Source organism: Salmo salar, chromosome ssa05 (genome assembly GCF_905237065.1).
Source record: "Salmo salar chromosome ssa05, Ssal_v3.1, whole genome shotgun sequence".
NCBI classification, from domain to species: Eukaryota; Metazoa; Chordata; class Actinopteri; order Salmoniformes; family Salmonidae; genus Salmo; species Salmo salar.
The window spans coordinates 63,898,925-63,971,013 of NC_059446.1; the positions used below are offsets into that span (position 1 = coordinate 63,898,925).

Sequence of the window (72,089 nt, forward strand, 5' to 3'; positions counted from 1 at the left end):
GGCCGTACCATAGTTAGTTATATCCAGGCTGTACCATAGCTAGTTATATCCAGGCTGTACCATAGTTAGTTATATCCAGGCTGTACCATAGTTAGTTATATCCAGGCTGTACCATAGTTAGTTATATCCCGGCTGTACCATAGTTAGTTATATCCAGGCTGTACCATAGTTAGTTATATCCAGGCCGTACCATAGTTAGTTATATCCAGGCTGTACCATAGCTAGTTATATCCAGGCTGTACCATAGTTAGTTATATCCAGGCTGTACCATAGTTAGTTATATCCAGGCTGTACCATAGTTAGTTATATCCCGGCTGTACCATAGTTAGTTATATCCAGGCTGTACCATAGTTAGTTATATCCAGGCTGTACCATAGTTAGTTATATCCAGGCTGTACCATAGCTAGTTATATCCAGGCTGTACCATAGTTAGTTATATCCAGGCTGTACCATAGTTAGTTATATCCAGGCTGTACCATAGTTAGTTATATCCAGGCTGTACCATAGCTAGTTATATCCAGGCTGTACCATAGCTAGTTATATCCAGGCTGTACCATAGTTAGTTATATCCAGGCTGTACCATAGTTAGTTATATCCAGGCTGTACCATAGCTAGTTATATCCAGGCTGTACCATAGTTAGTTATATCCAGGCCGTACCATAGTTAGTTATATCCAGGCTGTACCGTAGTTAGTTATATCCCGGCTGTACCGTAGTTAGTTATATCCAGGCTGTACCATAGCTAGTTATATCCAGGCTGTCCCATAGTTAGTTATATCCAGGCTGTCCCATAGCTAGTTATATCCAGGCTGTCCCATAGTTAGTTATATCCAGGCTGTACCATAGCTAGTTATATCCAGGCTGTACCATAGTTAGTTATATCCAGGCTGTACCATAGTTAGTTATATCCCGGTTGTACCATAGCTAGTTATATCCAGGCTGTACCGTAGTTAGTTATATCCTGGCTGTACCATAGTTAGTTAAAGCCAGGCTGTACCATAGCTAGTTATATCCAGGCTGTACCATAGTTAGTTATATCCCGACTGTAGCATAGCTAGTTATATCCAGGCTGTACCATAGTTAGTTATATCCAGGCTGTACCATAGTTAGTTATATCCAGGCTGTACCATAGTTAGTTATATCCAGGCTGTACCATAGCTAGTTATATCCAGGCTGTACCATAGTTAGTTATATCCAGGCTGTACCATAGTTAGTTATATCCAGGCTGTACCATAGTTAGTTATATCCAGGCTGTACCATAGTTAGTTATATCCAGGCTGTACCATAGTTAGTTATTTCCAGGCTGTACCATAGCTAGTTATATCCAGGCTGTCCCATAGTTAGTTATATCCAGGCTGTACCATAGCTAGTTATATCCAGGCTGTACCATAGTTAGTTATATCCAGGCTGTACCATAGTTAGTTATATCCAGGCTGTACCATAGTTAGTTATATCCAGGCTGTCCCATAGCTAGTTATATCCAGGCTGTACCATAGTTAGTTATATCCCGGCTGTACCATAGTTAGTTATATCCAGGCTGTACCATAGCTAGTTATATCCAGGCTTTACCATAGCTAGTTATATCTTGGCTGTACCATAGTTAGTTATATCCAGGCTGTACCATAGTTAGTTATATCCAGGCTGTACCATAGCTAGTTATATCCAGGCCGTACCATAGTTAGTTATATCCAGGCTGTACCACAGTTAGTTATATCCAGGCTGTACCATAGTTAGTTATATCCAGGCTGTCCCATAGTTAGTTATATCCAGGCTGTACCATAGTTAGTTATATCCAGGCTGTACCATAGTTAGTTATATCCAGGCTGTACCATAGTTAGTTATATCCAGGCCGTACCACAGTTAGTTATATCCAGGCCGTACCATAGTTAGTTATATCCAGGCTGTACCATAGTTAGTTATATCCAGGCTGTACCATAGCTAGTTATATCCAGGCTGTACCATAGTTAGTTATATCCAGGCTGTACCATAGTTAGTTATATCCAGGCCGTACCATAGTTAGTTATATCCAGGCTGTACCATAGTTAGTTATATCCAGGCTGTACCATAGTTAGTTATATCCAGGCTTTACCATAGCTAGTTATTTCCAGGCTGTACCATAGTTAGTTATATCCAGGCTGTACCATAGTTAGTTATATCCAGGCTTTACCATAGCTAGTTATTTCCAGGCTGTACCATAGTTAGTTATATCCAGGCTGTACCATAGTTAGTTATATCCAGGCTGTACCATAGCTAGTTATTTCCAGGCTGACCCATAACTAGTTATTTCCAGGCTGTCCCTTAACATGATTTTGTTTTCTTATTTAGCCAAATGTTTTTCACCCTGAAGACAGGCTTTGTGGGAAGCTCAATTTGTCAGCCCCATCAGCAGTGTAAGACTTCCGTTGATAGTAGTGATGAAATGCTACTAGTTGGATAACAAGCATACACAAAGATTTAAAAAGTAGCATCATCAAAACAGTTAATCATTTAGCTAACATCACTAATTCACTATGTGATTAACGAGAAACGTCTTGGATGGTCTTTATCCTTGTCTCACCTGGTTGCCGTAGCATCCAGGTGAGCGTCACATCCTTTAGCGATCTTTCCCTTCTGGGGGTAGCATTGCTGCTGGTGACAGCTACAAATCGATTCTTGGCCATTTCCCTGCTATGCTGTGGAAAGTAATTACACAAAATACTGAGTTTCAATATTCTGGATATGAATGACAAATTCCATATTTACTGGCATAATTAATCTGACCAAAGGTCAATGCTTAACAGTGCAGTAAGCGATTCAAAGTTTCACTCCAAAACTTCTAATTTTTTGCCAGCGTTCTACAATGTTAAGTTTTGCAATGGCCTCCGGGTCAACCGACTAAGCGTTTTTCTGAGAGTAGGACAGAAATAAGTAAGGGAGGAAGAAAAATGAAATAGAAGGACAGAAAGAAAGCTAGCATGCAGTAGCATGCTACATTCACTATGACAGTGTGGATGGATTCTGACAGATGATAACTTCCTTGATGCACATAATACATTGCATAATATAAATTAGTATCTCCTCTTCTCACAGCAGAAATGTCACTTGGCACCTTTTAACTCCTGCTATAGAACTTAATCAACCGTCTGAAAATAGTACCACTCATTTTTGAAGGGCCTGTATCCTTGAAACAGACTAAGCCTAGTCCTGGACAAAAAAAATAACATTCAATGGAGAATCTCCATGAGTATGCTTTTTGGTTTAGGACTATAGGCTTAATCTGTCTGGGAAACTAGCCTATGGTGTGTATAATAAAGAATGATGTGATATGCAGAATGAGAGGCCTAATTGACAAGCCCTTCTCCCAAATGGCAGACATCCTGTCCTCCACTTCGTTGACTCCATTGGGGATCTTTGTAAAGTCGTCTTTGCCCAGGGCCTTCTGACACACAGAGTTGTATGTCCCAGTCACACTGAGGTCATCACTGGAAGAATGAAGCATATACATCACTAAACGGTAAGGCAGCCATCTTTACTGCCTGTCATTCATTTCTACTGCACCGACAATATACAGTTACACTTCACTTTCTTTTCTTTTTCAAAGATTCCACTGTGGTTTGTATTGTTGTCCACCTTCCCAGTTCATGTGTTCCTGGCTGGTCGGTAACACTGTGTTACATACACTCCACTCTGACATTTATTATGTGATGTATGTTATAAACAGTCATGACTGTTGGGGTCATATGCTTATAGCACTAGTCTTGACTGCTTATGACATCTGTTATGTCATTGTTATGACAGTGTTATGGAGCACTTATGTGACAGAGGGTGCATGGAAGGTGTAATATGCTTTACTCAGTGAAAAGGGCAGAAGAGGGACAGTGAGATCAGGTTGATATTGTTTCATACTTTGCCAATAGGGGGTCGGGCCTTAGAGGTGGGCCCATGATGAACTTGGCAGCGTGGGCCCAGTCTTTGCGCCAGCAGTGGGAGCCATCTGTACCCAGTCCTGCTGCTATGGGCTCTCCAAACACCACACGGCCTGTTGGGGCACAAATATCTCTAAAACCATGCATACATAACATAGAACACCATCCATGTCATATTGAGCCTCTCTTTCACTCACTCACTCACTCACTCACTCACTCACTCACTCACTCACTCACTCACTCACTCACTCACTCACTCACTCACTCACTCACTCACTCACTCACTCACTCACTCACTCACTCACTCACTCACTCACTCACTCACTCACTCACTCACTCACTCACTGTCTGTCTGTCTGTCTCTCTCTCTCTCTCTCTCTCTCTCGCTCTCTCTCTCTGTCATTCTTTCCCAACCACAGTTCCCAGCAGGCAGTGTCAGGCCCCCTGACCATTTCTGCGTGTGTTGGACACCACCTTAGCGGCAGACTTGCTTATGACGTGGACCACATAGAGCGGGCAGTTGACAGCGTGGGCGATGGTGACGGCTCTCTGGGTGGCCTCAGCCTCCACCTCCTCAGGACGACACAACTCATGACCCTCCGGACCTGTGATGCCCAGTGACAGCATCTTCTTAGCCCCCTGCCAAGTGAGAGAAGGTCAGTTTAAAAATGCCCCCTGAATGGCAGATAAAAGAAACTGTCTGTGTGACACAGATAAACTTTCGTGAAATATTCACAGAAATAGTTACAAAAGGTTATACAAGCATGAGCAAATTAGCATAGAATATTACACCGTGACGCAAACAGGTTTTCCTCAGGTAGTGTTGAGGGAGGAAGTTGACATGTTACATGCTTTTTGCCAACAGACAACGGGTTTATTGCAAATACTACTCTATGGAAGTTTAGTTGCTAATCGTTTACATAAAAGTTGTCTGTAAACTCACTCTAAACATACATACATTTATTGTGAGCATCTCCTGAATATTTTCTGTCACCAAAAAGACTACAGATTGGGCATCTGCTGCCCTCTAGTGGTTAGTCTACAGACCTCACCTTGGAAAATAAGGTTAATGATCTAGAGCTAGAACATTTCAACCTGAATCAAACGGAACTAGGTGTTGATCCTTGGACTTTTTGTGTAACTGATATTAGATTGAGTGAACACTGCTTTTAGTATCATTTCAGGTTAACACCAACCCACCTGTTCAGCTAAAACAGAGGACAGTTCCTGTAATGAACCTTGCCCCTTCAGACATTGACAAGGAACAAACAAAATAAGAGAAGTCAAATAGTTTCCCCCTAAGTTAATAATTTATTGTGCTTTTTGCTTCCACATTGCAGCAACATTAAAAACATTCAACATGACTTAATTTTCAAATGCGAGAAAGAATGAGTGACAGAGGGGTGAAATGATCAATTATAAAATGATCAACATAAAAGCTATGAACTGTAATTCCAGTGTCATGAGATTACAAAACATGACAGTGCAAAACACATTTGGTTTGGTTCCCATACCTCATATGGAGGAATGAGATGAGCTACTGTTCATGTGTCTTTATGTGGGCCATGACACGTAAATGGTACTCTTATACTCATATATGAATGACGTGACCAAATGACTGCATAAGAGTATGTTGGCTGTGTTCTAGGAAGGACCTTGATGACACACATGATAAGGTACATGAGATGAATGGAGAGAACAGGAGAGATGAAGATGAAGAAGACTGTGTGTCTGTTTGCTGTGGGTTTTGTAATACTAGCATGTATAGTAATAACATCCTCACGTGTGATATGTTCCTGTCAGACATTATTTGATTTGACATCCCAGTTATGTTGGTGCTGCAATAGAATCAATGTGTGGGCTCCTTATTTACCAACATGAGTAAAGAATCTCAAAGACAGCACAACTAGATATCAATAGCTATCCACATCTGGGAAGATTGAAAACATGTCAGAGTGTCTTCAATGTCAACTAGTTCAAGCACATACTGTGCTGCATAGATAGATGGAAATATAGGTACTTTATTCATCCCAAAGGGAACATTTCTTACCAGTACCTTAGAAACACAAACTGTAGCCCACATGAAGTATTTCACACACTCATGGGACTAAGTATTTCATAGCCAACTGTCAAATCTTACATCACCAAGAGTAGAACTTCATCATCTAGACATGGCTTAGATAGGGTTTGTTTTACATGGCTTGGATAGGGTTTGTTTTACATGGCTTGGATAGGGTTAGTTTTACATGGCTTGGATAGGGTTTGTTTTACATGGCTTGGATAGGGTTAGTTTTACATGGCTTGGATAGGGTTTGTTTTACATGGCGTGGACAGGGTTAGTTTTACATGGTGTGGACAGGGTTAGTTTTACATGGCGTGGACAGGGTTAGTTTTACATGGCGTGGACAGGGTTAGTTTTACATGACGTGGACAGGGTTAGTTTTACATGGCGTGGACAGGGTTAGTTTTACATGGCGTGGACAGGGTTAGTTTTACATGGCTTGGATAGGGTTAGTTTTACATGGCGTGGACAGGGTTAGTTTTACATGGCGTGGACAGGGTTAGTTTTACATGGCGTGGACAGGGTTAGTTTTACATGGCGTGGACAGGGTTAGTTTTACATGGCTTGGATAGGGTTAGTTTTGCATGGCTTGGATAGGGTTAGTTTTACATGGCTTGGATAGGGTTAGTTTTGCATGGCTTGGATAGGGTTAGTTTTGCATGGCTTGTGTAACAGTGTAGGTTCCGGCCCTCTCTTCGCCCCAACCTGGGCTCGAACCAGGGACCCTTGCACACATCAACAACTGACACCCACGAAGCATCGTTACCCATCGCGCAACAAAAGCCATGCAACGCAAGGGGAACAACCACTTCAGGTCTCAGAGCGAGTGACGTCACTGATTGAAACGCTATTAGCGCGCACCACTGCTAACTAACTAGCCATTTCACATCGGTTACACTTGGATAGGGTTAGTTTTGCATGGCTTGGATAGGGTTAGTTTTACATGGCTTGGAGGGTTAGTTTTACATGGCTTGGATAAGGTTAGTTTTACATGGCGTGGACAGGGTTAGTTTTACATGGCTTGGATAGGGTTAGTTTTACATGGCTTGGATAGGGTTAGTTTTACATGGCTTGGATAGGGTTAGTTTTACATGGCTTGGATAGGGTTAGTTTTACATGGCGTGGACAGGGTTAGTTTTACATGGCGTGGACAGGGTTAGTTTTACATGGCTTGGATAGGGTTAGTTTTACATGGCTTGGATAGGGTTAGTTTTACATGGCTTGGATAGGGTTAGTTTTACATGGTGTGGACAGGGTTAGTTTTGCATGGCTTGGATAGGGTTAGTTTTACATGGCTTGGATAGGGTTAGTTTTACATGGCTTGGACAGGGTTAGTTTTACATGGCTTGGATAGGGTTAGTTTTACATGGCTTGGACAGGGTTAGTTTTACATGGCTTGGAAAGGGTTAGTTTTACATGGCGTGGACAGGGTTAGTTTTACATGGCTTGGATAGGGTTAGTTTTACATGGCTTGGATAGGGTTAGTTTTGCATGGCTTGGATAGGGTTAGTTTTGCATGGCTTGGATAGGGTTAGTTTTATATGGCTTTACATCACCAAGAGTAGAACTTCATCATCTAGACATGGCTTAGATAGGGTTTGTTTTACATGGCTTGGATAGGGTTTGTTTTACATGGCTTGGATAGGGTTAGTTTTACATGATGTGGACAGGGTTAGTTTTACATGGTGTGGACAGGGTTAGTTTTACATGGCGTGGACAGGGTTACTTTTACATGGCTTGGATAGGGTTAGTTTTACATGGCTTGGATAGGGTTAGTTTTACATGGCTTGGAGGGTTAGTTTTACATGGCTTGGATAAGGTTAGTTTTACATGGCTTGGATAGGGTTAGTTTTACATGGCTTGGATAAGGTTAGTTTTACATGGCTTGGATAGGGTTAGTTTTACATGGCTTGGATAGGGTTAGTTTTACATGGCTTGGATAGGGTTAGTTTTACATGGCTTGGATAGGGTTAGTTTTACATGGCTTGGATAGGGTTAGTTTTACATGGCTTGGATAGGGTTAGTTTTACATGGCTTGGATAGGGTTAGTTTTACATGGCGTGGACAGGGTTAGTTTAACATGGCGTGGACAGGGTTAGTTTTACATGGCTTGGATAGGGTTAGTTTTACATGGCTTGGAGGGTTAGTTTTACATGGCTTGGATAAGGTTAGTTATACATGGCGTGGACAGGGTTAGTTTTACATGGCGTGGACAGGGTTAGTTTTACATGGCGTGGACAGGGTTAGTTTTACATGGCGTGGACAGGGTTAGTTTTACATGGCTTGGATAGGGTTAGTTTTACATGGCTTGGATAGGGTTAGTTTTACATGGCTTGGATAGGGTTAGTTTTACATGGCTTGGACAAGGTTCATTTTATATGGCTTGGTGCAACGGCCGTCTGAAAGAGTAGACCAAGGCGCAGCGTGGATAGTGCTCATCATGTATTTATTTCTAGTGAACACTTAAACAAAATAACCAAAACGACAGCCAAACAGTTCTGTCAGGTAATACTCATGAAACAGAAAATAACCACCCACAAAACCCAAAGGAAAACAGGCTACCTAAGTATGGCTCCCAATCAGCGACAATGATGTACAGCTGTCCCTGATTGAGAGCCATACCAGGCCAAAACAAAGAAATACAAAAACATAGAAGAAAGGACATAGAATGCCCACCCTAGTCACACCCTGGCCTAACCAAAATAGAGAATAAAACCCTCTCTATGGCCAGGGCGTGACACTTGGATAGGGTTAGTTTTACATGGCTTGGAAAGGGTTTGTTATGCATGGTGTGGATAGGGTTAGTTTTGCATGGCTTGCATAGGGTTAGTTTTGCATGGCTTGCATAGGGTTAGTTTTGCATGGCGTGGACAGGGTTAGTTTTGCATGGTTTGTGTCACGGTTGTCATTGGTAATGGAGGACCAAAACGCAGCAGGTATGTGTACGCTCATCTTGACATTTATTAACTCAGAATGAACACACCAAAACAACAAAACGAAACGAACTTACGAACAACGAAACAGTCATGAAAGGCTCACTCGGCAAAACAAGAAACAATCTCCCACAAATACACAGACAAACACACCCAACTAATATAGGACTTCCAATCAAAGGCAACACCACACAGCTGCCTTCAATTGGAAGTCCACCCCAATTAACTCAACATAGAAACAGATTACCTAGACTAAACATAGAATTACATAAACAAGGAACAGTGCCCAAAAACCCCGGAATACATAAATCAAATGCCCTTTTAGAAAAAACACCACCCCGAACCACATAAACCAAATACCCTCTGCCACGTCCTGACCAAACTACAATAACAATTAACCCTTATACTGGCCAGGACGTGACAGTACCCCCCCAAAGGTGCTAACCCCGGAAGCACCTCAAAAATAGCAAACCCCCCCCCAAAAAAATAATATAAATTCCCCCTAACTAAAGGGAGGGAAGGGAGGGTGGCTGCCGTCAGCGACGGCACTGTGCTACACCCCCCCTCCCCAACCCACCTATATCTGGAGGTGGCTCTGGTTAAGGCAGTTGCGGGCAGACTACCCACCCCGGCAGCTCCGGGTAGACGGGCCACTCGGGCTGGGCCGGAGGACAGTCAGGCCACTCTGGCAGGGCCGGAGGACAGTCGGGCCACTCTGGCAGACCCGGAAGACAGTCGGGCCACTCTGGCAGACCCGGAAGACAGTCGGGCCACTCTGGCAGACCCGGAAGACAGTCGGGCCACTCTGGCAGACCCGGAAGACAGTCGGGCCACTCTGGCAGACCCGGAAGACAGTCGGGCCACTCTGGCAGACCCGGAAGACAGTCGGGCCACTCTGGCAGACCCGGAAGACAGTCGGGCCACTCTGGCAGACCCGGAAGACAGTCGGGCCACTCTGGCAGACCCGGAAGACAGTCGGGCCACTCTGGCAGACCCGGAAGACAGTCGGCCACTCTGGCAGACCCGGAAGACAGTCGGGCCACTCTGGCAGACCCGGAAGACAGTCGGGCCACTCTGGCAGACCCGGAAGACAGTCGGCCACTCTGGCAGACCCGGAAGACAGTCGGACCACTCTGGCAGACCCGGAAGACAGTCGGGCCACTCTGGCAGACCCGGAAGACAGTCGGGCCACTCTGGCAGACCCGGAAGACATTCGGGCCACTCTGGCTTCGCCGGGCAGTCTGGCATCGCCGGGCAGTCTGGCATCGCCGGGCAGTCTGGCCACTCTGGCATCTCCGGGCAGTCTGGCCACTCTGGCATCTCCGGGCAGTCTGGCCACTCTGGCAGCTCCTGACTAGTGGGTGGCTCTGGTGACTCTTCACTGACGGGCGGCTCTGGCGATTCCTCACTGACGGGCGGCTCTGGCGACTCTTGACTGACGGGCAGTTCGGGCGACTCTTGACTGACGGGCAGTTCTGGCGACTCTTGACTGACGGGCAGTTCTGGCGACTCTTGACTGACGGGCAGTTCTGGGGACTCTTGACTGACGAGCAGTTCTGGCGACTCTTGACTGACGGGCAGCTCTAGCGACGTCGGACTGGGATGACGCACTTGAAGCCTGGTGCGTGGTGCTGGTACTGGACGTACCAGACTGGGAACACGCACCTCCAGGCTAGTGCGGGGAGCGGGAACAGGATGAGTCGGACTGGGCTGATGCACTTCCGGGTCCGCACGAGAGACAGGAGCTGGAAACCCAGGGCTATGGAGGCGCACAGGCGGTCTTGATCTTACCTCCTGCACAACCCGTCATGGCTGGATGGAACTAGTAGCCCTGCACGAGCGGGGTGCTTGTACAGGGCGGACTGGGCTGTGCAGGGGCCTGATGGTAGCCGTGCGTAGAGCGGGAGTTGGGTAGCCTGGTCCTCGGAGGCGTACCGGCGACCAGATGCGCTGCGCAGGCATCCTCCTACCAGGCTGGATGCCCGCTCTAGCACGGCACCTGCGAGGGGCTGGAATAACGCGCACCGGACTGTGCGTGCGTATGGGTGAGATAGTGCGCTCCTCAGCGAAACATGGCGCTCTCCACCTCATACGCTCCTCCATATAACCACGGGTAGCTGGCTTCCGGCTCTTCCTAGGCCTAGCCAAACTACCCGTGTGCCCCCCCCAAAAAAATTATTGGGGGTGCCTCTCGTGCTTCTCCCTCAGCGCCTCCAAGGCCTCGTACCTCCGCCTCTCTGCCTTGGCTACCTCAATTTCCTCCCGTGGGCGACGGTACTCCCCAGCCTGGTGCCAAGGTCCAGCCCCGTCCAGAACTTCCTCCCAGGTCCATCTCTCCCGCCAGTCCAACTCGAAATCCATTTTCCTCTGCTGCTTGGTCCTTAGTTGGTGGGAGATTCTGTCACGGTTTTCGTCGGTTAATGGAGGACCAAAACGCAGCAGGTATGTGTACGCTCATCTTGACATTTATTAACTCAGAATGAACACACCAAAACAACAAAACGAAACGAACTTACAAACAACGAAACAGTCTTGAAAGGCTCACTCGGCAAAACAAGAAACAATCTCCCACATATACACAGACAAACACACCCAACTAATATAGGACTTCCAATCAAAGGCAACACCACACAGCTGCCTTCAATTGGAAGTCCACCCCAATTAACTCAACATAGAAACAGATTACCTAGACTAAACATAGAATTACATAAACAAGGAACAGTGCCCAAAAACCCCGGAATACATAAATCAAATGCCCTTTTAGAAAAAACACCACCCCGAACCACATAAACCAAATACCCTCTGCCACGTCCTGACCAAACTACAATAACAATTAACCCTTATACTGGCCAGGACGTGACAGTTTGGACAGGGTTAGTTTTGCATGGCGTGGACATGGTTAGTTTTTGCATGGCTTGGATAGGGTTAGTGTCACGTCCTGACCATAGAAAGCTGTTATTTTCTATGGTAGAGTAGGTCAGGGCGTGACAGGGATGATCTCCAATTAGAGGCAGCTGGTCATCGTTGTCTCTAATTGGAGATCATACTTAAGTAGGTGTTTTTCCCACCTGGGTTTGTGGGAGATTGATTTTGAGTAAGTGTATGTTGTGACTCTTCGTCATGGTTTGTTGTTTTTGTTCATTCAGTTTATTTGTATGTATTGCATAGTTTCACAGTTTAATAAAGAAAATGTGGAACGATACACACGCTGCGCTTTGGTCTGCTCCTTCATCCTATGACAACCGTGACAGAATCTCCCACCACCAAGAGACCAAGCAGCGTGGTCCGGAGCAATGAACCTGGGAAGACACCCAGGAGGGAATGGCATCCTGGTCTATTGAGGAGATGAGGAGGAGTATATCCAAGGCTTTGGAGGAATTAGGGGCAGGAGGAAAGCGCCTTCCATGGGAACAGGTGGAGGCAGCGAGAGCACGGCAACGAGGGAAGCACGAGAGGCAGCCCCCCCAATTTATTTGGGGGGGGCACACGGGGAGATTGGCAGAGTCAGGTTGGAGACCTGAGCCAACTCCTCGTGCTTACCGTGGGGAGCGAGTGACTGAGCAAGCACCGTGTTATGCGATAATGCGCACTGTGTCACCTGTGCGCATTCACAGCCCGGTGCGCTCTGTGCCTGCCCCACGTACCAGGCCTCCAGTGAGTCTATCCAGCCTGGTACGCCCTGTGCCTGCTCCTCGCACTTGCCCTGAGGTGCGTCACCAGTCTGGCGCCACCTGTGCCAGCCCCACGCATCAGGCCTCCAGTGCGCCTTCCCAGTCCAGAGCTTCCGGCGACAGTCCGGAACCTCCTGAGACGGTCCGCAGTCCAGAGTCTCCAGCGGCGGTCTGCAGTCCAGAACCTCCGGTGATAATCCACGGTCCAGTGACACAAAAGCAGAGGGATCAGCGGGCGGAGCGGGGGTTACGCCCCGAGCCACCTCCTCTGCTGGAGGATCCGCGGGATGAGAAGGTTCTTCGTACTGCACCAGAGCCGCCATGGACATTAGTCACCTACCCTATCCCTCCCTTTTTTATGTTTTATTTTGTTGTTTTAGGTGCGTTCAGAGTCCGCACCTTTGGGGGGGGGTAACTGTCACATCCTGACCATAGAAATCTGTTATTTTCTATGGTAGAGTAGGTCAGGGCGTGACATATTGCAGAGATTAAGGCTGGGATTCAGTTCTTTGTCGTATATACACCTTTTAAAGGCAATATTCCCACGTTGGCGGAGGCAGCATTCACCATAAACACATTTTTGTCTCAAACAGAAATTACCTTTAAATGTCAATCGTTCTATAACGTTGATCTACCGCTGATCGGATTGAATCTACAGTATCAGTGTCCCTCATTTTCAAAACAAGTCTGCTATTTTATAAAATCCCTGTAGATTTGATGGCATCAGGCCAGAACAAACAAAGTTCTAAGCATCTCACAAAACATTCACAGATCAAGACAAATAAATGAAACATTTCTGTCTAGGACAGGAATGTTTAATTATTTTTGTAATCATCTGTACAAATGTAACCCATGGGATCTGAACCCCGCTCTCTCGCTTGGTAAAGAAATACAGGGTGCAGGGAAGGCCACCTCGTCACACATGAGCATGAGTCTGATGGGCACTTTTTTTCAGGATAAACAATAGTGCCCCGTTTCATCTATAATCTATCTTGTCACTTCGCCATGTGACGGCCACATGGAGGGAGTAGTCGCAGCAGACCTTGGCATCAGCTGTGTCCCTCCACCTATCATAGGCCTCCAGCAGGGACGTGCCTCTCTGGGGGATCACAAAGTCTAGGATCATGGTGGTCCATCCTGCCAGGGCAGCCTGGGTACAGAGAGCAGGGTTAGGGTTTAGAGAGGGGGTTAGGGTTTAGGGGGGTGGTGCATCCTGCAGGGCAGCCTGGGTACAGAGAGAAGGGTTAGGGTTTAGAGAGGGGGTTAGGGTTTAGGGGGTGGTATGGGGTATATCAAGGAGGGTGGTCCGTCCTGCCAGGGCAGCCTGGGTACAGAGAGCAGGGTTAGGGTATACTGTAGATAGGTTAGGGTTTAGAGAGGGGTGGATATGAGGGGGTAATGTTTAGAGTGTAGCCCAGGATCATGATAGTGCCTCCTGCCACTTTCCAGGGCAGCCTGGATAAAGATACACAGAACCGGGTTCAGGTTCCATGGATAAAGATACACAGAAGAGGGTTTAGGTTCCATGGATAAAGATACACAGAACAGGGTCAATGGATAAGGATACACAGAACAGGGTTTAGGTTCCATGGATAAAGATACACGGAACAGGGTTTAGGTTCCATGGATGGAGATACACGGAACAGGGTTTAGGTTCCATGGATAAAGATACACGGAACAGGGTTTAGGTTCTATGGATAGAGATACACGGAACAGGGTTTAAGTTCAATGGATAGAGATACACGGAACAGGGTTTAGGTTCCATGGATAAAGATACTGTACACGGACGGAACAGGGTTTGGTTCCATAGACAGAGATACACGGAACAGGGTTTAGGTTGCATGGATGAGATACACGGAACAGGGTTTAATTTCCATGGATAGAGATACACGGAACAGGGTTTAGGTTCCATGGATAAAGATACTGTACATGGACAGAACAGGGTTTAGGTTCCATAGACAGAGATACACGGAACAGGGTTTAGGTCCAATGGATAGAGATACACGGAACAGGGTTTAGGTTCCATGGATAGAGATACACGGAACAGGGTTTAGGTTCCATGGATAAAGGTACACGGAACAGGGTTTAGGTTCCATAGACAGAGATACATGGAACAGGGTTTAAGTTTGTTTAATCCCAGACCATGGTCCTGCCAGGGCAGCCTGTACAAAGACAGGACAGGGTTAGGGTGTAGAGCAGCACAAGGGTTCGGGTTTAGATAGGGGTATTGATGATAAGGGGGTTAGGGTTTATTCCAGGATCATGGTGGTATGGTTCCTTCTGTAAGGACAGTCTGGCTACAGAGAGCAGGGTTAGAGTTTATTATACACTGCTCAAAAAAATAAAGGGAACACTTAAACAACACAATGTAACTGCAAGTCAATCACACTTCTGTGAAATCAAACTGTCCACTTAGGAAGCAACACTGATTGACAATACATTTCACATGCTGTTGTGCAAATGGAATAGACAACAGGTGGAAATTATAGGCAATTAACAAGACACCCCCAATAAAGGAGTGGTTCGGCAGGTGGTGACCACAGACCAGTTCTCAGTTCTTATGCTTCCTGGCTGATGTTTTGGTCACTTTTGAATGCTGGCGGTGCTTTCACTCTAGTGGTAGCATGAGACAACCCACACAAGTGGCTCAGGTAGTGCAGCTCATCCAGGATGTCACATCAATGCGAGCTGTGGCAAGAAGGTTTGCTGAGTCTGTCAGCGTAGTGTCCAAAGCATGGAGGCGCTACCAGGAGACAGGCCAGTACATCAGGCGACGTGGAGGAGGCCGTAGGAGGGCAACAACCCAGCAGCAGGACCGCTACCTCCGCCTTTGTGCAAGGAGGAGCAGGAGGAGCACTGCCAGAGCCCTGCAAAATGACCTCCAGCAAGCCACAAATGTGCATGTGTCTGCTCAAACGGTCAGAAACAGACTCCATGAGGGTGGTATGAGGACCCGACGTCCACAGGTGGGGGTTGTGCTTACAGCCCAACACTGTGCAGGACGTTTGTCATTTGCCAGAGAACACCAAGATTGGCAAATTCGCCACTGGCGCCCTGTGCTCTTCACAGATGAAAGCAGGTTCAGTCTGGAGACGCCGTGGAGAACGTTCTGCTGCCTGCAACATCCTCCAGCATGACCGGTTTGGCGGTGGGTCAGTCATGGTGTGGGGTGGCATTTCTTTGGGGGGCCGCACAGCCCTCCATGTGCTCGCCAGAGGTAGCCTGACTGCCATTAGGTACCGAGATGAGATCCTCAGACCCCTTGTGAGACCATATGCTGGTGCGGTTGGCCCTGGGTTCCTCCTAATGCAAGACAATGCTAGACCTTATGTGGCTGGAGTGTGTCAGCAGTTCCTGCAAGAGGAAGGCATTGATGCTATGGACTGGCCCGCCCGTTCCCCAGACCTGAATCCAATTGAGCACATCTGGGACATCATGTCTCGCTCCATCCACCAATGCCACATTGCACCACAGACTGTCCAGGAGTTGGCAGATGCTTTAGTCCAGGTCTGGGAGGAGATCCCTCAGGAGACCATCCAACCACCTCATCAGGAGCATGCCCAGGCGTTGTAGGGAGGTCATACAGGCACGTGGAGGCCACACACACTACTGAGCCTCATTTTGACTTGTTTTAAGGACATTACATCAAAGTTGGATCAGCCTGTAGTGTGGTTTTCCACTTTAATTTTGAGTGTGACTCCAAATCCAGACCTCCATGGGTTGATAAGTTGGATTTCCATTGATTATTTTTGTGTGATTTTGTTGTCAGCACATTCAACTATGTAAAGAAAAAAGTATTTAATAAGATTATTTCATTCATTCAGATCTAGGATGTGTTATTTTAGTGTTCCCTTTATTTTATTGAGCAGTATATATTACGTTTTGGGGTTAGAGTGTAGACAGATTATGGACAAGGAGAGAATGCAATCCATGCTTTGGTTTGGTTAAAAATAGCCACTGCACCAACCACTAATATTAATGTAAGTCAATGTCCCTCAGTTAGCATACTTTTCATAATTTCATGCCCAAATCATCTCTGAAAGGGAGTTCAATGACTTGGTTTAAAGTTACTTTGAGATAATTTGAGAATGACATATGGCATTTCCCCATCTGGCCTGGGTCCCAATCTTTTTGGGGTGTAAGACGTAGTGTTATTTTGGGGGAAGTTGTATTTCCATAGCTAGAGCTGACACCAAGGACTTGTGAAGAGCACAATCAACAAACTCTGAATACTCTAAACAGTTGCTTTTGAGAAGGAAAAGGCTAATGCATGTTAACTATGGCACATTGATTTAAGGCCCTTAATTATTTCATTATAAATGGCATGAGAAGGTAAGGCAATAAATAGGCCATAGTAGCAAAGTAATTACAATTTAGCAGATTAGATGAGCAGAGTGATAGATGAGCAGATGATGATGAGCAGATGATGGTGTGTAAGTAGTGATACTGGTGTGCAAAAGAGCAGCAACGTAAATAAAAACAATATGGGGATGAGGTAGGTAGATTGGGTGGGCTATTTACAGATGGACTATGTACAGTTGCAGCGATCGGTTAGCTGCTCAGATAGCTGATGTTTAAAGTTAGTGAGGGAAATGTAAGTCTCCAGCTTCAGCGATTTTTGCAATTCGTTCCAGTCACTGGCAGCAGGGAACTGGAAGGAAAGGTGGCCAAAGCAGGTGTTGGCTTTGGGATGACCAGTGAGATATACCTGCTGGAGCGCGTGCTACGGGTGGGTGTTGTTATCGTGACCAGTGAGCTGAGATAAGGCGGAGCTTTACCGAGCATAGACTTATAGACGACCTGGAGCCAGTGGGTCTGGCGCCGAATATGTAGCGAGGGCCAGCCGACTAGAGCATATAGGTCTCAGTGGAGGTTGGTATAAGGCGCTTTGGTAAAAAAACAGATGGCACTGTGATAGACTACATCCAATTTGCTGAGTAGAGTATTGGAAGCTATTTTGTAGATGACATTGCCGAAGTCGGGGATTGGTAGGATAGTCAGTTTTACTAGGGTAAGTTTGGCGGCGTGAGTGAAGGAGGCTTTGTTGCGAAATAGAAAGCAGATTCTAGATTTGATTTTGTATTGGAGATGTTTGATATGAGTCTGGAAGGAGAGTTTACAGTCTAGCCAGACACCTAGGTATTTGTAGTTGTCCACGTATTCTAGGTCAGAACCGTCCAGAGTAGTGATGCTAGTCGGGCGGGCGGGTGCTGGCAGCGAACGGTTGAAAAGCATGCATTTGGTTTTGCTAGTGTTTAAGAGCAGTTGGAGGCCACGGAAGGAGTATTGTATGGCATTGAAGCTCGTTTGGAGGTTAGTTAACACAGTGTCCAAAGAAGGGCCAGATGTATACAGAATGGTGTCGTCTGCGTAGAGGTGGATCAGGGAATCACCCGCCGCAAGAGCGACATCGTTGATATATACAGATAAAAGAGTCGGCCCGAGAATTGAACCCTGTGGTACCCCCATAGAGACTGCCAGAGGTCCGGACAACAGGCCCTCCGATTTGACACACTGAACTCTGTCTGCGAAGTAGTTGGTGAACCAGGCGAGGCAGTCATTTGAGAAACCAAGGCTATTGAGTCTGCCGATAAGAATACGGTGATTGACAGAGTCGAAGCCTTGGCCAGGTCGATGAATACAGCTGCACAGTACTGTCTTTTATCGATGGCGGTTATGATATCGTTTAGTACCTTGAGCGTGGCTGAGGTGCACTCATGACCAGCTAAATACTTATTTCCTTCAATAAAATGCAAATCATTTTATAACATTTTTGACATGCGTTTTTCTGGATTTTTTGTTGTTGTTATTCTGTCTCTCACTGTTCAAATAAACCTACCATTAAAATTATAGACTGACCATTTCTTTGTCAGGGGGCAAACATACAAAATCAGCAAGGGATCAAATACTTTTTTCCTTCACTGTGTATACTGTTCTATACCATCTACTGCATAACAAGGCACACCTGTTAATTGAAATGCATTTCAGGTGACTACCTCATGAAGCTGGTTGAGAGAATGCCAAGTGTGTGTAAAGCTGTCATCAAGGCAAAGGGTGGCTACTTTGAAGAATCTCATGTCAAATATATTTTGATTTGTTTAACACTTTTGGTTACTACATGATTCCATATGTGTTATTTCACAGTTTTGATGTCTTCATTATTATTCTACAATGTAGTAAAAATAATAAAAAATAAAGAAAAACCCTTGAATGAGTAGGTGTGTCCAAACTTTTGACTGGTACTATATATATATATATATATATATAGTCGGAAGTTTACATACACCTTAGCCAAATACATTTAAACTCAGTTTTTCACAATTCCTGACATTTAATCCTAGTAAAACATCCCTTTCTTAGGTCAGTTAGGATCACCACTTCATTTTAAGAATGTGAAATGTCAGAATAATAGTAGAGAGAATGATTTATTTCAGCTATTATTTCTTTCATCACATTCCCAGTGGGTCAGAAGTTTACATACACTCAATTAGTATTTAGTAGCATTGCCTTTAAATTGTTTAACTTGGGTCATACGTTTCTTTCAGGTAGCCTTCCACTCGCTTCCCACAATAAGTTGGGTGAATTTTGGCCCATTCCTCCTGACAGAGCTGGTGTAACTGAGTCAGGTTTGTATGCCTCCTTGCTCGCACATGCTTTTTCAGTTCTGCCCACAAACTTTCTATAGGATTGAGATCAGGGCTTTGTGATGGCCACTCCAATGACTCTGTTGTCCTTAAGCCATTTTGCCACAAGTTTGGAAGTATGCTTGGGGTCATTGTCCATTTGGAAGACCCATTTGCAACCAAGCTTTAACTTCCTGACTGATGTCTTGAGATGTTGCTTCAATATATCCACAGAATTTTCCTGCCTCATGATGCCATCTATTTTGTGAAGTGCACCAGTCCCTCCTGCAGCAAAACACCCCACAACATGATGCTGCCACCCACGTGCTTCACGGTTGGGATTTTGTTCTTTGGCTTGCAAGCCTCCCCCTTTTTTCTCCAAACATAACGACATTCATTATGGCCAAACAGTTCTATTTTTGTTTCATCAGACCAGAGGACATTTCTCCAAAAAGTACGATCTTTGTCCCCATGCACAGTTCCAAACCGTAGTCTGTCTTTTTTATGGCGGTTTTGGAGCAGTTGCTTCTTCCTTGCTGAGTGGCCTTTCAGTTTATGTTGATATAGGACTCGTTTTACTGTGGATATAGATACTTTTGTACCTATTTCCTCCAGCATCTTCACAAGGTCCTTTGCTGTTGTTCTGGGATTGATTTGCACTTTCGCACCAAAGTACGTTAATCTCTAGGAGACAGAACGCGTCTCCTTCCTGAGCTGTATGACGGCAGCGTGGTCCCATGGTGTTTATACTTGCGTACTATTGTTTGTACAGATGAACGTGGTACATTCAGGCGTTTGGAAATTGCTCCCAAGGATGAACTAGACTTGTGGATGTCTACAATTTTTTTCTGAGGTCTTGTCTGATTTCTTTAGATTTTCCCATGATGTCAAGCAAAGAGGCACTGAATTTGAAGATAGGCCTTGAAATACATCCACAGGTACACTTCCAGTTGACTCAAATGATGTCAATTAAAATGATCAGAAGCTTCTGGAATTTTCCAAGCTGTTTAAAGGCACAGTCAACTTAGTCTATGTAAACCTCTGACCCACTGGAATTATGATACAGTGAATTATAAGTGAAATAATCTGTCTGTAAGCATTTATTGGAAAAATTACTTGTGTCATGCACAAAGTAGATGTCCTAACCGACTTGCCAAAACTATAGTTTGTTATCAAGAAATTAGTGGAGTGGTTGAAAAACAAGTTTTAACGATTCTGTGCTACGAACTTTGTGGCAACAGTTTGGGAAGGCCCTTTCCTGTTTCAGCATGACAATGTCCCCGTGCATAAAGCGAGGTCCATACAGAAATGTTTTTTTTTAGATCGGTGTGGAAGAACTTGACTGGCCTGCACAGAGCCCTGACCTTAACCTCATCGAACACCTTTGGGATGAATTGGAACACCGACTGCAAGCCAGGCCTAATCGCCCAACATCAGTGCCCGACCTCACTAATGTTCTTGTGGCTGAATGGAAGGAAGTCCCCGCAGCAATATTCCAACATCAAGTGGAAAGCCTTCCCAGAAGAGTGGAGGCTTTTATAGCAGCAAAGGAGGGACCAACTCCATATTAATGCTCATGATTTTGGAATGAGATGTTCGACGAGCAGGAGTCCACATCCTTTTGGTCATGTAGTGTAAGTTACTAAATATAGTCCAGTTTGTAACACTCTCTATGAAATGGGCTTTAAAATGATGTAGTGAGCTTTGAAATTATTGATGTTTGTCCATTTTAAAGTGGTTAAAATTCATTTAAAAGTTGATGACGGTAGTAATAAATACTAAAATGCAAAAATGTAATTTTAGCCTGGACTTAAATTGGTTACATACTTTCTCAGTATAACACTGCAGTGTAAGGATGATGTTGATGATGGGGGTGGCTGAACACATCTCTGAATTAAATATTATAGAGGAGTGCACTGTACAGGGAAGTGGTAGGCTACACTTCTACTGTACTCTCAGCACTGAAAAATGGGGTCATTCCTTAATTCCAGATTAATATCACAAGATTCAAACAAGTTTATTTGCATATCTGCAGCACCTTATAATGCTTTTTTTGTTTAATAACCTACTGATTACATGTTTTTAATTATGTAAAGGTACAGTATGTTTTAAACTTTATTAAATGGGTTTTTATGTAGCCCACCTGTAGTACAGAAAAGACATACAATACCTTCAGAAAGTATTCATACCCACAGTTTGTTGTGTTACAGCCTGAATTTAAAATGGATTACAATTCGATTTTTTTGTCACTGGCCTACACACAAAACCCCATAATGTAAAAGTGGAAATATATTTTTCTAAATGTTTACATATTAATTAAAAATGAATAGCTGAAATGTCTTGTTATGCCAAGCCTAAATAAGTTCAGGAGTAAAAATGTGCTTAAAAATGTACATGGACTCACTCTGTGTGCAATAATAGTGTTTAACATGATTTTTTAATGACTACCTCATCTCTGTACCCCACACAATTCATTATCTGTAAGGTCCCTCAGTCGAGCAGTGAATTTCAAACACAGATTCAACCACAAAGAATTGGGTGGTTTTCCAATGCCTTGCATTGGTAGATGTGTAAGAAAAATGCAGACATTGAATATCCCTTTGAGCATGGTAAAGTTATTAATTACACTTTGGATGGTGTATCAATACACCCAGTCACTACAAAGATTCAAGCGTCCTTCCTAACTCAGTCTCCGGAGAGGAAGGAAACTGCTCAGGGATTTCACTATGAGTTAGAGTTTAAAGGCTATGATAGGAGAAAACTGAGGATGGATCAACAACATTGTAGTTACTCCACAATACTAACCTAATTGACAGAGTGAAAATAAGGAAGCTTATAAAGGATACAATTATTCCAAAAACATGCATCCTGTTTGAAACAAGGCACTAAAGTAATACTGCTAAACTTGTGGCAAAGCAATTCACTTTTTTTTGTCCTGAACACAGTGTTATGTTTGGAGCAAATCCAATACAACACATTACTGAGTACCACTCTCCATATTTTTAAGCATAGTGATGGCTGCATCATGTTATTAGTATGCTTGTAATCATTAAGAACTGGGGAGGATTTCAGGATAAAGAACAAACTGAATGGAGCTAAGCACAGGCAAAATCCTAGAGGAAAATCTGGTTCAGTCTGATTTCCACCAGACACTGGGAGATGAATTCACCTTTCAGCAGGACAATAACCTAAAACACAAGGCCAAATCTACACTGGAGTTGCTTACCAAGAAGACAGTGAACATTCCTGAGTGGCCGAGTTGCAGTTTTGACTTAAATCTACTTGAAAATCTATAACAATACCTAAAAATGGTTGTCTAGCAATGATTAACAACAATTTGACAGAGCTTGAAGAATTTTGAAAAGACTAATGTGCAAATGTTGCACAATCCATGTGTGGAAAGCTCTTTGAGACTTACCCAGAAAGACTCACATCTGTAAGCACTGCCAAAGGTTCTTCCACAAAGTATTGACTCAGGGGTGTGCATACTTATGCACATTTATTTGTGAACATCTTTTTACTTTGTCATTATGAGTTATTGTGTATAGATGGGAGAGAAAGAAATCCATTTAATCAATTTTGAATTCAGGCAACAAAATGTAGAATAAGTCAAGGGGTATGGATACTTTCTAAATGCGCTGTAATTACTTTTGTCAGATTTTACTTGTGAATATTCCTGATGCAGTGAAATCAGGCAAACTCAATTAACCCAGAGATAGCCTACACACAGCGCAACACAAAAGTATTCTCACCTTAGTTCCAATATGGAAATCATCTACTGCTTTGGTGCCCATAAATGCCAACTCCATGTGGGTATGGATACCACCCGGTATCACCAGTTTATCGGTGGCATCTATAACGGCCGGGATTTGGAGGTTTAATCCGACTTCTTTCATTTGTCCTTCTTCCTTCTTTGCTACATTATTAGACATCGCTGATAATGGAGCAATCCTCGTTCACAATTTTCCCTCCTTTTATAAGAATCCTGCTTTGGTTTAACATTTGTCTTTTAGAAGCGCTGGGCATAGGTCTATAATGTCAGTTAGATATGGGTTACACTGGGCATAGGTCTATAATGTCAGTTAGATATGGGTTACACTGGGCATAGGCCTATAATGTCAGTTAGATATGGGTTACACTGGGCATAGGCCTATAATGTCAGTTAGATATGGGTTACACTGGGCATAGGTCTATAATGTCAGTTAGATATGGGTTACACTGGGCATAGGTCTATAATGTCAGTTAGATATGGGTTACACTGGGCATAGGTCTATAATGTCAGTTAGATATGGGTTACACTGGGCATAGGTCTATAATATCAGTTAGATATGGGTTACACTGGGCATAGGCCTATAATGTCAGTTAGATATGGGTTACACTGGGCATAGGCCTATAATGTCAGTTAGATATGGGTTACACTGGGCATAGACCTATAATGTCAGTTAGATATGGGTTACACTGGGCATAGACCTATAATGTCAGTTAGATATGGGTTACACTGGGCATAGACCTATAATGTCAGTTAGATATGGGTTACACTGGGCATAGGCCTATAATGTCAGTTAGATATGGGTTACACTGGGCATAGGTCTATAATGTCAGTTAGATATGGGTTATACTGGGCATAGGCCTATAATGTCAGTTAGATATGGGTTACACTGGGCATAGACCTATAATGTCAGTTAGATATGGGTTACACTGGGCATAGGTCTATAATGTCAGTTAGATATGGGTTACACTGGGCATAGGTCTATAATGTCAGTTAGATATGGGTTACACTGGGCATAGACCTATAATGTCAGTTAGATATGGGTTACACTGGGCATAGGTCTATAATGTCAGTTAGATATGGGTTACACTGGGCATAGGTCTATAATATCAGTTAGATATGGGTTACACTGGGCATAGGTCTATAATGTCAGTTAGATATGGGTTACACTGGGCATAGACCTATAATGTCAGTTAGATATGGGTTACACTGGGCATAGGCCTATAATGTCAGTTAGATATGGGTTACACTGGGCATAGACCTATAATGTCAGTTAGATATGGGTTACACTGGGCATAGGTCTATAATGTCAGTTAGATATGGGTTATACTGGGCATAGGCCTATAATGTCAGTTAGATATTGGTTACACTGGGCATAGGCCTATAATGTCAGTTAGATATGGGTTACACTGGGCATAGGCCTATAATGTCAGTTAGATATGGGTTACACTGGGCATAGGTCTATAATGTCAGTTAGATATGGGTTACACTGGGCATAGGCCTATAATGTCAGTTAGATATGGGTTACACTGGGCATAGGTCTATAATGTCAGTTAGATATGGGTTACACTGGGCATAGGTCTATAATGTCAGTTAGATATGGGTTACACTGGGCATAGGCCTATAATGTCAGTTAGATATGGGTTACACTGGGCATAGGCCAATAATGTCAGTTAGATATGGGTTACACTGGGCATAGGCCAATAATGTCAGTTAGATATGGGTTACACTGGGCATAGGCCAATAATGTCAGTTAGATATGGGTTACACTGGGCATAGGCCAATAATGTCAGTTAGATATGGGTTACACTGGGCATAGGCCAATAATGTCAGTTAGATATGGGTTACACTGGGCATAGGTCTATAATGTCAGTTAGATATGGGTTACACTGGGCATAGGCCTATAATGTCAGTTAGATATGGGTTACACTGGGCATAGGTCTATAATGTCAGTTAGATATGGGTTACACTGGGCATAGGCCTATAATGTCAGTTAGATATGGGTTACACTGGGCATAGGCCAATAATGTCAGTTAGATATGGGTTACACTGGGCATAGGCCTATAATGTCAGTTAGATATGGGTTACACTGGGCATAGGCCAATAATGTCAGTTAGATATGGGTTACACTGGGCATAGGCCAATAATGTCAGTTAGATATGGGTTACACTGTGCATAGGCCAATAATGTCAGTTAGATATGGGTTACACTGGGCATAGACCTATAATGTCAGTTAGATATGGGTTACACTGGGCATAGACCTATAATGTCAGTTAGATATGGGTTACACTGGGCATAGGTCTATAATGTCAGTTAGATATGGGTTACACTGGGCATAGGCCTATAATGTCAGTTAGATATGGGTTACACTGGGCATAGGCCTATAATGTCAGTTAGATATGGGTTACACTGGGCATAGACCTATAATGTCAGTTAGATATGGGTTACACTGGGCATAGGCCTATAATGTCAGTTAGATATGGGTTATACTGGGCATAGGCCAATAATGTCAGTTAGATATGGGTTACACTGGGCATAGGTCTATAATGTCAGTTAGATATGGGTTATACTGGGCATAGGTCTATAATGTCAGTTAGATATGGGTTACACTGGGCATAGGTCTATAATGTCAGTTAGATATGGGTTACACTGGGCATAGGTCTATAATGTCAGTTAGATATGGGTTACACTGGGCATAGGTCTATAATGTCAGTTAGATATGGGTTACACTGGGCATAGGTCTATAATGTCAGTTAGATATGGGTTACACTGGGCATAGGCCTATAATGTCAGTTAGATATGGGTTACACTGGGCATAGGTCTATAATGTCAGTTAGATATGGGTTACACTGGGCATAGGCCTATAATGTCAGTTAGATATGGGACACACAACAAACAAATATTTCACAAGTATACACACCTCTCACAAAAAGAGAAAGAGAAAAAAAGACATTCCCGGGAAGAAGCCTAGATTTCACACTATTTAGCAAACTTGACCAGACTTGACCATTACTTCCATAAAAATGTATCCCGATCACAGATGGCAAGCATGTGCAAATTAAAATTGTCTGTTAGAAATTGACAAAGAAATGAACTTGCAGTAGGCCTAAAGTGTGTGTGTTTCCAAGAAGCTCCAGGGACCACCAATTTTATGGTGGGCGATGGGCCCTTCCCAACATTTGGGCAAATTGATGGATTGCTGATTTCTTGCTTTCCAACATTCCCAGAACATGAGATTAGTCTGAGGTTACAGCCAAAGCCTGCCCTGGGATTAAGCGGCATAGGCGGTCACCTAGGGCCCCCGGCCGGCTGCTAGGAACTCAGCCGGGGTGTCAACTTACTGTTGAGAGTTAGAATAGTAGAATACACAAGGTGGAAATTTGGTTGTGCATCAGCAGTTTTCCTCTCACGTTAGTCACTTACTGTCACTCAATTAGCACGTCAGCTAAACATTTTTAGATTGTTAAATTAGTCTACCCAGCAGCTATCTAAACTTGCAGTAATCATGGCTGAATTACCGACCAGGCATGAAGGGACCCTGATCTCCAGAGGGACCACATTGATTTTTGATAGTTACTCTCACTCAGATATCATATTAACATAAGTCATGGCAAAATGTGTAAAATAAAAAAAAAATTGCTTTAAAATGGCAAAAATGTCTCTCCACCCCGTGGCAAAATATTTAGAATGACAGCTTTAAAAATGTTACGTTTTCTCTATGCCCCATTCTCTGGCCGCTAGAAGCTGACCAAAGTGTATTTCTGAGGATGCATTCAGTAGGTAAACTAAAACCACAGACTTTCAGATAACATTGTGAAATTCCTGGAGCACTCAACACATCACATCTCTTTGTCTCCTGAACTGTTTTTGTTGTTAGCCACTGGGAGAGATTAGCATTTCAGTGCAGTGGATTGGTTGTCAACAAGAACATCACATCAGTTCAGTTCCCACAACTTTTTTCATCCATTAGTGTATTAAAAATAGAATAAAAAAACAGAGACATTGGAGAGACAAAGATGCATGTGGTAGGGAGATAAGGCAGCGCACAGGGCTTAGGAAACACCTAACCTTCACAGTACTGCAATAAACAATAGCATGTGACTTAAGAGGATTTACATAAGATGAGAGCCCTAATCAGTAGGAGACAAACCAATGAGGCAGCAGTGGCATCTTGTAACTAACAGAAACGCTCGATGCAGCATGAAGAAAGTTCCGATTCAGGGTGGATTTAGAAAGCTGCCGCTGAGCCTTGTTGTTGTTCCCTGTACTACACAGGTCAGGTGTAACTGTAAAAAAAAAAGATATATATCCTGGGAATGCTAAACCGAACATAGGGTGATATGAATTAAAAAGTGCCAAAATGGCCATTGTCCTTCAAAGTGATTTGATTGTTTTTGGTTTTAGCTCAGAATGTCCTAATATTTCCAATCTCTGTGATACTTATTATTTACTGGTATAATAGTTAAACTTTTCCCATTTCAATTTAAAATGTTCTGGCAAAAAAGAAAATACTTTAAACTATTTCCAAATCCTATTGATCCCCTTCATTACCTCTGTGTGCTCTAATAAAGGTAGCTCCTGCTTCTTCCTGGTACTGCATTAGCTTTTATACTTCTTTAGCATCTTTTTTATGCTTCCAGATGTCTACAAAAAAGTATTTTGAAAGAATGCACATTAAAGGGAAAGCTAAGAGGACCCCCATATGTGCATGCTCAATCTGATTCATATTTTGTTATATGTTCTTTGTCCCATAATGTTTCAGAAGTGTTAAGGAAACACAGACATCCATAGACCCAGACTGGTACTGTAGATTGCATTTCCACTAATTGTTGCCCAGATGGCAGTGTTCTCTTCAGATTGAAAAGACATTGAACATACTCATATAAATTTGATTCATTCTTTCATAATCCTGGAAACATGAACTACCGTAAACAAACCGAGGGATGTTTCAAATGATTCCACATTTTAATTACATGATGGTCCTATTTATTTTGAATTATCTTAACCTGAGTAAACATAATACCTAGACTAGAGTAAATAAATATCTCTATATTGTGTTGGTTAGATTGAAATAATATTTAATTTCTTTGATATATAATAATAAAAAAAACTGGATTTTAAAAAGTTATTCCTTATTTCACTCAAACCCTTGGACACACACAATCTCAGATACTGAAATAGAGATTTCAAATGATCAGTCCTCCATACATAAATGGTCTATCAATTATCTCTAGATGATCTGTAATCAATAGAACTAAGTGGACAAAAATTCCATAAGGCATCAAATTGAGCAGGAAATGATGTAATATTCCCTGGGACTGTATGGAGGTGAAAACACTGCGACAACAGTACTTCAAAACATTTGTCAATCACATTGTTGCAGCTCAAGCATCACAAGGCAGGCAGCTGTTAAGCAGACTCTAAAAATGTTAAGCTTCCAACAATGGAGAGGCAGAAAATGTGAAGGGAAACAATTAAATTACGCCTTGCATGAAGTTTGCTTTTCATTTTGTGAGGCAAATTTAGTGCCATGGTTAATCATTATGCTGTTGAACACGATTTGCAAAAATATTCAAGAGCTTTATGTGCCTCACTGCCCCTTCTGTATTGAAAAATAATGGGCCTCTATCCAATTAAAACCTGCATTAAATCTCTAAAGTATTACATGCACTTTAGCAGTATCTCTCTGATGAGGCTTTTCTGTATGTGCAGATGCTGACAGAGCCTCAGAAAGGAGAGCTTTTTGACTGACTGCTCTCTCTATTCCAGGGCTTGGATTGTATTGATACAGTGTTCAACCCCCTCCACTGAACCCCTGTTCTGAACCATGTTTAGTTAGCCTACTCTGTGGCATGAGAAATGATGCATGTGATACTGCACTGTACTGTAGGTAGACGTCAAGGAATAAAGCATGATATTATAGCTCCATATGTTTTCTTTAGCTTGAATATAACCTTATTAACCACCCGATTTTTTAAAATAATTGTTGTATTTTCAAACCAATTAAATTTCAACACATTTCTCAATAGTCTTACTTGAACAAGAGCAGAATGGCCAAACTATTCCAAAACATCATGTGATTCATTGTTCTGTAATAAGGGCAACATTCCAACATGTGAAAAGATGATTTATGTGACCATCTGCTTTGTTTGATCTTAAATTCATTATATTTTATTTGGTAGCTGAATTTTATACCTGCCCCATTCAAAAAAAATAAAAACATCTTGAAAGGTGATGCTGGATATGCCCCAGTATAGATCGATCCCCTTCACTAGTACCACTGCATTTTAAATCCGCTGCCTCATTTCTCATTGATAAAGTGACCAAATATGAGAACACAAAACAGACAGCTACTGTAGATGTTCAACAACCTCACTATCTACTCATGTTAATTAAAAGATTTGCAACTACACGTGTCTGAAGATAATCAAAATGTCTTCTCCTCTCAGTCCCAGATGTCTCCACGCTGCTGCAGAGCTCGTTTGCTGCAGCAATCTCATGTTTATTTAGAATTAATCAATCTACCCACAATTGAGTTAATTAATTAGTGTTTTAATGCTACACTTATAATTGCAAGGCAGATGAATCCGTAGACAAAGCAATCAAATGAATGCAGCAAATATAACCGATTATTGTTGTTCAAACTTCTATGTTACAAGAGGGTTTGGATCTTCGTCTGTCTGACAGGGTATTTTTCCAACCACTAGATGACACCATTGAGTAACATTTCAACTGGTTTGTCCCCTGTCACAACTTGAATATCCACACAATTTGCAGTCCTAGTGTCCTTATTGAGTTAGTTTACATATATATAGGCTGATGTAAGATATATGGAGACCTTTATGACACCTGCAGTTACAGATGCATGTCTACTTGTCTTTACATTGATGGGCAACCAAAGGAAGGATTATGTAAAGGTCGATGGACTTCTCAACCAGACAGTGTCAAGAGCAATAACACCCTGTTTTAAAAAGAAATTGTGATATTTACATTTTTATCATGTGGAAATCAAAGAGGACATTTCCCAGTGCCTTTAAGTTGACATAATATTTCATCTGCTTTCTCCGTGAGGTATGAAACATGAGCTCATGTTTCCTCTAAATGTCACAGGGTTTGTGTTCTCTCCAGGAAAATATTCACAAAGGATTGGTAGTGCTGAGCAGAGCACTCTATTTGATTTAGTCCATGCAGTATTAAATACTTCAGAATAAAATTTCCACAAATTTGAATTCCCAACATATTGATTCTATATACACCGAGTGTACAAGACATTAGGAACACGTGCTCTTTCCATGACATAGACTGACCAGGTGAAAGCTCCTATCCCTTATTGATGTCACTTGTTAAATCCACTTCAATTAGTATAGAAGACAAGTTAAAGAAGGATTTTTAAGCCTTGAGACAATCGAAGACAAAATATTTAAGTGCCTTCGAACGGGGTATGGTAGTCGGTGCCAAGCGCACCGGTTTGAGTGTGTCAAGAACTGCAACGCTGCTGCGTTTTTCACGCTCAACATTTTCTCGTGTGTATCAAGAATGTTCCACCACCCAAGGGACATCCAGACAACTTGACGTAACTGTGGGAAGCATTGGAGTCAACATGGGTCAGCATCCCTGTGGAACGCTTTCAACACCTTGTAGAGTCCATGCCCAGACAAATTGAGGCTGTTCTGAGGGCAAAATGTGTTCCTAATGTATTGTACACTCAGTGTATATGTCAAGGAAAAACAAGTTAAAGTTGTCCAACAGTGACTACACACTTACAGCATTAAAATGATTTAATTTACTCTTGTGTTTTGATGACATAGTTTGTATTGAGGTATAGTGCTCAGTCATATCCAAATCTCCAACAGCACAGTCATTTTTATTAAGAATTCAATGACTTCTGCCAAATCGTAATAATTTTGTTTACCAATGTTTATACATTTTCAGGCATTTCAGGAATTTACTTGAATCCTTTCACACCCTCTTAGTGGAAGAAAAAAAAACTATGATAATACTCTGCTCCTTTTAGTTGATCATTACTGAAGATCTGCACAGATGGATATGATGTGATGAATAAGTATGCTATCATATTACTGCACTGCTCTACTAATACACTCTGCACCACAGATTCCCTCGCAGATACTCTGACTGAAAAGAGAAGTGTTTTGGAATGACAATTAGAATATCTGGAGATTTAGATATATCACATGAAATATAGGTCACTTGTAAAAAACATATTATAAATCGCCGTCTTAAATATATTTATGTTATAGTTATTTGGGTGTGTTAGTTACTAAATAGTTAGCTATTCACAATTATTCATATGTACATCTTCTGGTGTTAAAAAAGAGATTTCCACTTACTGTCATTTCTGTTGGCTTTTCCCTGTCCTTCTGTCCTTCTGTCCTCCCTGTCCTTCTGTCCTCCCTGTCCTGTTGTAAAAAGGCAGCCCTATAGAATCACAGCATTTCAACAAGTACATCACATGACTTTCCACATAACAAGTGGATGCAATGCTCTCTTCCTTAATTTCCGGAGAGCACTGTAAGGCACACGGTGAAGAGGGAATGCAAATACAGGATTTAGAAACATTAGATGCTCTGTTGTAGAGAGAGACTGCATTGCATCACATACTCCACATTTACAATATAATTCAATGCAGCTAAGAGACTGATTTTTTAATTGTGATACAGTTAAATAGTTTAATTATGACAATTTTGGAGCTTCATTTATTTAGCATTTCTTTCATTAGTGCATGAATATGGAGATCTGTCTGTTGTTATTTTGCCATAGTACAGGACAGAAGCTAAAAATGATCTCTGGACTACAGCGTCAGTGTATTTTTCTGTAAATACTTTCTGGATGTGGTGTTTAAAGTTTACATGTAGTGGTTTGTGTGTAGGCTACCAGTCAGTCTGTACAAAGTGGGCATATGTTGTCTTTTTATAGCATACTGGTGACTATCTAAGCTTTAATACTTTGGGTTGTCGCCTGGCCCCCAATTCCCAGCATGCTTTGAAACATGTAAGTCTCTTTTCAATCAGTTTTCGAGCATAGCATCGATATTGGCTGTGTTTGTGGCAAGAGGAGGCGCTTTGGCGGCTTGATGTGAGAGAACTGTCATGGGAGGTTTCAGCTTGACCCAGCTTAAACACACCAATGAAAAGAAGAGGAAACAAAAAAAACTACTATATTTAACCAAATCTGCGGCTTACTCCCTAAAACACACGATAATGATATCCTCTTAACGCGCCATGAACACTGGCGTATTACAGCCCTCATGGCAGCGGCAGCCAGCATTCAAGATGGCAGAAAATAACAACAACAATTAAAGCCGTGAGACCATTGTTCTCTCCCTCTCAATTCACCTTCAGTTGTTTTCTCAAGAATAGTAACATTATAATGAACATGGTGACAACAATAATTACCTATAAACCTTACAGAGGATCATTTTTCATGATGAAATACTGTTGAATGTTAAACTGTATTTAAGTAATATGTTTGTAAAATGGCGTCGACAGACAGCTCTGCTTCTAGCTCCTACGCATACTACTAAATTAGTTCCTTATGATTGTCAGTTGGTTTAGAATCCATTAGTAGCTCTTTCCTATGTGTTTGATAACATCTCATCACAAGAGCAAGAACAGATCTTTCCTTCATGGGTTTTACCGTATATTTGTTCATTATTAGGTTAGCCAGAATAACTCTCTGACGGTTCCTCCCTCTCTCCCTCCCTCTTTGCATAACTAAAAATAGATATATCTTTCATGATGGGTTTCTTGTTGTTTTCCAGAATGTTAATTAGCGATTAGTTGGAATAATTCTCAAATTGTCTCTTTTCTCTCAGTGGAGGATAGTCTGTTATTTTAATTAAGCAGAGGTCAGATGTATTAACTCAGCAGGAGAGTGTGGAGTGAAGCGGTGGAAACCAGCAACAACTCTGCATTGTACCACATCTCTGCCACGCACATTTCTAATTTCTACCCCCCTGATTCACAGTTGATGGAATGGAAGAATCTTTGGGGTGGTATGGTGGCTGGCGAGGGGGGAGTTTTGTTTCATGTTTTTGTTGCTCACTGATTCTTTTTGATTAGTCAATTGATGCTACTCCTCCCTAGTTTCCCCCTCCTCTGACTGGGACAATGATATGCTGCTCCTCCCTAGTTTCCCCCTCCTCTGACTGGGACAATGATATGCTGCTCCTCCCTAGTTTCCCCCTCCTCTGACTGGGACAATGATATGCTACTCCTCCCTAGTTTCCCCCTCCTCTGACTGGGACAATGATATGCTGCTCCTCCCTAGTTTCCCCCTCCTCTGACTGGGACAATGATATGCTGCTCCCCCCTAGTTTCCCCCCCCTCTGACTGGGACAATGATAGGCTGCTCCCCCCTAGTTTCCCCCTCCCCTGACTGGGATGATGATATGCTACTCCTCCCTAGTTTCCCCCTCCTCTGACTGGGACAATGATATGCTGCTCCCCCCTAGTTTCCCCCCTCCTCTGACTGGGACAATGATATGCTGCTCCCCCCTAGTTATCCCCTCCTCTGACTGGGACAATGATATGCTGCTCCCCCCTAGTTTCCCCCCTCCTCTGACTGGGATGAGATATGCTGCTCCCCCTAGTTATCCCCTCCTCTGACTGGGATGATGATATGCTGCTCCTCCCTATTTTCCCCCCTCCTCTGACTGGGACAATGATATGCTGCTCCCCCCTAGTTTCCCCCTCCCCTGACTGGGATGATGATATGCTGCTCCCCCCTAGTTTCCCCCTCCTCTGACTGGGATGTTGATATGCTGCTCCCCTAGTTTCCCCGTCCTCTGACTGGGATGATGATATGCTGCTCCCCCCTAGTTTCCCCCTCCTCTGACTGGGATGATGATATGCTGCTCCTCCTTATTTTCCCCCTCCTCTGACTGGGATGATCATATGCTGCTCCCCCCTAGTTTCCCCCTCCCCTGACTGGGACGATGATACAGCCCCACACAAGACTCCTGACAAGAGGCTCCCAGCAGTGTGGTAATGTTTACTCACAGGCCAGTTAGAGAGGGAGAAGGGGGGAGGGGGAGAGAGATAGAGAGAGAGAGAGAGAGAGAGTGAGAGAGGGGGGGGGTCATGGGGGAAAGAGGAGTGAGAAAGGGGGGAGACAGATGGATAGAGGGAGAGTGAGAGAGGTAGAGAGAAAGGGAGAGAGCAAGACAGGGATAAAATGAGAACAGTCTCCAGCTTGATCAGACTATTAATCAAAATGTCTTGGTCTTATCGCAGTTCAGATCTTTTGACAACCTATAGCTTGTTTTCTCATTGCAATATGGCAGTCCGCCTCACGACGACCAGATAAATACATCCAAATGTAATTTAGCCAGGTTTCCCCTCGCTTACTTCTAGATGTGGAACACATCAAACTACTTTGGCCAACTTATTCTGAGTTGTTGACCTTTATTCTTTCAGAACCCCATGCTCAGAAAGGTTGATTTGAGGTGACATGAAGTCAATGACTGTCATAATACATAGCAAGAGTTCAACACTCAATTAGAAATACAAAAGTCCTATTGAAACCTGAGAGCATCAAAGCTCATGAACTGGTTGGTCACAGACACAGAGGGAAATGCCTCTTCAAGTGTCCGCTTAGTATGTCATATTCCACAGGAAGGACAGTCAAAAAACTTTTCCATTCACAAGCACAACAACAAGACTATTTCTTAGGCTTTATCGTGTCCATATAGACGATGAGAGACAGCCAAGTAAAGGGTGCTTTTCTGCCTGGCCTGCAGGCTATTAGAATCAGCAGGTTGTTGTCCCCTGCACCGACAGACAGGGCCTCAGCGCACGCTGACTGACTGACACACGGAGACCGATAGTGAGATCTAGCAGGTGCATTTGACTTGCATTCCTCTGATCTGTAGCTACACCAGTGGACTTGTCTTCTTAGCTCGCCCTGTAATAACCTGCTTCAAACATCAGTATGTACTGATAACATCTGGAGTATGTAGTTTTTCCCTTTCAGAGAGCTTTTTTTAAATTTTCTCCCACTTTTTAGGGTTTTAAGAAAATGTCAGTTGAGTCATATCTTAATGCTTTGATAATGGGTTCTTTAACATGCTCGGAGCCGAACAGTTACTTCAGTGTCTTAAATATCCAGTAAATGGAAGAAATGAGACAAAGTCTCTAAATGAAATTTGCTCAGGCCTTGCTTTGCCAGAGTGGGTGTAGCTGGAGGCCTATGCAACCCAACTTGACCATCATGCAGAGACATTTCATTGTTTCATGAAGAATTATAGCCAATCAAAGTGGACGAGTATCTGTAAATGACAGTGTTGTAAGAGCAAATAGAGAGGTTACTAAGTGGAGTATGAACAGGCTAGAATCCTACAGCACTACAAGGACTGGAGTCACTGTAATAGTGGAATGATGTTGTTTTCTCATTGGTTTTATCCCACTATTTGTGTTGATGGTAATCTATTAATGTAGGTCGCAAATGATGTGCTAACAATAGAAAAATACTGTTATAAATGGTACCCACTAATGAATAACTCTATTGTGTGTTAACTTGTGGAAGTATTGAGGGACAGAAACGTGGAGCTGTGAGTGTTGGAGCCTGCAGGTGCAAATCCAGCTGCTAGAGTTCTGCACATGTTTTCCTCTGTTCTGTCAGTCAAAATGACAGGCAGGTGAGACACACACACACACACACACACACACACACACACACACACACACACACACACACACACACACACACACACACACACACACACACACACACACACACGCACACACACACACACACTCTTTGTCACATGAACCACGATCAGAATAAGATATATGCAGCATGCCAAAAAGGAGCAAGCTTATTTCCCCTTTGATTATTACAGAGAAAAAGTTATTCAGGTGACACAAAATTCAAATTCATTGCAACTTCACTTATTTCAGAATAACAAAATACTGCACAGCAATTTCACACTATTGCAGTACAAGGCCGGAAGCATGTGCAGGTTTGAGTAGACCAGGGGAACCCGTGGCACTACCACCCACTTAAGTCATTTAAACAGCGTGAGAGGGAATGGCCAGGGGGCATATTCAAACAGCCCTGTGGCGGTTCCATGTTACTGTCAGAGCGACTGCAGAGCAGCGAGACACAGACAGTCAGACAGTAGGAGCAGCTGCAGGTTTGTCTTGACCTAGTTATCCTCAACGGATAGAATAGAAGAAATATAACCACCACAAACAATAACACAATAACAAAAGTTTGATGAAATACAAAATATCAATTTTTGGTACTGTATCCCTCTCTTTCTATAATGAAGTGGTGGAGCGAGCGCATAGAGACTGAAGCCTAATGGAGGATAGGGTTGGGGGAGTTCTTGTACAGAACATAACAGGGGGGGGGGGAGGCTGGGTAACAGAACATTATCTGCATCTCAAAATGGATCCTTGACTAATCCTAGAGTCTGAGCTCCATACTCCCGTGATGCTCTCTGGGAGGAGAGCTGGACTACTGGTGGTAGATGGGGGAAGCGGAGGGCCCTCAGTTCATCTTCCATGGGACAACAGTGTAACCCCTTTCCACTCCCCCACACTAGATCATGTTTGGGTATCCCCTCTGCCCTGTACGACATCTTCAAGTCAAATCAATACTGTGTGAGGTGATGGTTAACAGACGAGGCTCATCTAAACAAAATAAATAAATTTCCCCCTCGAATGTCACTTACTTACTATTCACAAACCGTCAACACAAACCGCTAGGCTAGGAGGATGTCCTCCATTCATCTTTTAATTAGTTGGTTTGCATTGGCTGCTGGTTCTGGAAGTGGCTGGGCAGGCAGGAGGATTTGTTGTTAATTTGCTGAAACACAGCCTGTAACCCAGTGTTGTACTGCTCCACGCAGGCTGCAGTCCCCTTTGATACAAGCTAACGGAGACCTACCAAGCTACATAATATACAGCCATTTGAAAAGCCCACTAATTCCAAATCGTCTTAAGGAGCGATGCGTGCAGCAAGAGAAAGAGCCATACAATGACTAAAAAGAAAAATGAGAACACAAAAACCCCATATGATTTCTGTTTTGCCTGGACATGAATCCCAGTGTGTTTCAACAGAATCATTGACTGTCATTTACAGTAACTGATTAAACGAGAACTACTTCACACAGATTTGTGCACAGGTTACCAACTCAGTGGAACCAAAAGAGGAAATATACAGTAAGATCGTGCTTCTTCTTAACATTGTAGGACACCTCCTTAATTTGCTCACAGAGAGTGAGATCAGTGGCATTTGGTATGCCTGGCACATTGTTTATGTATAGTGCATCATAGGCTATAGTATATTTTTGTTTGGTGTGAAACTAAGCAGTTGTACAGTATACAGTCGTGGCCAAAAGTTTTGAGAATGACACAAATATTAATTTGTAACTTTTATTGACAATAACATGAAGTTGATGCAAAGAGTCAATATTTGCAGTGTTGACCCTTCTTTTTCAAGACCTCTGCAATCTGCCCTGGCATGCTGTCAATTAACTTCTGGGCCACATCCTGACTGATGGCTGCCCATTCTTGCATAATCAATGCTTGGAGTTTGTCAGAATTTGTGGGTTTTTGTTTGTCCACCCACCTCTTGAGGATTGACCACAAGTTCTCAATGGGATTAAGGTCTGGGAAGTTTCCTGGCCATGGACCCAAAATATCGATGTTTTGTTCCCCGAGCCACTTAGTTATCACTTTTGCCTTATGGCAAGGTGCTCCATCATGCTGGAAAAGGCATTGTTTGTCACCAAACTGTTCCTGGATGGTTGGGAGAAGTTGCTATCGGAGGATCTGTTGGTACCATTCTTTATTCATGGCGGTGTTCTTAGGCAAAATTGTGAGTGAGCCCACTCCCTTGGCTGAGAAGCAACCCCATACATGAATGGTCTCAGGATGCTTTGCTGTTAGCATGACACAGGACTGATGGTAGCGCTCACCTTGTCTTCTCCGGACAAACTTTTTTCCGGATGGTTTCTTTGCTGCCCTTCTTGACATGAGGCCATCCTCCAAAAGTATTCACCTCACTGTGCATGCAGATGCACTCACACCTGCCTGCTGCCATTCCTGAGCAAGCTCTGTACTGGTGGTGCCCCGATCCCGCAGCTGAATCAACTTTAGGAGATGGTCCTGGCGCTTGCTGGACTTTCTTGGGCGCCCTGAAGCCTTCTTCACAACAATTGAACTGCTCTCCTTGAAGTTCTTGATGATCCGATAAATGGTTGGTTTAGGTGCAATCTTACTGGCAGAAATATCCTGGTATGTGAATCCCTTTTTGTGCAAAGCAATGATGACAGCACGTGCTTCCTTGCAGGTAACCATGGATGACAGAGGAAGAACAATGATTCCAAGCACCACCCTCCTTTTGAAGCTTCCAGTCTGTTATTTGAACTCAATCAGCATGACAGAGTGATCTCCAGCCTTGTCCTCGTCAACACTCACACCTGTGTTAACGAGAGAATCACTGACATGATGTCAGCTGGTCCTTTTGTGGCAGGGCTGAAATGCAGTGGAAATGTTTTTGGGGGATTCAGTTCATTTGCATGGCAAAGAGGGACTTTGCAATTAATTGCAATTCATCTGACCAGTCTTCATAACATTCTGGAGTATATGCAAATTGCCATCATACAAACTGAGGCAGCAGACTTTGTGAAAATTAATATTTGTGTCATTCTCAAAACTTTTGGCTACGACTGTATTGTGTCCACTTCAAAATGGCATAACAGTGATGCTCTGTTACATGAGTGTTAATTTACCAGTGTTCATTTATCATACCCCTACTGGCATTTTCTATATGCAGTTTCTTTCTTTTGTGAGCTTGACCTGCCATTTGACCTCAGTAAACAGGAAGTTTGTTTCTCTCTTGGAAGAAGATCATGTTTGATTCTGCATACAGTACCTTTGGAATAAAATAAAAAATACATAAATAAACATTATTGTCACATACACCAGATTGGTGCAGTGAAATGTGTTGTTTTACAAGGTCAGCCATAGTAGTACAGCACCTCTGGAGAAAATTTGCTCAAGGGCACATTGACAGAATTTTCACCTTGACGGCGCGGGTATTGTAACCAGCGACCTTTCAATTACATGCCCAACAGTCTAACCACTAGGCTAAGTGCTGCTCTATTTCTATCAATCTCCATCAATCTGCAAGCGTCTTATAACTTTTATAGCATTGTCGGTATCTAACATGCAGTTGAAGTCAGAAGTGTACATACACCTTAGCCAAATACATTTAAACTCAGTTTTTCACAATTCCTGACATTTAATCCTAGTAAAGATTCCCTGTCTTAGGTCAATTACGATCACCACTTTATTTTAAGAATGTGAAATGTCAGAATAATAGTAGAGAGAATGATTTATTTCAGCTTTTATTTCTTTCATCACATTCCCAGTGGGTCAGAAGTTTACATACACTCAATTAGTATTTGGTAGCATTGCCTTTAAATTGTTTAACTAGGGTGAAACGTTTTGGGTAGCCTTCCACAAGCTTCCCACAATAAGTTGGGTGAATTTTGGCCCATTCCTCCTGACAGAGCAAGTGTAACTGAGTCAGGTTTGTAGGCCTCCTTGCTCGCGCCCGCTTTTTCAGTTCTGCCCACAAATTTTCTATAGGGTTGAGGTCAGGGCTTTGTTATGGCCACTCTAATACCTTGACTTTGTTGTCCTTAAGCCATTTTACCACAAGTTTGGAAGTATGCTTGGGGTCATTGTCCATTTGGAAGACCCATTTGCGACCAAGCTTTAACTTCCTGACTGATGTCTTGAGATGTTGCTTCAATATATCAAATGATATATGTATAATTTTCCTCCATCATGATGCCATCTATTTTGTGAAGTGCACCAGTCCCTCCTGCAGCAAAGTACCCCCAAAACATGATGCTGCCACCCCCGTGCTTCACGGTTGGGATGGTGTTCTTCGGCTTGCAAGCCTCCCCCTTTTTCCTCCAAACATAACGATGGTCATTATGGCCAAACAGTTATATTATTGTTTCATCAGACCAGAGGACATTTCTCTAAAAAGTTTGATCTTTGTCCCCATGTGCAGTTGCAAACCATAGTCTGTATTTTTTATGCCGGTTTTGGAGCAGTGGCTTCTTCCCTGCTGAACGGCCTTTCAGGTTATGTTGATATAGGACCCATTTTACTGTGGATATAGATACTTTTGTACCTGTTTCCTTCAGCATCTTCACAAGGTCCTTTGCTGTTGTTCTGGGATTGATTTGCACTTTTAGCACCAAAGTGCATTCATCTCTAGGAGACAGAACGCGTCTCCTTCCTGAGCGGTATGACTGCTGTGTGGTCCCATGGTGTTTACAGTGAGGGAAAAAAGTATTTGATCCCCTGCTGATTTTGTACGTTTGCCCACTGACAAAGAAATGATCAGCCTATAATTTTAATGGTAGGTTTATTTGAACAGTGAGAGACAGAATAACAACAAAAAATCCAGAAAAACACATGTCAAAAATGTTATAAATTGATTTGCATTTTAATGAGGGAAATAAGTATTTGACCCCCTCTCAATCAGAAAGATTTCTGGCTCCCAGGTGTCTTTTATACAGGTAACGAGCTGAGATTAGGAGCACACTCTTAAAAGGAGTGCTCCTAAACTAAGCTTGTTACCTGTGTAAAAGACACCTTTCCACAGAAGCAATCAATCAATCAGATTCCAAACTCTCCACCATGGCCAAGACCAAAGAGCTCTCCAAGGATGTCAGGGACAAGATTGTAGACCTACACAAGGCTGGAATGGACTACATGACCATCGCCAAGCAGCTTGGTGAGAAGGTGACAACAGTTGGTTCGATTATTCGCAAATGGAAGAAACACAAAAGAACTGTCAATCTCCCTCGGCCTGGGGCTCCATGCAAGATCTCACCTCGTGGAGTTGCTATGATCATGAGAACGGTGAGGAATCAGGCCAGAACTACACGGGAGGATCTTGTCAATGACTTCAAGGCAGCTGGGACCATAGTCACCAAGAAAACAATTGGTAACACACTACGCCGTGAAGGACTGAAATCCTGCAGCGCCCGCAAGGTCCCCCTGCTCAAGAATGCACATATACATGCCCGTCTGAAGTTTGCCAATGAACATCTGAATGATTCAGAGGACAACTGGGTGAAAGTGTTGTGGTCAGATGAGACCAAAATGGAGCTCTTTGGCATCAACTCAACTCGAGGAGGAGGAGGAATGCTGCCTATGACCCCAAGAACACCATCCCCACCGTCAAACATGGAGGTGGAAACATTATGCTTTGGGGGTGTTTTTCTGCTAAGGGGACAGGACAACTTCACCGCATCAAAGGGACGATGGACGGGGCCATGTACCGTCAAATCTTGGGTGAGAACCTCCTTCCCTCAGCCAGGGCATTGAAAATGGGTCGTGGATGGGTATTCCAGCATGACAATGACCCAAAACACACGGCCAAGTCAACAAAGGAGTGGCTCAAGAAGAAGCACATTAAGGTCCTGGAGTGGCCTAGCCAGTCTCCAGACCTCAATCCCATAGAAAATCTGTGGAGGGAGCTGAAGGTTCGAGTTGCCAAACGTCAGCCTCAAAACCTTAATGACTTGCAGAAGATCTGCAAAGAGGAGTGGGACAAAATCCATCCTGAGATGTGTGCAAACCTGGTGGCCAACTACAAGAAACGTCTGACCTCTGTGATTGCCAACAAGGGTTTTGCCAACAAGTACTAGGTCATATTTTGCAGTGGGGTCAAATACTTATTTCCCTCATTAAAATGCAAATCAATTTATAACATTTTTGACATTATTTTTTCTGGATTATTTTGTTGTTATTCTGTCTCTCACTGTTCAAATAAACCTACCATTAAAATTATAGACTGATCATTTCTTTGTCAGTGGGCAAATGTACAAAATCAGCAGGAGATCAAATACTTTTTCCCTCACTGTATATATTTTTTGAAAGATTATTTCTTGCTGATATGAAAGTTAAGGGGTATATCAGCATATGTTTAAAAAGTGTTTCGCAAGCAATGATTATTGACTTTTCTAAACATTAAAACAGCCTCGGAATTAAAAACCCTATGGATAATAAGGTTTTTTAGAGCTATTGGTTTACATACTGATACTAGCTAGCTATACTTACCTGTTATTTTCTCATGCAATACCATGCTAGCTTTGTCAACAACAAAAAATGTGGGATATTTTTGCTGTTATAGCTAACAGAATATATTTTGTTTGGTAAATTAGACAAATAAAAAAAGGAGTATTAACATTTGAAGGATGATTAGTAATTTTAGGGAAAGGATGAGTGAAATGGCAGCACTGGGCTGGGACACCAATGGTGCATACAGTACGCAGTGTTTATGGAGGACAGACTTCAACAGGGTCTTGTCATTGGCACTCTCTCTAAGTGACAGAGCTGCAGTGGAGACGGGTCTAAAACTGGCCGGTGGGTTGTTTGTAGAGTTGGCTGGAGGAGAGAAAAGTTGCCAGCCTCACAACTAGGTCAGCTATAATGCTGTACGTGTCGGTGAGTCGGTGTGTTAGTACCACAGCATCTCTGACTGGTCCAACTCTTCACCCAGACTTTGTCCTACAGAGCTACTGTTCTGTAGGTTTTCACTCCTAAACCCTAATCTAGCACACCTGGTCTAATTATTAGCTGGTTAATAAGCTGAATCAGGTCAGTTACAACTGGGGTCGGAACAAAAACCTACAGAAGAGGTAGCTCTCCACGAACAGGGTTGGAGAGCCCTACTGTACTCTACAGTACTGTACACTCCCCAGCCTTTTACTGTGTCAAGTACAATACCACTAGGTCAGGACTACTGTAGTTACTGATGAAAAAGAAATGAACAACATTAAACCGATCAACATTGATATACATTAACCAAAGCAGATTCAGTATACATTATTGCTATCCCCTAACCACCTCCTTTTGTTAGGAAATTACAACCTCTCTATCCTGCATTACTGGAGGTGCTCTTGAAAATAATGTATATTTGTACAGTCATATTATAGTCAAATCACAGGTCATCATGACTGTTTGTTACCACTGAGCACACAAACCTTTTACTGGTCAGAGACTCAAGAGGTATCGCAAATGTCCATGATATAATTACTGTAACAGATGTAGATGGGTTAATTAAATAATGGAGAGTACAGGTTAGTGTATTTGTGTGATGAGCCACTCCTAAAGTACCATGGCCTCCATCTCAACTCGGACATGGAAACAATCTAATTGATTCCCACTGGTGCCTTGCTGGACTCGTCATTATTTCCAGTTAAATGCGGTCCTATTCCCAGTGTTTCCAGAACAGACGAGCACATCATCTGTACCACTGAAAACATGTCAAGTTAGAGCGAGTCATTTGTGGTGCTGAATGACAAGTACCAAGTACAGACTCCTGCTCAGTACTCTGAGCGCTCATTAGACAACACATTTTCAGAAGTCACAGAGCTCCCATGTTTTTGTAGTTTTGGTGGGGAATAAACAAATACCGCTTGAATACTGCAATGTCATAAGAACGAGCAGAAGGAAGTTAAACCTCAATTGACATGTCTCATACAGCCGACTGTTTAGAACGTTGACAGCCATCTGTGTGGATTCTTTTCACTCCCACTAATGAGCTACTGGTTGAAGAGACCCAATCTACACAGGCCTGTCCCATGGGCCCAGTGCAGCTGCTGGGAACACACACACACACACACACAAACGCATGCTTTCACACACTCACACGCACACACACACACATGCACGCACATACACAGACTATACCAGTTTCCTGACATGTTTGAAAGTGTACTGTAGCTAACTTATATGTGAAGTCACACATTCATCTAAACTAAAAGTGAATGCATTGCACAAAACCCCATGGCAGTGTAGAGGACAGCACAAAATGTTGTGTGAGTTCCACTGAGACTTAAATAATTTAACATACCTTCTGTGTTTGTGTGTATTGGTGTGCACCTGTGTTTGTGTGTGCGCATGTTTTTGCACGTGTGTGTTTCATAGGCCTATTCTTGTGTGAGAGAGAGAAATTCATTGTAAAGTGTGAAGGAATGTAGCCATGGCGAGAATGTTATTAAGTCAAAGTTTGTCTATTGTAGCCCCCCACTAATATTCATACAACTTAATGCTATGACAATGAGCATAGCAGCAACTATTTGATCCCTATCATGTCTAGAAGCAGATGAGCTGGGATGCCAGCGATACAGCAGCTGAATAGGACTGACAGGAAGTGTCTAATCAATGTCTCCCAGGACTGGAGACCGAGCCGCTCGCCTTTGTTTCTTTTTGTAAATACAAGCCTCTTTAACATCACAATATAATCCATTATCTCACTCAGCAAGGTACATTTTGGGAGTCGTCGTTGCACAAAACATACATTTTATTTTCCGTCTTCTTGGAGATCACTGGGTTGAGATCTAAAGTCATGCAAATGTTACAGGAGGGAAAAAAATGGCAAACCCATTTCTAATTATTCCATATCAGCAGATTTGCAAGGAATAGAATGTATTTATATTTTTTTAAAGAGAAGAGTTTATGATCAGTGAGAGCTTGGGCATGGCGCTGTTTAGGAATTCACAGCATTTTGATCTAATCACAAAATCAAAATATTCATGAAACACAATGATATCTCCGCCAGGCAGGCGGCCGGCCATTAATTTCGAAATCCAGGTAATTTATTAACTTTTATCAGAGGTTTAAAAAGCCTTCCACTGTGTTTGTAATGCAGGTTAGGAGAGAGGCAGTATTGTAAAAGTGATTCCTGATGATTTATAATGGTGTGGGTGTGGGTGCAATTTGGACCAGGTATTCAATTAGAATGGATGTTTAATTTCAGCTTTGCGATATCCAGTTAAAAGTTATATTCAAATGGTATTTCCCTAGACACTACACACATATCTATTATCAGCATGTAGGCCACAGCATATTTGATAACTCTGGTTTTTGCTTCTATCATTGTTACACCGTAATGAGCCATCCTGGGTTTCATTCCCCCATTTACTATAATTTACATTTACATTTTAGTCATTTAGCAAACGTTCTTATCCAGTGCGACTTTGTTAGTGAATTCACCTTAAGATAGCTAGGTGGGACAACCACATACAGTCATAGTAGGTACATTTGTCCTCAATAAAATAGCTATCAGCAAAGTCAGAGCTAGTAAAGGGTGAAAAATCAAGTGCGAGTGTTACAGTAGTTAACAAAATGCTTTTTTGGGGGTGAGGAGGGGGTGCGAGGGGGTGTTGTGGGATTATTTAAAATACTCTTTGAAGAGGTAGGGTTTCAGATGTTTTCGAAAGATGGACAGGGACTCTGCTGTCCTAGATTCAGGGGGAAGCTGGTTGCACCATTGGGGTGCCAGAACAGAGAAGACCTTGGACTGGGCTGAGTGGGAGCTCTCCTCCCATAGAGGTGGGAGGGCCAAGAGACTAGAGGTTGCAGAACGGGTTGGGGTGTATGGTTTGAGCATAGCCTGAATGTAGTGAGGGCCAGTTCCTCTTGCTGCTTCGTAGGCAAGTACCATGGTCTTGTAGTGGATTCGAGCTTCGACTGGAAGCCAGTGGAGTGTACGGAGGAGTGGGGTGAGATGAGAGAACTTGGTAAGTTTGAACACCAGGCGGGCTGTAGCGTTCTGGATAAGTTACAGGGGTTTGATGGCACAAGCGGGGAGCCCAGACAACAGAGAGTTGCAGTAGTCCAGACGGGAGAAGACAAGTGTCTGGATTAGGACCTGCGCTGCTTCCTGTGTGAGGTAGGGCTGTATAGAGCATGTTATAGAGCATGTACCTGCAGTAGCGACTCACTGCTTTGATGTTTGCAGAGAATGATAGGGTGTTGTCCAGAGTCTCGCCAAGCTTCTTTGCACTCTGCACTAGGGGACATGGTGGAGTTGTGAACCGTGATGTAAAGGTCATGGAGCGGGCAGGCCTTCCCCAGGAGGGAGACCAGCTATGTCTTGTCGAGGTTGAGCTTGAGGTGGTGGGCCGACATCCAAGTTGAGATATTGGCCAGGCACCCAGAGACGTATGTCACCTCCTGGGTGTCGGAAGGCAGGAAGGAGAAAAGTAGTTGAGTGTCATCCGCATAGCAATGATAGGAGAGACCATGTGACGATATGACGGAGCCGAGTGACTTGGTGTATAGAGAGAAGAGGAGAGGGCCTAAAAATGAGACCTGGGGGACACCAGTAGTGAGAGTATGTGGTGCAGCCACAGATTCTCTCCACGTCACCTGCCAGGTAGGATGCAATCCAAGAGTGTGCAGAGCCTGAGATGCCCAGCCCTGAGAGGGTGGAGAGGAGGATCTCACATAGATTAAGGGCTTGTAAGTAAGCATTTCACGGTACCTGTTGTATTCGGCGCATGTGACAAATACAATGTTATTTCATTTGATTTACGTGTTGAAGGCAGTGGATAGATCTAGGAGGAGGATAACAGAGGATAGAGAGTCAGCTTTGGCTGTGCGGAGAGCCTCCGTGACACCGAGAAGAGCAGTCTCGGTAGAGTGACGCGTCTTGAAGCCTGACTGGTTAGGGTCAAGAAGATCATTCTGAGAGCGATAGTGAGAGAGTTGGTCAGAGAAAAGAAAGAAGGGATACCGGGCCGTAGTTTTTGACTGCAGAGGAGTCGAGTGTTGGTGTCTTAAGGAGGGGAGCGACTCGGGCCATTTATAAGTCAAAGGGGACGCAGCCAGTGGTCAGGGATGAGTTGATGAGGGGAGGAGGGGATGGGGTCAAGCGGGAAGGTTGTCAGATGGCCGGACCTCTCTAGTTGCAGGATTTCATCTGGAGAGAGAGGGGAGAAAGAGGTCAAGGCGTAGGGTAGTTCTGTGTGAGTGAGACAAGTGGGCTCAATAGGCAGAGTGAATGACGAGCGGATGTCGTCAACCTTCTTTTCAAAGGGGGTTGACAAAGTCGTCCGCAGAGAGGGGGGCTAAAGGGGGAGGGGGTGGAGGATTAAGGAGGGTAGAGAGCTGGAAAATAGTTTCCTAGGGTTAGAGGCAGAAGCTTGAAATGTAGAGTGATAGAAAGTGTCTTTAGCAGCAGATACAGAGGAAGAGAAGGTAGAGAGGAGGGACTGGAAGGATGATAGAACCTCCAGAATTGTAGCTCAGCTGCCCGCAGCCCTGTTCTGTAAGCAGCCCTGTTCTGTAAGCAGCCGTGTTCTGTAAGTTCGCAATGAGTCACTCAGCTACGGAGCAGGAGGGGAATGCCGACCAGAAGGAAAGGGGAAATAGATTTGATTTCTTAAAGGCCCAGTGCAGTCAAAATCCTGTGTTTTGTATCATATTGTACAACAGATTATGACACTAACGCTGTAATAATTTTACAACATTTGATCAGTGTCTTTTCTTGATGGTTGCTGGTTGAAAATACAATCTACACAGAACCTTCTAATCAGCAGGTTTGAATGGGCGGGAGTTTTGGCTTTCCATGGTGACATCACCATGCGGAAGATTGATTAATGGACCAATGAGAGTCCCAAACCTCTCTGGCAATAACAGCTAGTTTTCTGTTTTTCAACCTCTCCACTCAGACCATTTCCAGACAGTCCAAGCATAATTATTGTTTGACAAATAGTTTTTTTTCTAAAAAGCCATTTTTGCCCATTTCAATGGAAATCTATTACAGTAAGGCACTTAATTGTTACCCAGAAATGAATTGATATTGCTACAAAAAATATATACTCGTATGAAAAAAATATAAAGGGTGTTGAAAGACTGTTTCACCTCTGCCCCCCACCATCCCCCAAACCCAATCCTCCTCCTCTTCATCGTCATCATCATCATTATTTTCATCTGCTGTAGCTCGTTCAGTAATAGCATTGTCATCTTACTGTCTAAACTGGCCTGATAGGTTGCCTATATGTCATACTGTATGTGAGCTTGAGCTATAATGTCAAGTTCCACATCCACTGAGTATCCTACACTTCCTGTGCGGTTTCAGGGAGGGACAACTCCAACCTCCACATTATACATAACAGGTACAGGTAGAGGAGCATCTGTGGGACATTTAAACACACACACACACACACACACACACACACACACACACACACACACACACACACACACACACACACACACACACACACACACACACACACACACACACACACACAGCCATTAACATGCTCTACTGTATTTATTTAGGGAATAGGTTAACAGAGACAAAACAAGATTTAATTAAGTTAATTGTTAAATGATATCTTACTGTTTTTCTTTAATACATCAGAGAATCCTCTGATGTTTTGAATGTGTGGAGAGACTCTTCCATCTCATCAGTGAAAAATCATTAAGGTGGTTCAGGCGTTTTTTCTTAATCAATTCGCTCTCTTGTGTTCAGATGATATCTCATTGTACATCTAGCAGTCTCATGGAACCCAGAAAGAGATATAGATATCATTCCATTGTTCCACTGAAAGCTTGGGAGAACGTACGTGGAAAACGAGTAACTGGCTGTGCGTCTGGATGTCATTGTCTCTGAGATATTGCTGCTGAGTGAATTCAAAGAGCCTGAAGCAGAGCTAAGCTGAGCCACGAGCTCTGATCGCAGCCTGATAACCACAGGACAGATCAATAAGTGTGTTGTAAAGGTTAACTGCTGTTATGTTGTACGTTGTTATTGGATTACGTGTGTCAAGGTGAATGATACTGACACCCTTTCTCCTCTTCCTGTTCACTGCTGCAGGTTGGGCTGAAGTGGAGGAGGGCCATAGACAAAGGTCAAGTGTGGAAGGGTTGAACCTGGCGCCTTCTGAGCCAATCAGCCATCCCCAAGAACCTAACGTGATTCCTCATAGCTTCAGCTCATGAATTCAGGTTGGTAGGGCTACAGTGGAATATATCCTTGTCTTTATTATTTAACTAAAATATCAATCAAGCTATTAATTACATCATCAACATCTATTGCCACTGACCAAAGTGGATGCTACAGTATTTTGTTAAATATAGTATGCCCCTCTGTCTAAATGCCATAGAGGAACAGTCATGACATTAACATACCGTATATGGGGCTGAGCAATTAACAGCTTGTGCTGTACTGTAGCTACTTGGCTGCTTGTTGATGACTTTGTCTCTTGTTGCTGAGGTGCGTTAACTTGCCGGTCCTCAAGGATTATCACTGCTACCAAATTACATAACTGAACTAATGAGTTACATACTCACACAGATTCTACTGTATTCCCAACGGGCCGCCTCAGTCACTGCCTGAGTAAAATATCCCAGTGCTCCCCGAGGTCCCATAACAGAACACATCCCTGCCTTCCTGTCTCTCTGTGGAAAGGAGGTAGAAGGCTACAGGGAAAACAGAGGGAATTAAGACTGAATGCAGTGGTTCATTTTACCTGAAAGGCTGTGCTGAATGAATGGTTTCACTTGGCATTCAGTCTGGCATACCAGTCTAGTTTTATTAGAGGGTTGATAGGGAGCAAGTGTCTGCTTACTGTACTGTACTGTAGCCTACACTATTGTTCCTGATGTACTTAATGTAAAGTAAGGTAACAGCTGCTTGGGGTGAACATTTCTATTGTCAAACATCATTCATGGAATAAAGGTTTTGTACTGCATTATTTTTCTCCTGGATGGTAGACCAAATATTATTTTACCCCATCCAACACTAAACAGCATGATTGTTGACATTGTGATACGACTGAAACTGAGACCAAACAAGCACTTGCTGTAGAATAACACATAACTGGCGGTTTGCACCACTCCTCTCACAGAGCAGAAAATTGAGGTTGTGGTGTCATTTGTATTCACGGTAATATTGCTCTGCAAATAATAGTCTGGCTTGTTTAAAGTTTCATGTTCGAGATGCATGTAGTTTCTCAACCTTCCACCTCGTTCATTTTTTATGTACACGGCTTCATGCGTAGATCTGTAGAGCAAAAACCCAACTAGCCCACAGATTTATACCAGATAAGATTAACAACAAAAAATGTTGGTGTTATTTCCCTTGGGGAGGCATTAACTCAAACATGAAAGCTGCTAGTTTCCTCGCAGTGTATTTAAATATTAGTCATGGCTGTTCACTGAGGTCTAAGTTATTACCTGTTGTATTTATACCATGTGACACTGCAAACGGAGACTCCTCAAACATGAGGTTTTGAGATGATTACATCTGTCTAGGAATGTATTCTACTACACGAGTTGAAGAGAAGAGAAGAGCAAGCCTGTGAGCCTGCCCAGGGAGCCTGTCCAGGGAGCCCGCCCAGGGAGCTTTCCCAGGGAGCCTGCCCAGGCAACCATGTCTGACAAAAACACTCATTAGATTCCATACCACTTTACAATAAGGTACCCTTATATACTTTATTCCATAACATTGTACAAGATCTTGCAACACTTTACATTAAGGTACCCTTTTCAGCCCTAAAGGTAAAGGGTTTATAGCCAGTTAAGTATGCTTATTTATAAATCATTAATAAATGATATGACTTATGGGGTGATATTATTTCTTCAGAGTAGAAATTATCCAACAGAATCCAATAGAATATCATAGGATCCAATTCAATGGATATAGTCTGTAATACAATCAAATACAACAATGATATAATCAAAAAAGTTTCAACTGTTGAAATTCTATATCTAGCTAGAAATCCACTTCTAATAGAACTGATACAACTTTGCTGGAGGGGACAGATCTTCAACAATATTTATTATATTACAATGGGCTTAGCCCCCTAATTAATGAATGTTAATTCCCTTATGGATGTCAATTGTTTATTATTTCTCCCACCAAATGAACATCTACACTGGGTTTGTTATCTTTCTAACTACTACTGTATACTACCTCCAGTCTTTATAATGAGCCTTTTAAAAGACACTTACCTCCGGATGCTAATTGTTTTTGTTTGATTTTGGTGACACTTTATCAGGACCGCTGGTTAATTAATAGCAATTATACATTAACTATTAAGAAGGCACCTTATTAATTAATAGCCTCAGATGCAATTAAATTACTGATGTACATACTAATTTAGCAACCAACTTTCCTTAATCCTGTGTAATTTCAAAGGGATTTACAGAAACAGGAAAAGCGATTATATTATTATAGCCACAGTAGCTACTGTAGGTGTTAATTAAGACAGTACCTAGAGGGAGCATCTAACAAGGAGGGTAAGGGCCGGCTGGATGGAGCATCTAGTGGGGAGGGGGCTGGAGTATCTAGTGGGGAGGGGGCTGGCTGACTGGTGAGCAGGCCTGGATAAAGCATCTCGTGTGGACCTGGGTAAAGCATCTACTGTAATGTGGAAAGGCTGGGGCATCTCTTCAAGTTCAATGTTTGTTTGTCACATGCACAGGATACAGCAGGTGTAAAACAGTACAGTGAAATGCAAGAAGAATTCAAGCTATATACAGGTCTATGTGGATGGGATATCTATTGGGGAGAGGGTTGGAACATCTAGTGGGGAGGAGGCTGGAAATTCTAGTGGGGAGGAGGCTGGAACATCTAGTGGGGAGGAGGCTGGAACATCTAATGGGGAGGGGGCTGGAACATCTAGTGGGGAGGAGGCTGGAACATCTAGTGGGGAGGGGGTTGGAACATCTAGTAGGGAGGAGGCTGGAACATCTAGTGGGGAGGAGGCTGGAACATCTAGTGGGGAGGAGGCTGGAACATCTAGTGGGGAGGAGGCTGGAACATCTAGTGGGGAGGAGGCTGGAACATCTAGTGGGGAGGGGGTTGGAACATCTAGTGGGGAGGGGTTGGAACATCTAGTGGGGAGGGGTTGGAACATCTAGTGGGGAGGGGGTTGGAACATCTAGTAGGGAGAGAGGTTGGAGAATCTAGTGGGGAGGGGTTGGAGAATCTAGTGGGGAGGGGTTGGAGAATCTAGTGGGAAGGGAGTTGGAGAATCTATTGGGGAGGGGGTTGGAACATCTAGTGGGGAGGAGGCTGGAACATCTAGTGGGGAGGAGGCTGGAACATCTAGTGGGGAGGAGGCTGGAACATCTAGTGGGGAGGGGGCTGGAACATCTACTGGGGAGGGGGCTGGAATATATCTAGTGAACATCGGGGTCTCACTGCGGTGAAGGTCCGCGCTGGCTTTCTGGCGACGCGCGGCTCGCTGGAGATGGACACGGGCGGCCTCCCATGTCTCCTCCGCGCGCCTAAACCAGTCGTCCACAGCAGGAGTCTCGGTCTGACCCTGATGCCACAGTGCCAGAACCGGCTGGTACCGCAATACGCACTGAAAGGGGGAGAGGTTAGTGGAGGAGTGGCGAAGCGAGTTCTGTGCCATCTCGGCCCAGGGCACAAACGCTGCCCACTCCCCCGGCCGGTCCTGGTAATAGGACAGCAGAAACCTGCCCACATCCTGGTTGACTCTCTCTACCTGCCCATTACTCTCGGGGTGAAAACCTGAGGTAAGGCTAATCGAGACCCCCAGACGTTCCATGAACGCCTTCCAAACTCTCGACGTGAACTGGGGACCCCGATCCGACACAATATCCTTAGGCACCCCGTAGTGCCGGAAGACGTGTGTAACAGGGCCTCCGCAGTCTGTAGGGCCATAGGGAGACCAGGCAGAGGGAGGAGACGACAGAACTTAGAAAAACAATCCACAACGACCAGGATCGTGGTATTTCCCTGTGAGGGAGGAGATCCATTAGGAAATCCACTGACAGATGTGACCAAGGTTGTTGTGGGACGGGTAAGGGATGTAACTTACCTCTGGGCAGGTGTCTCGGAGCCTTACACTGGGCACACACCGAGCAGGAGGAGACATAAACCCTCACGTCCTTAGCCAAAGTGGGCCAACAGTACTTCCTAGTCAGACAGCGCACCGTCCGACAGATCCCCGGATGACCAGAGGAGGGAGACGTGTGGACCCAAGAGATCAACTGGTCACGGACAGCAGAGGGAAAGTACACACGCCAAACGGGACACTGGAGGGGAGCGGGCTCTGTACGCAAAGCCTGCTCAATGTCCGCATCCAGATCCCACACGACCGGCGCTATCAGGCAGGAGGCCGGGAGTATGGGAGTCTGATCCAAGGGCCGCTCCTCTGTGTCATACAGCCGGGACAGTGCGTCTGCCTTCTTATTCTGGGAACCTGGTCCGTAGGATAGGGTAAACACAAAACGGGTAAAGAACATGGCCCACCTTGCCTGGCGAGGATTCAGTCTCCTCGCTTCCTGGATGTACTCCAGGTTGCGGTGGTCAGTCCAGATGAGAAAAGGGTGTTTAGCCCCCTCAAGCCAATTTCTCCATGCTTTCAACGCTTTAACCACAGCCAACAACTCCCGGTCCCCCACATCATAGTTACGCTCTGCTGGGCTGAGCATCTTCGAGAAGAAAGCTCAGGGGCGGAGTTTCGGTGGCGTGCCTGAGCGCTGTGAGAGCACGGCTCCTATCCCAGCCATGGACGCGTCCACCTCCACTATGAATGCCAAAGAGGGATCCGGATGGGCCAGCACTGGAGCCGAAGTAAACAGAGCTCTTAGTTGCCCAAAAGCCCTGTCCACATGGCCAAGGAGATGGTGGCCTCCTTGATTAGCCCGGACCCTAATGGTCAACTATCTAGAGTGTTTACCGGAAGGGTCTAACTATAGGAAAAATAGGGATCCCTAACCTAATGGCTAATGCTCTGTCGATAAAATGTCCAGCTGCGCCTGAATCGACGAGTGCCTTATGCTGGGAATGTGGGGAAAACTCAGGGAAACAAACAGGCACAAACAGTTGATCAACAGAGGACTCTGGATGAGTGTGGTGCAAACTCACCTGGGGTGACGCCAGAGTGCCCTGCCTGTTGCCTCGACTCCCAGAGGAACCAACACGGCACCGACCGGCAGTGTGTCCTCTGCGGCCACAGATGGCGCACGTGATGGCTCCCCAGTCTCCCTATGAGCAGCCCCTCCTAACTCTATGGGCACTGGAGCGGGAGTGCTGGACGATGGAACCGACAGAGCCCCCTCTGGCCCTCCGCGGGTGACCAGCAGGTTATCCAACCGGATGGATAAATCCACCAGTTGGTTGAAGGAAATGGTGGCATCCCTGCAGGCCAGCTCACGTCGGATGTCCTCTCGTAGGCTGCATCGATAGTGGTCGATGAGGGCCCTGTCGTTCCAACCTGCTCCGGCGACCAAGGTCCGGAATTCCTGGGCGAAGTCCTGGGCGCTCCTCTTCCCCTGTCTCAAATGGAAGAGCCTCTCCCCCGCCGCTCTGCCCTCAGGTGGATGGTCGAAGACGGCCCTGAAGCGACGGGTGAACTCCTCGAAGTGGTCTGGCGCCGTGTCTCCACACGGCGTTTGCCCACTCCAGTGCTCTTCCTGTGAGACAGGAGACGAGTGCGGCCACTCTCTCCCCTCCTGAGGGAGCTGGGTGCACAGTGGCCAGGTAGAAGTCCAGTTGTAACAAGAATCCCTGGCACTGTCCTGCCGTTCCATCATACTCCCTGGGAAGGGAGAGACGCATCCCACTGGAACTCTCTCCAGATGGAACGGATGGAGACAACCCCGGTTGTGCTGGTCGAGGCACTGGAGAGACTTCCTGTCTCTCCCAGCGGTCCATGGTCTGGACAACGCGATCCATCATGGCACCAAGATGTTGTAACATGGCTGAATGTTCCTGGACGCGCTCCTCGACTCCTCTAACCGGGGTACCTGCTCCTGCTGACTCCATTGAAGGTGTGTAATTCTGTCAGCGTGTGTAAAAGAGGCGAAGTCAGGTGCAGGAGAGTAGCGTGATGTAAACAGGCGCACTTTATTAAAGTTCCAAAACGAGAGCACAACATAAATCAAATGCGCTCAAAAACACGGAACATAACAAAAGTAAAGCGCGTAAAAAGACACCACAGCAACATGAAACAATTACACACAAAACATGATGGGAGACAGAGAGTTAAATACAAGTAGCTTAACGGCGATTGCTAGAAAGCCGGTGACGTCGAACGCCAAACGCCGCCCGAACAAGGAGAGGAGCCGACTTCGGCGGAAGTCGAGACATTATCAATCATGGTAAGACGTGTAGGTGGGTAATACAATGGACAGCAGTTACAAGTAAACATCTCACAATAGGAAAGTGGGAGCTGAAAATTCTTGGTCCCCTAGATTACTATCCTCTGCTTACCCTCTTAATTCCACCAAAATATTTAAAGCAACCGTTTCCTTCAAACTCTTTTGTGGACAACCAAATCCATATGCATGCACATAATCATCCACCCAAAGTAATATTGTTCCTATTCATTCAAGCCTTCTTTAGACAGATACAAGAGGAGCTCTTGGGACCTCAGTGGCACCTTTAGTCCCATCCTAAACATTTTGGAAGAGAAATGCATTTCATAATGGAATGTGAGAGTCAACATGCACGTTGTCTGATTACGTTAATAGTAAATCCAATTATGCATTTAGCTGTAGTGTAATGCCTGAGAACCTGACAAGGACTGGTGCCAATGGGGTCTACCACTGTGGAGTGGAACCAGCTCACAAATAGTACACTACAATCAGTAGATTGGATGATCAGGGATGACCAAGGATTGTTATTGGCACACCTTTTACACTTACCTCTTTTCAATGCCCTGCCCCTCCACGTGAAAATGTACAGGTAAATCACATACTGTAAGACAAGTCGAAACTATCTGTATGGCATTGTATTTGACAACTAACCTCAATAGCAGTGCAAATGCAGTCATTCTGAGTCACTAATACTTGGCAGACTGTTGTTGAAGTGATATTGCACATGGATATGTTCTGTTTCGCTGCATTACAAATAAGCATAGCAGCTCTCCAACTCCTGATCAATGTGATTTTGACTTTAGTCAGAGTACATGAAACACTTTCTAAATTACCCAACTGTCAGTGTCCACACTAATTAATGTTTACTAAACTTGAAAGTGCATAGGCTACACTGAGAACCATAATTACAAATATGCCTTCAACAGCAATTTGTTTCTTGGTTGACAGAAAACATAAAAAGTTGGTCTTAAAATGAGCACACAAAGCTAACAAACAAATGTATTTCAAACTATTTCAAGCCCGTTTTGATCCCTCAAGACATCCTATCAGTAACATGTCCCTGATCGGTGAAGAAACTGCGAAACACAGTCAACCCAGCAATTAGTGCAAATTAACAGACATTTTAAGAAATGTCTTTGCTTAGAAAATGGCTGCTTTGTAGTTCAAACAAATTCCACTTTGGCCTTGGAGTGGGAGTTTTTCCAGCAAATGCTTAAATCCTAAAATAAGTACTGCAATCTTCTGGCACAGACGTACTGTAATGCTTTAAAAACAATTTAGCAACTGTCATCGCTGTAATTACAGTAACTAATTACCATCCTAGGCAAACAAATAGCTTAACATAATATGCAGGCCCAATCAATTTTGAAGAAATGCAAATTCCAAAAGCAAAAAAAAAAAAGGCATTTTGGCAAACCTAAAAGGGAATACAGGGGAAATAATACACTTTGTTTTATCCACATATAATTCCCAGGGAATATCATATCATGAATATTTGCATTCAGTTCTTATCAGTACATTTGCATTTGCCTCTTATCAGTCGGCAAGCCAGGCACAGCCAGATAGGGAGAGCTGCCTCCACGCAATACACACATTTCTAATGAGTCACGTCCCAGCCTGATATCATTTTGGCTAGAACTTTATCACCAAAACGAGGAGGTCATTTTTTCGTGGAGTTGGCTCATCTTGGAACTGTCTTTTGAGTTTTTTTCTTTTTTGATGTGATTCAACTGAGATTCATTTTTTAAAGCCCAACAAAAAGGATTATTTTCTCTCTTCCCCCAACTGCAACAGCTCATATCAGTGGCACGTATGCCTGCAATGATTATCACTGTGTCATAAAATGTTTCAGTTTTATCAGAGTATTATTTTATTTGCCACAGCATCCCCCCTCTGAACAGATAGAGCTCATCTGCATGAAGAGAACAGCACCATTTGAAGCAGCAGCAGTGTCGACAGGCAGGCCAGGCGACAGGCTACATACACAGAGAGCTAGCTCCCACTTCCCATTTCATTTAGTATACATATGCAACAGTCTCCGCAGGGAAAATTTTAAGTAATTGTTTGATAGCGTTTTTCAAAAAGGTATTCCACAATAACAATTTCATGGTGCATTGCAGAGTATAATTATAAATGTGTATTTTCTCTTGAACGGCCGAGTCGAGGAAACACTGCAGGTCAAGTAAAGGATAACTAGTCAAATGGTCGTCTCATTAGTCCAATCTGTTTCTTCCTGCTAATTCTTTTTTTTCACTCTCTGAACTACTCTGGATTGTCCCACACTGCGTGTATAAGTGTTATGAATAATGATTTTCATTGTAAAATTGTTGTTCGTGCAAATATGTTTTGCATTAATTACAATGTTGATGTGACAAAATGTTAAACATTCTTTTGATGTAACGTAATCATGCATTTATATGCAGCATACTCTGTTTTCTTAATGCTTTCTGACAGTTTACAGATTTTTATTCTGTGTTAGTTTTGCGTGGAATTAAAATGACACAGAGGGGGGAAATAAATAAATAAAGACAACGGAATAATTCAGATAAACCAGACATGTCATCAGTATTGAGACAGACACACTGTAAATAATTCAAGTCAATGATTAGTTTTTTTAAGCTAATATAAATGTACATCATAAATAGTCAATGAAAGGGACAATGGCAGATGATTGACCCTCCGTGTGACACACAATGCACCTGTGATTGCAGTGGTTTTAGTGTAGCTACAATACACAGTACAGTACAATACAATACAGTATAATACAATACACAGTACAGTACAATACAGTACAGTATAATACACAGTACAGTACAATACAATACACAGTACAGTACAGCACAATACACAGTACAATACACAGTACTGTACAGCTCAATACACAGTACAGTCCAATACAATATAGTATAGTACAATACACAGTACAATACAGTACAGTATAATACACAGTACAGTACAATACAATACACAGTACAGTACAGTACACAGTACAATACACAGAACTGTACAGTACAATACACATTACAGTACAGTACATGCAGAGGCCCATGCAGAAAACAATAGACAGGTGTGAAACACCAAAACAGAGACGTCTCTTATTCTCCATGGCTTCCTTGGTTAGGGACTTTATCTCAGGAGAATAAGCTGGGAGGGAATGTGAGGATGAATGTATTTATCTCCAACCGTTTGCCAGCCCAGAGAAATCTTTATTCCTATGTAAAACCAGGATACTGGATGGTTTTGGAGGTTGGTCCCTTCTCTGTGTGCTGTATAGCTGCTGCAGCTTGGTAGAGGGCAGCCAGCCGGCTTCACCTTAAGTATTTCCTTTAAATCTTATCTCACCCTTTGTTTAAACAGAGGAGCAAAGACATTCCACTTTGCCAGCCCTTGAACACATTGAGGCTCCATTCTGTTGTATTTCTGCAAGGAAATTGTCTCAACATTACAAGGAAAATTCAAGGATTGAGGTGCAATATGTGTTTGCAACATGTATAGCAAGCACAATATTTTGTATATAAAATAGGACAGACGGCCGGACAGACGGACGGATGGACGAACAGATAGACAGCAGTAAAGTAAGGCTGGTGGTGGTCTCCATGTGCCCCTTCTCCTAGGCTACTCCCAGGCTTCTTCCAGGCTTCTTCTAGGCTTCTCCCAGGCTTCTTCCAGGCTTATTCTAGGCTTCTCCCAGGCTTCTTCCAGGCTTATTCTAGGCTTCTCCCAGGCTTCTTCCAAGCTTATTCTAGGCTTCTCCCAGGCTTATTCTAGGCTTCTCCCAGGCTTCTTCCAGGCCTGCCAAGGTGTGCCAGGAGCTTAGTGCTATATGGAGCAGTCCAACAGCACACCATACCCTGCTCTGGTCTCCCTCACACTGTTTTTCAGCAGGCTGCCTCTGCTTGCCACTAACCCCATTAGCCACGTACAGCCAATAGTCAACAGGCTTGCTGTGTGTCTCTGTCTGTATCTACCTCTCTCTCTGCCAGTCCTATCTATATATCTACCAGTCTCTCTCTCCCTTCCCTCTCTCTACCATTTTCTCTCGCTCTCTCTCCCCCTCTTTCCATCTCTATCCCCTCCTCTCTCTCTATCTCTCTCGCTCTCTCTGTCTCTCTCCCTCTCTCTCCATGCGCCAGCATTAGGTCCAGAGTCAGGTTATTGGTACATGTGAGGTCGGCGCATTAGTGCCCCATTCTTCCCCCTCTCTCAGAGGGGGTCCGCTGTCCGCTCCGACTTCTACAACTGGTGAGCTGCCATCGAACCAAAACACTGTTAATCACAAACTCATGAGTGACTAAAGGCCTCACAAATGAGCACAGAGATGGTGTTTGCCGAGCGAGGATATGGGGGCCTTCCAAGGCAACAGAGCAGCAGGCCAGTCTTTGTCTGTGGATCTGGGGCCTCATTCTGTTTGGCTGCCTTTGGGGCCAGTGGGGACAGGATAGAGAGTCTTTGAACACAGCATTTGCAGCTTTTGAAAATAAGCTTGTGGGTGATGGAGATGTTGCTCGGGCGTAATGGATGGAGACTGAGATTAAACTGAACCTCTGTCTATTTCTAGACACTTGATACTGTTAGGAGTAGCAGAGATGTATTTAGATGGAATAGGCTGCTGCTGTGGTGGAAAGCTACAGTTCTGTATTAACCAATGCGAAAGTGACTTCAGAGGTCTTTTGAGTCAGTAACTTAGTGCCATCAAATTCAACTATTATCTGTATGATCTTTGGCTTTCACGCAAACATCCACATACACATGCACACACACACACGAACACGAACACACACTGAAAATGAACTGTTTAGAGCTGGTGAAATAGCATATGATGGAAGACAGAGTCTGGGCTGGGTGGAGTAGTACTGATTAAGTGATTGGGAGCATTCTGTTACTGAAATGCTTTCTGCAATCCTGACGATAACATCATCTTTGGCTTTATCTCTGTTCTTGAACTAATTTTAAACATTCCCCTCTGCTCTCTCTTCACTACATACTGTCCTCTTCTTTTGGCATCCACTTTCATTACTGGACTTATCTCATACATCCTTCCTCTCTGTCACTCTGTTTATTGTGTGGCAGGGGTTTGAAGATTAGCTGTTCCCACATACTCCTAACTCCCTTTTATAATGAAGGCTAGCTCCCGTCCAGCTGCATTGCACGCCGCTGCAGTGCTAGGAAGGAACTAAATATGTATTTATAGTTGAGGTAAATTAATTAGACTATCTGTGGAAAGATGGGCCTGAAAACAGACGCATTTAATCTGGCAATGCATTTTTTATTTAGTAGCTAATCCCATGGAAAATACCATGTCTGCTGCCCATATAATAGTATATCATCCCAGCAGATTTTTTTGCATATACAGTGCATTCGGAAAGTATTCAGACCCCACGGCCCTTTTTCCACATGTTGTGACGTTACAGCCTTATTCTAAAATGTATTAAATACTTTTTTTCCCCTCATCAATCTACACACAATACTCCATAATGAGAAAGCGAAAACAGGTTTTTAGAAATGTTTGTTAATTTCTTAAAAATAAAAAACAGAAATACCTTATTTACGTAGGTATTCAGACCCTTTGCTATGAGACTCGAAATTGAGCTCAGGTGCATCCTGTTTCCATTGATCATCCTTGAGATGTTTCTACAACTTGATTGGAGTGGTAAATTCCATTGATTGGACATGATTTGGAAAGGCACACACTTGTCTTCATAAGATCCCACAGTTGACAGTGTATGTCAGAGCAAAAACCAAGCCATGAGGTCGAAGGAATTGTTCATAGAGCTCCGAGACAGGATTGTGTCGAGGCACAGATCTGGGGAAGGGTACCAAAAAATGTCTGCAGCATTGAAGGTCTCCAAGAACACAGTGGCCTCCATCATTCTTAACTCTGGGAGCTCCAGAGTTCCTCTGTGGAGATGGGAGAACCTTCCAGAAGGACAACCATCTCTGCAGCACTCCACCAATCAGGCCTTTCTGGTAGAGTGGCCAGACGGAAGCCACTCCTCAGTAAAAGGCACATGACAGGCTGCTTGGAGTTTGCCATAAGTCACGTCTGGAGGAAACCTGGCCCTATCCCTACGGTGAAGCATGGTGGTGGCAGCATCATGCTGTGGGGATGTTTTTCAGGGACTGGGAGACTAGTCAGGATTGTGGGAAAGATGAACGGAGCAAAGTACAGAGAGATCCTTCATGAAAACCGGCTCCAGACCACTCAGGCTGGGGCAAAGTTTCACCTTCCGACAGGATAACGGCCCTAAGCACACAGCCAAGACAACACAGGAGTGGCTTCGGGAAGTCTCTGAATGTCCTTGAGTGGCCCAGCCAGAGCCCGGACATGAACCTGATCGAACATCTCTGGAGAGACCTGAAAATAGCTGTGCATTAACGCTCCCCATCCAACCTGACAGAGCTTGAGAGGATCTGCCGAGAAGAATGGGAGAAACTCCCCAAATACAGGTGTGTCAAGCTTGTATCATCATACCCAAGAAGACTCAACGTTGTAATAGCTGCCAAAGGTGCTTCAACAAAGTACTGAGTAAAGGGTCTGAATACTTATGTACATTTGCCCTAGTATCCTATTAGGCCTGTTAGCCCTGTTAGCCCTATTAGGCCTGTTAGCCCTATTAGGCCTATTAGGCCTGTTATCCATGTTAGCCCTATTAGGCCTGTTAGCCCTATTAGGTCTATTAGGCCTAGTGTGTGCTGTGTGCTGTATGGGCATTAAGGCACATGGCTGAATGAATGCAGCTCTAGCTAGAGTATATTTACTGCCAAGAAATCAAGGCCTCATCATCCTCATATCTACTGTACACATCCGTCATAGCGTGAAAGATGGGGATTGGATACTGAATGTTCTGTTTTAATACTCAGTCTGCATGGGAATTAATGTAAAACAAGTATCATCTGAACTAATAAGATGTCACCTGTAGGCCTTGTACTCTGACAGTTTGTTTTAGATTTGTCTAATCGTCTTATTTGTTTCTGCATGCACATGGGGATCACTAAGCTGTATGTCTTCTCACCATACAGCCTTGACCAGTGGAACACTGCAGAAAACACATATTGAGTGTATATTGACATCTTACTGCCTCTGAAGCTAAGCGGGGTTGGTTCTGGTCGATCCCTGGATGGGAGACCAGATGCTGCTGGAATTGATATTGGAGGGCCAGTAGGAGGCACTCTTTCCCCTGGTCCCCCAAAAATATACCAATATACCATTGCCCTGTGTAATCTGTTGGATGGAATGTTTAACGGGTCTCCTGACTCTCTGTTGTCACTAAAGTTCCCATGGTACTTATTGTAAGAGTAGGGGTGTTAACCCCAGTGTCCTGACTCTCTGTTGTCACTAAAGTTCCCATGGTACGTATTGTAAGACTAGGGGTGTTAACCCCAGTGTCCTGACTATATTCCCAATCTGGTCCTCAAACCATCACGGTTACCTAATAATCCCCAGCTTCCAATATGCTCATTCATCCCCCTCCTCCCCCCTGTAACTATTCCCCAGGTCGTTGCTGTAAATGAGAACGTGTTCTCAGTCAACTTACCTGGTTAAATCAAATTAAAAACAATGACTGTTAATACTGTATCATGGATTATTACAAGGAATGGAAAAGGAATGTATCCCAATGAGCCTACGATATCATCAATGAGATTCCTGTCTCAGTCCTGCTTTCTGCATGCAGTGAAACCTTTCCACTTCCAACAAAACGATACGCTGTCTTTCTCATCTGCACCATATCACCCCGTCTGTACTGCAGAAATGTAATTGCATCACTCAACAAGCAGGTTAAGATGGAGGGCTGGAGAAATTAACATATTCATTTTTCTTTTTTACATTGAACATTTCCCAGTTGTTTTAATAACCAATCTCAGACCTGTGATCTAATCTACACGAACAGTACAAGTAATTAAAGTTAAAATTAATTACTGTCTTTGCTGATATTTTAATAACAGGGCCCTGCGTTTTGTAGCCAGGAAGTTGATATTTTGTCATCCGTGTTTTATCTCTTACGGCCGTGCGTGATTGTCTGTACTTAATGTAGCCAGGAAGGAGAGCAGGAAATGGCAGATAAAGAGGAAAGACTCTCCTTTCCCCACACTCCTGACCGTAGCACCCCTCTTGACAGCTTCCACCCCCCACCACCACCCTCTTCTTCTTTTACCGCTTCCTTTATCATGACAGTATTTAGAGAAGATATGGTAAGACTGAGCAGGCCTTATGACTGCCTTTTGATAGAAATTATACAATTGTTCATTAGCTAGTGGAGATAATGCCCCCTCAGGTCTCGTCTTCTCCCTTTGGGATCTCATTTAGCACTGGGAGCATTCAGCTCTGCATACAGTACCCTGCCACGCGGCTATAGACGTGACACCACACAGAGCCCTGCTCTGATCTGAACGTCTCTCTGCCACAGAGACAGTGCTATTGGAAATGTCAAGCTATCTGAAGGGGAATGTATGGCCTATAGGCCCTGAACACACTCTAATAAGCATGGTGGTGAGTGTCCCTGTGGTGTGTGTATGAGTGATGCCACTACGACCCTTGTCCTGTCATTTTTCTTATAGGCCATTATGTTTCAAAGGGAAATGGTCTGCTAGTACTGAATGTCATTGATCAGATAGAGATACAGGAGAGGCATAGTTAACTTTTATTCTTTAAGAATTTGGAGTAGCTAAAATAATGAATGTAATAATTTCGTCATGTGCTACACCTCTTTAAGCTAATACATGCAATATGGATAACTTTGGCCATCATATGGTTCAAAGAGTTGTCAGAGAACGCATTCACGGTAAACGCTGCAGGTGTCAGCTCAAGTGGAAATGACCTTAAGAAGTCAGGTGCAATGTGTTTGTCTATAGCGCGCCTTTGGTTGATTCTCGACCTAATTAGACTGTATGCTAATACACTTTCTTCTGACTTTAGTGTTTTCCTTTATAAACTCAAAAGCTACATATAAGTAATGAGCGCTGGTCATGTCACACTGAATCTACAGTTATACTGTGCAAAACAATCATGATTCTCTATGCCAAGAACAGACCAAAGTGTTGTGACAAACAGCCACGTTCCCCTCGTCGTCTCCTGGATCATCTATAAGGCGATTTCAACGTGCAGAAGATCAACTGTTTGGAGAGGGAAGACTGTGAGACTGTGAGACAGACAGGGGATTAGAATCGACGGCCGGATCAGAATGAGATGAACATTACATTCAGAGGCAGAGCCACACGGGTTTATCTGCCCTTTCACGACTGCTGTCATCATCTGAGAGTTCCCCTTAGCCCAGCCGCCTCGCGCCTCGGAGCCAAGATGACAAGCTTTCTGTTCTGTCTTTCGGCCTCAAAAAGTTGCACTTCTGGAAAAAAGTTGTCTTGCTAAACTTTTATCCCAGCAACCCGCCACAGAACCTATAACAGTTGTTTGAACGAATGAACCAAATGAAGAAGTCTGGAGGTGCCTTAACCGATAGGTGAAGATCACGGAATCAAATACCTACATCGAAGGCAAAGAAGTCAAGGTTCCTGAAAGAGATATGAGAGTGAAATATTTGATTAGAATACTCTGGGAAATGTCCTTTGCTACAAGCCTTTAGGAAATTTCTGGCAAAAGCTGTCTCGAGTATGAAATAGATTTGTTTCTTGCAATTTTGTAAGTCTTTTATGCAATATAAACATATTGAATGATTATGTGCTAATGTTCAAGTAACTCATAGCTACATATCTCAAATCAGAAAGTTTGAATGGAGATTTTAATTGGAGAAAAGCATGTGTGGGCAAGGCTTCATTCAAAGGTCCCTAATTCCTTAGTAGACAGCCATCGACATTTATTGGTGATGCAAGGAAAGTCATTTTCGTTTTTCTGGGTTTTATGCCCTGATATTGGTGGCTTCACATATGTAGCCTACAATGTCATTTTGGAACTGGGCTGTTACGTCTAAAGGTCTCAGTGAAGGATTGAAGTGGACTTCAGATAGACGGCCTGGCCTCTATACATGTGCCATGCAGTTCACAAACACACATTTGGCGTTAACATTAATGTTGTCGCTCAGTGTGAGAGATCTGTAACATTAAAACATGGCTCTATTTCAACATATCATATCTTATCCCAGCCCCATGGACAGTGTTTGTAGAGTAGGGTAAGGAACTGGATACCCTCCTGTGAGGCTTGGCATGCTGTACTACTGATACTGAGCCACGGTAGTGTCTATGGCTGTGGCTGTGTAGCCCTCCCTCATAGTACTAGACACGTTATGAGAGGTGATTAGACCTCTATGTCTATGTCTGTGTCTGAGGGGACAACAGATGGAGCGACAGGACGTTGTGGAGGGGCGATGGTAATTAGGGGGAGAAAGGAGAGAGAACGGCAGCTTCAGAGCCACTGAGTTCAGTGAAGTCTTAAACAACACTACCCGAGTGGTACGGGAGCTTGTGTTGCCCTTTGGCCACTCAACATGCCACTGTTACACTCTGCTACAGTGTTTTCACATTACATGTCTTTTCCCCTATTTTTGTGGAAAAAATATGTTAACATATATTATCTTTTGTATGTGACAAATCACTGTTATTATGTAATATAAAAGCACTGGAACAGAGAAGTTAGAGCTTGGGTGCAAGGGTATCTCAGTAAAAGCATATCCCTCTGAAGAAACAACATTGTAAAAAGAACACACCTGACCTAAAGACTGAAGCAGAAGGAATGACCATTGATAGTCTTGAGGGCACATACACTCCCCTCTCAACGAAATTAATTATATATTACGCACCCTTCATCTAACACACTCAAAAGGCCGGTATTGACTCTTCATTTCCTCCTTACACACACAGGCTAAAGAGATGGTTAATTTCTCCATAGGATTAATTACTTTGTCATCCATCAATCTGTGGGACCATGAAATAGCCACAGAGCCACTGAGCGAGCTGCCTGCAGGTTACTGGTGAAATTATAGCATTGGAATCCCCATGGGGCGCATATTAATGAGTCTACACCGACGTGTTAACAATTCACATTAAAATGTAATGCATTCATTAATTAATTAAGCTCTCATTTATAAACATCCAACACTTCCCACTCACTCCAAATGTGACCTAACAATAGAGTATTCATGTTTTATGTTAGAGGCATAACATATTTAAATGTCATTAATACATGGACACCAAGATAAACATATTTTTTTAATTCTATTAGCAGTTTTAGTTGATGTCTTTAAAAAAGAGGGTTCCCCCATTTTAGACCAAATAATAATTGCACATTAATTTAACATTTTGGTCGGCATGGTCATGGTAACATTTTAGTTAAATTGGTGCAGAAGTGCTTGTATATCAAAGAGAACGTTTCATATTTTAGCCATGAACTTCTTAATTTGAGAATGAATTACAAAGGCAATAATGTACAACTCTCAAACAAACGTGGGACGTCCTACAAACTCAAGGTATGATTTCCTGATCTAGCCAGGTTAGAAACCACACAATACTGTCCTACTCCATAACATTCTAGAGGCGGTCACTCAAACATTTTCAAGAGGGTCAGCATCTTTGCAGTCCAGAGTCCATATTAGTCTCAGATTGATCTTGGGGGTAATGGTTAATTATCAGGGGTACCCAGACAGGAGCAATAGCAGACAGCCAAAAGCACAGTGGGAGTTTTAGAGAACGGGTAATCGCCAAGGTGCGTTAGCCATGTTCAGAGGAATGGCAAATCAAACGACCCAACGTACTGGAGAATATTTCAGGGTTTTAATGGAAGTTATTTAGAAAATACATAATGTTAACATTTTGATAAGACATTATCTATGATGATGTTCCAGTTTTAAGAGTACTAGGCCTTTACTGGGGGATAACATGATATTGGCTAGATTTGGTCCTTTCCTTTCCCTGTTTCTCTGGAGGTTAAACCATATTCTGTATCCATACATGTCCATATCATATCCACATAGCTTCATGTCAAACAGGCTCTGTTTTCTGCCACTTTAATATTTTAGCCTCTTGCAGTATTGACTGATGGATTTGATGTAATTCAGAGCAAAGATTAAATAATGTCAAAGACAACAATTTCTGTGTAAAAAAAAAATGACATACAACAATGTTGATTTGATAAGGATGTATATATCTTCAAAAAGGATGAACACAGAAGTGGGAATTAGCACAACACATGCTCTGTTTGACTGCTCAGCGCTGAGCCAAAATGTCTTCCTACCATAATCACTTTGTTGTTAACGACATCTGAGACATGCAGTGTCACCCCTGCCTTGTAATCAAACAAACCTCATTTGGGTGAGCCATTTTGGCTCCAGGTGAACATCTCAACATCATTATTACGGTCCTTAAATCCTCACCTCTGTCCCCTACCAGAACCACAATGGACGCTGGTCGCCAGAGGAGCTGGTGAGAGAAGCAGGAACAGCTGTTCGTCATCTGTCTTGTCTTGTCACTGCCTGTCTCACTAGCTTTCTCATCTCATGTTGGGGCATTTTCTAAAGTTTTTGGTTGTGAATTTCACAATCCATGATGCACATCAGAAATGACTGAGACTTTGTGTTTGAGATTTCCCTTCCAAGCCTCTCTCTCTCTCTCTCTCTCTCTGCCTGTGGGACCCGCTGCAGTCCTTGGGCTTTTCATCAGCTGCCATTTTCGACGGCATGCAGTAATTTCATGGCTCATTGCAAGCGCTGAAAACCTTTGAAACTGCAAATGTTAACTTTGCCTGGCCCGGAGCCATTTAGGAAGCGATTAATTTAGCAAACAGAAGTGAGACACTTTCTCCTCCTAGCCTTCGCATAATTTTTGGGCTTCTATCGGTATTCGAGTTAGAGTGAGCAATGTAATGACGATTTCTGTAATTGTGGCAGTGTGAAAACGCTTCCTCCCTCGACTGCCCTATCTAACTCCATCTCTCCTGACTGAACCTCGTCTGCTTCCCTGTACAGTGAGAGCACATACTGCAGCAGATTGAGAAGAGGAGGAATCACTTACAACAGGCTTGACCTTATTTCTTGTAGCAAGTTGTTAAAACATCTAAAGGAACATGTTTGTTTATTATGAGTTCAGACTCTCCCTGCTGTGTGATTCTCAAATTTCACATTTGTAATGTATGTACTTTGATACTACAGTACTGTATAATTCCTCTGTCATACATTGAATATAGAAGATTTTTGGTGACTCTTTATCGGAACTTTCATTAACAAGCCATTATAAATGCTTATACATGTTTATAAATCATGAAATATGTATTTATTCATGTGCTTATTAATGCATATTCATGTAAGTTATTCTAAAGTGTCACCTGTTTTGCTGTTTTGTCTTTGGTAGTCTCAGAAAGTAATTTCTATTCTGTTGGAAGACTGTTTATGCGTATGTGACCAGTCTTCCTGAGGGCTGTGTGTGTAATCAGTCAGTGGTTGTGTGAAGCTCTGTGCAGCTAGGCATGGTAGAGGCAGAAGGCTGTGGGTCGACCAGCCATCCCCTACAGCTGTCCCCCTGCGTTCTGGCACACAATACTGACTGAAACATGAAAACAAATTCTCCGGCCTCACTGCAATTAATTTCTCTTTGCGGGGATACCTTCAGTTTTGACAACATAACATATAGCAGGTTGTGTACAGAAAATCTGTCGCTGCTCGGAACAAGAACAACAACCTACGAAAGCTGTTTTTCCCCAAGAGTAATTTATCACTCCTTGGTGGAGCGATAGTCTAGCCTACATTTCACATGATGGACACACCATTGTAACGTAAGAGTAGGGATTTCAAACTATTGTCAATACAGACGGTTCAAGAGAATGTTTTGTAATAGAATCCGTTATGGAATTGAATACTTTTCGACATGGCAACAACACAGATACCGCAATATTCAACCAACTGTGTACTTTCAAAAACAAACAAAGACCCACTCCACTGTTAAGTACTGTAAGGTCAAGAACTCTTGACAATTTTTGGGAAAGAAAAGGGTAGGTTAAGTGGAGAGAGAGAAAGAGAGAGAGCTCACAGTAAGTCAAATGTTAAATACATCCATATTTCACCATATTTTGGTGTGTGTGTGTGTGTGTGTGTGTGTGTGTGTGTGTGTGTGTGTGTGTGTGTGTGTGTGTGTGTGTGTGTGTGTGTGTGTGTGTGTGTGTGTGTGTGTGTGTGTGTGCGTGCGTGTGTGTGTGCGTGTGCGTGTGCGTGTGTGTGTGTGTGTATGCACGCTATGTTTAGGAAACAACTGCTTCCTTACCTGGATGCCTAGAACCACATCTGTTTCCTGTTTTAACATGGCAACACTGCAATCTCCCTATGCCATTAATTTTATTGAAACCCATTCACATAACCACAAGATACTGGGCAGCAGTGTTCAAACATTCCCCCCACCCTGCTTATCATAAAGGTCCCACATGTCCTAGCAATATCCCCCGAATAAAAATGATACATTTCTCCTAATTACGTCTCTCGAACAATGTTGTTGGACAGCCAAAGACATCAAATGAAATAGTGTTCTGATACCGCGAAAGTGGAGTCAAGGTCTTATATTTTCATGGCAGGTACATTGGACAGATTACTATGAGGAAGAGAACAGTAATTATAGTGGGGAAATTACATCAGAAATTAAGGTAAATTGTGAAAGGGTTGGCTCTATAAATGGGTTTGAGCCATGAATTAAAAAGGCCATTAACTGGGAAGAGTCAGGTGTTATCCTCACTGTGACCAAAACAAAACAAATGCACTAAATTGGGGTTGGGGTGGGGGGGGGGGTTGTGTGTGTTTGCGTGTGTGTGTGTGTGTGTGTGTGTGTGTGTGTGTGTGTGTGTGTGTGTGTGTGTGTGTGTGTGTGTGTGTGTGTGTGTGTGTGTGTGTGTGTGTGTGTGTGTGTGTGTGTGTGTGTGTTGGGGTTGAGAGGCGCATTTCCAATATAGCTTTTCAGTTTTGTGGTGATTTGTTATCTATTGTTCCACAAATAAACAGACATGAATATATTGAAAGAGTGGTGTGACTTGACTGAATGGTTGAACCAATGTATTATCCCCCAACATACCTAAAAACAGTTGTTAGTTCAGTGTGTATTACGATGGAAAAGGCATGACTCTCTCTCACTATTAAAAATCATGACAATTCAGCCATCATCAGAAACAGTGTAGTTCAGTGTACACCCATCTTTTCTACACTTCTGTGGACACCACCCTGTATCTCCCTGTGTGCCATGCCATGCACAGCATTCAAATTCAAAGAGCAGAAAATTGTCCTGCGAGCAAATTGTTGCTTAGTGACTCTATATCAAAGCCAAAGGATCAGAGTTTCATTCCACCACCGCAGTTGTTTGGAAGACTGGCCCCAGTTTTTATCAACCGTGTGTCTCATCTTTTCATTTTCAGCCCAGAGAAATGTACAGGTGTTGAGAGAGCTCCCCTGTCTGATAGGAGAGGAGACTGGGCCAACAAGGTGACCGGGCAAAATTAGATGAAGTTTTCTTTTTTCATTTAATCAAAGTTGCTCCAGTCTGATGCCTTCTCACTGGGCCAGATGTCAAATGTTTTCTATTGATGTCAATGCAGAAGTAATCACAAAGTCAATCCATTCCACAGATGCAGAATAGCTAGTTTCTGCACGGACCTGTTAGTCTCACCACTGCATCACACTCTTCACTGAACACCTTTGAGGCATGTGAGATTATTTCTTCCATCTGAAGAAGTGTAACCTCTAGAAAAAAAGTCAATCACAGCATAAAGTAATTAAGCACATTATCAACGGTGAGGTTAATTAGAGGGCTAGCTAGACCAGTAGCATTGCAAACAGCAGCAGCACACACACAGTATATCCTTTTTTTTTACATTAACCTACAGAAGCTGATTCTCACTGTTTGGATTCTGAAATTGATTAAAACAACTTTCAATCAAATTCAATTAATGAATACTCTATGTAGATCAAAGCTATTTCAATGTTTTGTCCTAACATTGCATGGCTCTGCTGCTGGCTCTTTTTACTGAACCAGTCAAACAATTAATTGAATTGCATCAATTTAGACTACAACCCCATTGCAGGCAGAAGAGTGGCAAATTAAAGGTAGAATTTCCATAAGCACACATTAGGCTACCTGTGATTTGATGTATTGTATGCTCTTGTTTATAACAAGAAAGAATAGCACTGTGCTGAAATATCATAAGACAGTGCAGACAGCCTCTATCTCTGAAGCACAGCCCAGTCTCAAATGGCACATGGTTGCATGGTTACAATAGCAAGACTATTCCATAATTATTGACAACCAACCTAAACTCTCTCTCTCGTTTCAGAGTGATGTCCCTCATGCGCTACTCACTGTCAGCTACACTACCGTTCAAAAGTTTGGGGTCACTTAGAAATGTCCTTTTTGCCCATTAAAATAACATCAAATTGATCAGAAATACAGTGTAGACATTGTTAATGTTGTAAATGACTATTGTTGCTGGAAACGGCTGATTTCTTATAGAATATCTACATAGGCGTACAGAGGCCCATTATCAGCAACCATCACTCCTGTGTTCCAATGGCACGATGTGTTAGCTAATCCAAGTTTATCATTTTAAAAGGCTAATTGATCATTAGAAAACCCTTTTGCAATTATGTTAGCACAGTTGAAATTTGTTGTTCTCATTAAACAAGCAATAAAACTGGCTTTCTTTAGACTAGATGAGTATCTGGAGCATCAGCATTTGTGGGTTCGATTACAGGCTCAAAATGGCCAGAAACAAAGATCGTTCTTCTGAAACAGCATCCCGGGGTTGCCTCTTCAATGTTGATGTTGTTTTGCAGGTGTTTTGCAGGTACTATTTAATGAAGCTGCCAGTTGAGGACTTGTGAAGCGTCTGTTTCTCAAACTAGACACTCTAATGTACTTGTTCTCTTGCTCAGTTGTGCACCAGGGCCTCCCACTCCTCTTTCTATTCTGGTTACAGCCAGTTTGCTCTGTTCTGTGAAGGGAGTAGTATACGGCGTTGTATGAGATCTTCAGTTTCTTGGCAATTTCTTGCATGGAATAGCCATCATTTCTCAGAACAAGAATAGACTGACGAGTTTCAGAAGAAAGATCTTTGTTTCTGGCCATTTTTAGCCTGTAATTGAACCCACAAAATATATTCTACTAGTCTAAAGAAGGCCAGTTTTATTGCTTCTTTAATCAGAACAACAGTTTTCAGCTGTGCTAACATAATTGCTAAATGGTTTTCTAATGATCAATTAGCCTTTTAAAATAATAAACTTG

At 43.3% G+C, this 72,089-nt stretch overlaps 1 pseudogene; it reads right to left on the minus strand.

Annotated features, from left to right (window-relative positions):
- Positions 1-2,500: 2,500 nt before the first annotated feature.
- On the minus strand, positions 2,501-54,332 carry LOC106605383 (dihydropyrimidinase-like; annotated as a pseudogene).
- Between the last annotated feature and the right edge of the window lie 17,757 nt (positions 54,333-72,089).